Below are 71,349 nucleotides of genomic sequence, written 5' to 3' on the forward strand. Positions count from 1 at the left end.
GAAGATGTTCTTCATAGAAGAAACAATGCAAGATTTGTGTTATATATAAATACCATATTAGAAGGACAAACAGCTATATAATTCAAATGCAATAATTCAAATACCATATTAGGAGTATAAAATAAAATACAAGAAACTGGTGCTTTATGAAAGAAACGGACAGAGTGATAGTACAAGGCAATAGTTTCAGCTTATATTTCCATTACTCCTGATGTATACATGAGATATCATGCTTAACCTTTTTGTGTTAGTATGATAATTGTTTGAGTTTGTTGCAAGATAAATGAAATTATACCAACTTCTCAATTATTAATTATAACCTTGGCTGCAAGTGGAAAAAAACATTGCATAAGATATATATCATATATGTACGTGCATGATAGAAAATAGGATAGAATATTACCGGCCGCCTAGAATTCTTGGCGTAACTACTTTCTCCTTCCCCTTTGGACATATAAAAATCATATTATATATTCATCTAGTTTCTGATGTTGTCAGTGGAAATGTCAATATGTTGAGTGATCTCTTTGGTGAGGTGCCATTCATTTATATTGCGCTGGCAAAAGAACTGTGGTAGATTTTTTTCTTCTCTCCAACCAGGATACTATATGTTGTCCACACAATGTGTTATTCTTTCAGGGGCAACAATTCAAGGAGATAATCTAACTCGGTTTTGATTGGGAACTGTGATCTGATCCTCTTATTTAGGATAATCTAATTCCCAAGTGCCATGTCTTGAGTCTGAGATGGGACATGCATGTTCCCATCGTCACTAATTATTGGATTGCAAGTTTGCAACCAAATATGTGTGTTTTATTTTATGAAACGAACAGCCTCTTTTTTTGTGTGCCACCAACAGACTTATTTCCGAGCCATCGGTATGCATTCCGAAGTGAACTGTGCCAGACCAGGTGGGTGATAGTAGCATCTTCTTGCGGTTCTGCGGATATATAAGGATTTTTTTTTTTTTTTGAAATGGGGTACACCCCGGCCTCTGCATCGGTTGATGCACACAGCCTTTTATTAATTAAAAAAATCAAAATTTACAACTCAAGGATCAACGAGGGTCGATATAAAAATCAACCATCGAAACAGCAAAAGATTACAAAGTGCTCTAAACATCTTGTAGTCTCTTAACAGGCCGCCAAGTAGCCTGATAGAAAATATCCTGGTCAACCATTTGAAGGCGGTTGCATCCAGAAACCATGCACTCCCGCTGGTCCTCCGGGAGCAAGAAAAACCATAGCTGGATCCAGTGGACCACAGTGTGGCTAACCTGCAAAAAATTAGTAGAGTCCTTTCTGTTAAAAACAATATCATTCCTGCAATTCCATATTGACCAATATAAAGCCGAAACACCAATGCGAATTCTGGCTTTATCGTTTTTGTCAGCTCCATTAACCAATTTCCAAACATATTTGTAACATTGGATGGAGGTGGAATATTATAAGCAGCAAAAATGACCCTCCAAAGAAGCCTAGCAAAAGGGCAGGAAATAAACAGATGTTCAACTGATTCCTCGGCGTCACAGAAAGAACATTTCGTATTACCATTCCAATTCCTCTTTACTAGATTATCACGGGTTAATAGGACTTTCTTACTAAGGAACCACATAAATATTTTTATTTTCAGTGGGATTTTTATTTTCCATAGATACTTACGAAGATATCTAGTATGTCCATTTAACATATCAGCATACATCGATTTAACCGTAAATTTTCCTGAAGCTGTTAGGCCCCAGACAAACTTATCTTGATCATCATTTAAATTTATCATCATTAAACGTTGACATAGGTGTGTCCATTTATCCCCAATTAGTCTTCTCCTAAAACCAATATTTAAAGGAGTTGACCTCATAACATTTGCCACAGTATCATGCTTACGGTGGACTATATTGTATAGTTGGGGATACTGAGTTGCGAGCGTCTGATCACCTAGCCATTTATCTTCCCAAAAACGCACCCCTTCTCCAGAGCCTGCCACAAAATTACCTCTACTAAAAAATTCCCCCTTGATATTCATTAGGCCTTTCCAGAATGGTGAGTCTATCGGCTTACTTTCAACTTCAGCCAGTGTTTTTTGTGATAGGTATTTATTTTTCAACAATTGTTGCCATAATCCTTCTTCAGAAAGTAGTTTAAAAAGCCACTTACTAAGAAGGCGGGAATTTTTGATTTCCAACACTTCAATTCCCAAACCACCTTGGTCTTTGGGTCGACAGATCAAGTTCCACTTAGTTAACCTATATTTCTTTTTATTTTCCTCGCATTGACAAAAGAAGCGTGATCGGAAAAAATCTAACCTCTTTCTTACCCCTTTAGGTATCTCAAAGAAGGATAGCATAAACATTGGTAAACTAAGAACTGAATTAATCAACACAAGGCGATCCCCATAGGATAATAATTTTCCAGCCCAACATCCTAATTTGTTTTCAAACCTACCTTCCACTGGATTCCACTCAGAGTTTTTTAATTTTCTGTAATGGATTGGAATGCCCAAATAATTAAAGGGTAGAGAGCCAGATTCACAACCAAATAGTTTCTCTTAGCTCCACTAAAAAAATGTGTAACATAACTTGGGAACACATCTTGTATTTCTGGAACCCATTTTGTATTCCTTCATGTTGCACTTATCCTCTTGACTTCGAGTCCATTGTATTTCGGTGTTGGTCGAACTCTAGTTCCTTCCGATTGGTGCAATGAAATCGACCTGTTTTCGCATTCTGAAACTGTAGGCTGAAGACATCCCATCCAGAAGATGGCATTTCAAAGGCCACAAAGAGGTGAGGAGATGTCTATATATCCTTGTTGGAGAGCTTTGTTATTACATGAGCACTCTGCACTAAGACCTGGCCGAGTTGATGATTGTTAAGCTCCATGCAGTAGCCACTTGAACCAAAAGTCCAAACTGATGGAAAGGGCGTTGACGTGTATAAAGTAGATTGCCTAGCCCTTTCCATCAGTTCGGACTTTTGGTTCAAGTGGCTAGTGCATGAAGCTTAACATGGTATCAGAGTCCCAGGTCTCGAGTTCAAATCCTGGCTTTCACAATTTATTCTAAAATTTATCTCTTCTCCCCCCTCCTCTCGCAGCCTCCTGCCGCGCTCGGCCTCCCGCTGCCTCTTTGCCTCTCTACACGTGTTGATTGTCTTGTCGTCTTCCCGTCACATGTGAGAGGGGGTGTTGACGTGTATAAGTGTCAACACCCGGATTTTTAAGTCCAGATGCCTATTATGCCATACATCGCAATCCCAGGAATATTGTTTTTGCGAGACATAATAGATTGATATCACAGAACATCATTCATTACAAACCATAATAGTCTTACAACAAAGGATCACATGATCCAGTTTTAATGCAACATAGGGGATCTAAGGATCCAATACAAAACACACAGCGGAAGTAGTGTAGTAGTAGTCCATCTGCTCCACAGGCAACTGTTGACGTTAGGAGTAGTCCTAGTTGTCGTAGACGTCCTGCTGTCCTTCATCCTGGTACTGGGGCTCATCTTCATAGTCTGGCCATTTGAATAGGCAGGGACACAGCCGTGAGTACTTTAAAGTACTCGCAAACTAATACTAGTGTAAGTACTATCAATTTTAGTAAGGGGGTGCTAAGCTCTAGGTTTATTTGCATAAATCCAATTTTATTTCATAAGCACTTTAGTAATAAAAGACTCTTTAGTTGTCTAAATAACTCAAGTGGGAACATTAGTGTCATTCCCACAACTCCGTTGTGATCAATTCAAATTCACCTTTCAAGTTCAAGTCACAAGTCACCCTTCATATGTCACACTTTTGAAAATAGTCTGATGACGGAACAGTATGGCCTTTCCAACCGTCCATAACCGTGGACACGACTATTCGAATAGTTTTACACTCTGCAGAGGTTGTACACTTGTGCCACAACATTTAATTACATCTGTCAGGGATAACCCTGAATAATCGTAACTCAGTACGCGGATCATCAACCCTAACCTTTCACTTACATGTACTAGTATAGGCACCTCTCCCCATGAGCTTGGCCTCCCAGTGAAGACAAACCGTCAGCCTAGGAACTGCACAAGGCTTGGGCCGGACATTCACCTCATTTCACGTAATTTCACATCATTTCACTTTCAATGGAGGCAGCCTCAGCATAACCCCTATGACGCTTGTTTAGAGGGAACCCATACTAAGACACATAAACTTCCAGTTAAGCCCTACCCATAATCAGGTATTGTGGGGGTACTCAAAAATTGGAATGGTATCACATCCAAACCCAACCATCAGTTTTTGTAAAGTTCACCATGTCATTCACAAGTCATATTCACCTTCAAAATCTTTCAATAGAATGACTCATCATTCCAAGGTTTTCAAAGTCATTGGTTTTCACATGTTCCCATCTGGAGTAGTCACTTTTAGTTTTAGCACTAGCCACTAGTCATGAGGGGTGCTAACTAGCTTATGGCTTTCTAGGCTAAGTGTGATGCTCTTGTACTACTCCATAACTAAACCAAGTGAATCATGAATCACAATTAATCTTTGATAAACCAAAGTCAAAAACTTGTAAGGTAAAAACTTGGGATAGGATCATTAAGCATAAAGTAATATGCAATGGGGCCTTGCTCTTGTAGAATTTGCCTTAGGGTGGCTTGCAAGAATATTAGCTTGCCTTCAGTGGTGTATTGATCAAAGTGGTCTTCTTCTTCCTGGAAGTAGACCTCCTCCTGGTACTCCTCGGTACTAGCGTCTAAAAAACGGATACGAGGTAACAATCACCAATCAAAACTTAAGAGCTAGACTAAGTACACACAAGGTTCACACAAGCTAATCTAGCATCACAACATTACTATCATGTTGGTTGACTTTGTTTCCTTCTTAAAAAAATAATTTCCTCTCATTACAAATATTGATTAGGGCTTCTATTTAGTTCTTGGAGAAATAATTTCCTCTCATTGAATCTTGTTAAGATTTAATTTCCTCAAATAATAATGTATGAACCCATGTTGACCAAGGTCAACACTTCATAATCATCATTTGGGAAAATGATTTAAATGAGGTAATATACCTCATGCAATTTAATACTATCTCATTAAAAATTTAATATCACCAAATAATATCACATGAGATAATATAGACCAATGTCACTACCTCATGTTGAGTAAGTTGAGACAAGATTTAAATGAGAGAACTACATCTTATATGATTTAATAAAAAGTTTTGACAATTTAAATGGACTATAAATAGCCATAAAGCCATTATTTAATCTAGACCATGATCATATGAAACAATCATGTCATATTTTTATAGATTCAGATAGACAATATGAAATGTGAATTTTGAGAGTTGGAATCAACTCAAATCATTTATGGTTGATTTTTAATAAATATTTGAAGTTTGAAAAGGCCCCGCCTTGTTATTTTTATCACATTAATTCTACAATGAATCTAGGATTGAGAACAGTGTAGTTATTTAGATAATTCCCTAAGCTTTCCAAATATATAAAATTTAGTAAATTTGGTTCAGTAGATTTATTTCTATTTAATTTTGAATAGAGCAGCAGTATTGAATTTGAATTTAAAAGGAATAAACGAATTCAAATTTTGGGCTCAGGCGGGAAAACGAAATGGGCCACAGAGAGGAAAAAGAACTGGGCCGGTCCACTTTGCGTCTAGCGCGAGCAGGCCGCCTGACGAGGTGGGCTCCACCTGTCAGCGATACTTAAACACCGAACCGGTATGTTTTGATTTGGACCGTAGGATTAGATGACGATCGAGCGGCGCAGAGACGTCGTCGTCTCCGGCGAGAGGGAACTACTGGCGCGGCGAGGGTTGGGGTCCGGCGAGCTCCCCGGCGGTCGGCGAGGCTAGGCGTCGGCGGTGTTCGATGTTGTCGACGACGGCGAGGCGAATTGTGGTCGTGGGAGGAGCTGAGGTGGCCGGGATCTTCTCCTTCATCGAGCTTCTGTGGCGGCGGTCTCCGGTTAAATTGCGGCGGCGGAGTGGATAATGTGGAGCGGAGAGGTGTCGAGGAAGCTCAGAGAGGAGAGGGGAGTGGAGTGGTGTGCTCATTTGCGGTCGGGGCTTCCTCCTTTTATAGCGGCGAGTGGTGGCCGAGGCGGAGCGGGCAGGTCAAGGAGGGAGGCGAAGCTACGGTGGTGGAATGGGCAGGGCGACGTCAGGGAGGTGTTGGCGACGTCGAGGCAGTGCTATCGAGCGTCATGGCGAGGACGGGGATGGACGGAGGAGGTCGTCATCTTCATGCGACCGTGCAGTACCGCGGCAGAGACTTTTGATGGTGATGACGGCGAGCGTCCTCTCCGGCGTAGGTGGGCTTGTCTAGCGCGTAGAGGGTGACGAGGTGGTGCTACGGACGAGAGGAGAGGTCGAAGGGAGGACAGGGGTGACGAGGCACGTCGACGCTCTGGCGCGTCCAGTGCTTGCGAGCCTGGGCGTCACTGGGCGTCCTCGTGCGGGCCAGTGTGGTGCTCTTCTCTGACGTTGGCGTGTACCAGTGAGTCCAGGAGAGTGAGAGGAAGTCGTTTGGCAAGGTGGTGCACGGTGGAGTGGACCAGAGAGAGGAGTGGCATGTTGGGTGCATGACATGCTTCGGCATGATCATGTCCTTGTTTATTTTGTACAATAAAGGGTGTCTCTGGTCCTGGCATGATGCAATGGGTGAGAGAGGGTACTAATGGTGACATATGGTTGATGGTTAGGGCAAGAAACCGCTGGGTTTTTGGGTGTAGAGAGTTGGCAGCAATGTTGCCTGCCAGGTGTTCGGTCAAATGGCCGCAAGAGAGGAAGTTTGAAATTTTGAAATGAATTTTGGTGGAGTTGATTCACATAATATTTGGCACACGATGGTGGTGGTGGGGTGCAAAGTTGAGTTGGTTTGTGAGATTTCAAATTTGGCACAATCTAGAATTTGTTTCAATGTTGCCACTTGGCTTGATCATAATTTGAAATTTGGCAAGAATTTGCAGGGGTGTGCTTTACCAAAGTTTTTCACCTTGATGTGGTCTTGGATGAGGTGCAAAGAGTTGAGGTTTTTTAGTTTAATAATCTCTTAATGCAGAGGCTCAAAGTAGGTGTCATGATAAAAATTGCAGATTTGACCATTATCTTATGTGAGCTCAATTTGATTTCAAATTTGATTTGATTTGAGTTTCTTTGATGCAAAAAGTGTTCTTAAGTGTTTAGTAACATTCTCCAACCAATGGCACAAGCCAAATTGGCCTAGGTCAAAGATTTACAAAAATGGCCATAGCCTCATGTGTGTATTTCCTATTTTTATTTTATTTTCTTTTTCTTTGACCAAAAGTCCTTGTTTGGTGTTCATGGAGTGTTGGATTAAGTTTAGATATGGGTTAAAATCATTTTGGTAAAGTAAAGAGGGCATAAGACAAGAATTGCAATTTTGGCTATATGCTCCCATATGCCTCTATGTATATTTTCATTTTCTTTTTGTTTCACCTTTGATTTAGTTGATGATTACTAGGTTGGGTTTGTTGAGGTTTTTCAAGTCATCTAAACAAGGTAGAATATGGCGTAGTTGAGTATTTGCAAAGATAGCTATTTGCTCTCATATGCTTTTTCTCTTATTTTGTTTTCTTTTTATTTGTTTCTCTTTGATGTTGAAAAGGGTAGGGTTTAGGGTTTAAGATCATTTCCAAAATACTTCAACAAACAATCATGGCAAGAATCAACACACACATGCATGAGCACTATGCTCCTAACTTAGTTTAATAAAAGTTTTTGTTGGTTCCAAAATTTGTAAATAGGGAAAATGAATGTTTCTTTGTTTTGAAAATTTGGGGTGTTATAATAAGTAGATTGCCTAACCCTTTCCATAAGTTCGAACTTTTGGTTCAAGTGGCTAGTGCATGAAGCTTAACATGGTATCAGAGCCCCAGGTCTCGAGTTCAAATCCTGGCTTTCACAATTTATTCTAAAAAATCCCGGCAGCCTCCTGCCGTGTGTATCCGGCCTTCCGCTGCCTCTTTGCCTCTCTACACGTGTTGACTTGTCTTCTCATCTTCCCGTCACACGTGAGAGGGGGTGTTGACGTGTATAAAGTAGATTGCCTAGCCCTTTCCATCAGTTCGGACTTTTGGTTCAAGTAGCTAGTGCATGAAGCTTAACAATGATCAGCACGTAACTTGTATATCCTCACTTGTTGAGCGTATTTACCTCTCTCTATGTGTAAGAGTACAATGGATCATATCAACGTACATATGATGCCGCTATTTTCAATAAAGCACTCCCGTTTGATCCAGGAAGCCTATAGTGGAAAGAGTGCATCTATATGGATTATGAACACATCGATTTTACCAGCAACGGTACCTACCGGTGTCACATCTACCGTACACTTCCTGCTTTGAGATTGGTGAGCCTTTTGACATTTGTCTAATATAAAATTAATAATTAAAACACAAGTGAAATTTTTATGAAACTAAAGTGATACATGAAAAACATTGTAAAACATTGTGACAAAAGGTGAAACTGATTATGTCACTGCTGACGTCACTCCAGTTTGTTTCACAAAAATATTCGTGTTTTAGTTATATTTCAATTATGTTTCATATTTGTTTCATAATTTTGTGAAATAATTGGTCACCATTGTTATCACCAGAATTTGACCGAGTCAGAGGTGGGCCGCGATCAAGATGGACTTGAAGAATATACATGAAGAAATACGTGAATCGGCCTTTATATGCACAACATTTGGGCTAGCGTGTCCGTGTATCTGTAATATAGTAGATCGCATCTTAGATTTAAAGTTAGAGCTTGTCTCGTACACGGTGGGGATTATTCCCACGTTAGAAAGTCCCCTGGACTATAAATATGTATCTAGGGTTTATGAAATAAACAACAACCAACGTTCAACCACAAATCAATCTCGGCGCATCGCCAACTCCTTCGTCTCGAGGGTTTCTACCGGTAAGCATCATGCTGCCTAGATCGCATCTTGCGATCTAGGCAGCACAAGCTTCATGTTGTTCATGCGTTGCTCGTACTGAAGCCTTTTTGATGGCGAGCAACGTAGTTATCTTAGATATGTTAGGGTTAGCATTGTTCTTCGTATCATATGCTATCGTAGTGCAACCCTTGCATATCTAGCCGCCCTCACACCTATCTTAGGTGTGGGGGCGGCACCCCGCTTGATCTTTATTTAGTAGATCCGATCCGTCACGGTTGCTCCTTGTTCTTCAAGGATTAGTTTAATATCTGCAATAGTTAGGCCTTACAAAGGGTTGGAGGATCCAGCGGCACGTAGGGTGTCGTTTGCTAGTCCTAGACAGGATGTTCCGGGGATCAACCTCGTGTTGGTTTTTAGGCCTTGTCTAGGATCGGCTTACGATCACCGTGCGTGGCCGCGAGGCCCAATCGTGAGTAGGATGATCCGATTATGCGGTGAAAACCCTAAATCGTCGTAGATCGTTTTAGCTTTATCTTGATCAAGCAGGACCACCATATATTCGTGCACCTCGTACGAATCATGGGTGGATCGGCTCCTTGAGCCGATCCACAGGATAACCTGAGAGCCGATCGAGACTCGTATTTAATGTTTACGTGTATGCCATGCAGGAAACTAAGCGAGGCATCTCCATCACCTTCCTGACCAGGTATAGGTCAGGTGGCACGCCTGCATCAGCATCGGACGTGTGTACGGAGGCTTTGCGGGCCGTCGCTCGGAGGGACCAGGGCCAGCCGCAGCCCTAAGTTGTTCCCGGCTCTACTGTGTTGCCCGTCGCTGCTCGCCGGTGGGTTTTGACCGCAACACATTCTGGCACGCCCGGTGGGACAAGCTTCTTCATCAACCACATCGCCATCTACATCTGAGATGGCGGACGGCACTCCAGTCACGTACGAGGATCTGACCGACGAGCTCAAGAAGAAGTATGACGAGGTCAAAGCAATCCTCGAAGCCGACCTCATCGGCTCTTTTCACAGGACCCGTTCGCATGGCATCAGGTGGAAGGGGTTCTCGCCTAATGGTGCACTCGATGGGATAGACCTCTCTGCCCCGTCAGAAGAACGCACCCGGTCCCTACGTCAGGAGATCAACTACTTGGTGGCTCACTCGCTGCACCGCCACTCTGAGAACCTGGTGAACACTCTGGAGCGTGTCGCTCTCCGGGTGATCCAGGAGATCATGAGGCACCAGTACTCTCCGTCAGGACCAGCTCTCGGGACACACCAAGGAGAGATGCCACTCCAGTCCCGTCCACCGTTGCCATTTGCGTTGGCAGCACCAGAAGTGCCGAATTCACCGGCATTCGTCGTCTACAAGATCGGTGGTGACCCTAGTGACTGCCAGTTCTTGCATGAGGTGCCTAAGGAGATCCCTCACGGGTACATGTGCACATACGTGCCAGACTGCGGTAACTGGGCGCTCACAAACCAGGCCGCAACATCAGGGACTTCTGGGAAAGCAGGAGGAACGTCAGCGACAGATCTTGAGAAGCAGACGTGGCTAGCTACGTATGCCACTCCAACAAACCTCCAGAGCGCAGCTCCTGCAGTTGGCTCAGAGCTCGAAAAGCAAACATGGCTGGCTAAGTACGCCACCCCGGCGAATCTTCAGAGTTCGACTCCTACAGCCAGCACCGCGGATCAAATAAGCACGATCCTGAGAGACCAGTTCGGCATGGTGCCGAAAAGAAGGACAATCGGCTATTCCAAGCCGTACCCCAACGAATACGAATTGGTCCCGCTACCACCCAAATATCGGCTCCCTGATTTCTCCAAATTCAGTGGATCAGATGGTTCCAGCTCCATCGAGCATGTGAGCCAATATTTGGCACAACTAGGAACGGCCTCAGCGTCGGATCCACTACGCGTGAGGTTCTTCGCACAGTCCCTCACGGGATCGGCTTTCGGGTGGTACACTTCGTTGCAACCAGACTCGATCCGGACCTGGAAGCAGTTGGAAGAACAGTTCCACATGCAGTATCACTCAGACGCTTCCGAGTCTGGCCTTGCCGATCTAGCACAAATACGTCAGAAGCGTGGAGAAACTGTGGCAGAATACATCCAGCGCTTCAGAAATCTTAGGAACCGATGTTATTCGGTTCGTGTGACTGAAAAGGAAGCAGTCGAGTTGGCAGTGGTGGGCCTTGCATCACAAATCAAGGACATGGCCTCTCAAGCAGACTACCCTTCACTGGCGCACATGGTTCAGAAACTATCGGCATATGAACAGCGCCACCCGGACTTATACCAGGACAAATTCAAGCGTGCAGTGGTCCTGGTCGAGGCAGATGAAGACGAAGTTTCTGCGGGAGATCAAGAGGTAGCAGTGGCTGAATGGACTCGGGGGGCAACCCCCGTGTCCTGCAAATGGGTTAAGCCACCAGGCCCGCCCCGAGGGTTTGATTTTGACGTGACCAAAAATGAGCAAATCTTCGACCTCCTACTCAAGGAGAAGCAGTTGAAGATACCCGAAGGTCTCAAATTCCCTACGGTACAGGAGCTGAACGGAAAGCCATACTGCAAATGGCATAACTCGCTCTCCCATGGCGATAGAACAAGGACGTCTGATTTTCAACCAGTACGCCATGAAGGTCGACACTCACCCCTTCCCTGCCGTTAACATGGTGGAGTGCACTCACCCCGAAGGTTGCCAGCCGGGATCCTCGTTCAGCATCAACATGGTAGAACCTGGACACCACGCTGGCAAGGACGGAGATGAGGGCAGTTGATCTCATAGCAAGGACACAGAGGAAGCCGCTCCACGCGATCGGCTCCGACACGACGGCAAGCGCTACATCACAGAGGGAGAAGTGAAGAACATGAGATATCAGCGACCCCTCTCTGATCACCTCCTCAACAAGTACGTGAGTCAGTATGACCAACGCCGACGATCCAGCGATGATGATGAAAGGGAGCGTCTGGCTAGAGAAGCCAGAAGACATCGTCGGCATGATCGCGATGAGGAGAAGTACGAGCGCCGTGCCAGGGAAAAGTCGAGGGAGCGAGACGACGAGGGTAGGCACTGGGACTGCCCCTTCTTCAGACACTGCTGGGACTCAGGAATGAGCCGATTGCCTACAATCGGCAATTGCCCAGAATGCAACCAGGAGAAGAAGGAGGCAGCCAACGTGTCCGTGTTCAAACGTCTAGGGTCTCTCCCACCACAAAGCAAACGCGCTGAGTCCCCTCGGATGGAAGATCTTGAGGATTCAGAAGACGAGGGAGAAGAAGAAGAAGACAGGTACCACCGTCCAAGGTGGTGCCCTGATGGACTCAGCCGTTCTCAAAAGCGCAGGGTTCAGCGACTGCGTGGCTTGGAGGAAGCCGAAAGGCTATACCTGCACACGCTAAGGAAAGCGCGGCCTGATCTGGCCGCCAAGGTCCAGCGGACCCTGGATGAAGAGGGTCGACCACGGAAAATGGAGTGGCGCCCCAAGCAAAGGAAAGCCGATGATGAAACATCGGCTGGCACAAACATGGTGTTCATCCTTCCTTCGGAGTTCAGTGCTCCAGGATTAGACGAGGCACCTGTGGCACAACTTGACTGCGGCCCACGGCCGGTTATCTTTGAGAAGCCACGAGAAAGGAGCTACAGACATCTGAAGGCCCTGTACTTACGAGGTTATATCGATGGGAGGCCTGTCAATAAGATGCTGGTGGACACCGGAGCGGCAGTCAACATTATGCCATACTCTATGCTACGTCGGTTGGGACGCTCTAGCTCGGATCTAATCAAGACCAACGTGACATTGAGCGATTTCAACGGCCAAGCGTCTGACGCACAGGGTGTTCTGAACGTGGATCTGACCGTAGGAAGGAAAACCATCCCTACGACGTTCTTCATCGTTGATAGCAAGAGCACCTATGCTGTTCTGCTAGGAAGGGATTGGATCCACGCCAACTGTTGCATTCCCTCCACGATGCACCAATGCATAATACAGTGGGATGGAGATGAGGTAGAGGCCGTCCAGGCTGATGACTCAGCCGAAATTTCAACGGCTGGCATGAACGCGTGGGAAGCAGCAGGCCAAGAACCCCTCTCAGGTATCAATTTGGACGACTGCGAGCGCATCGACGTGATGAAGGGAAGGGTTAGGCTGGTTTTATCCACTGGCCTGACCGAGTAGCAAGAACCAACTTATGAGCAAACATGGCGAGGCTGGTCCTTGTGATCGGCCCCAAAAAATCTATGGAGGAAAATTACAAGACCTTCATTGAGCGTTTCGATCAATATGGAGGCCGATTTTCAGCAATCGGCCAAAATTATCCTCACCACATGTTCTGCTTGTGTTCAGCATCAATCTACTTGGCAGCGGTTTTTTACGTCGGCTAGTAAGTTAAAGAAGAATCAACATTGGTCCTACCAGAGCCGACGTGCAAATACAATGCCTTGGCTGAACTACAGAGCCGATATCTGCAGTTACCTGACAGATTCGACTCGGGGGGCACCCGAACCAGACGAACATGTGAACATCTGCAAGTGAACATGTGTGCAGTGAAATATTGCAGTGAAATAGTGGGGGCCGATAGAAAAATCGGCCAGTAAAAAAAAACTAAGAAATGAAGCCGATGCGCAGCCGCAGCCATCGACTCTAGTATACAAGGTCTATCGGTTCTTCACCAAGTTTCTCCGCCAAGTCCAGTGATCGGTTTGGGTACATCTTCACTGACATTCTCGCCTCGAGTAAGGCTCGGGGGGCAGCAGGCCTGGTAGATGCTCTGTTTAGGAGCCGATTGGGGTACCATCGGCTGATCTTTCGTCGCAACCTTCTTCACAAAATGATGAGTGTTTGAAGAAGATCATTAGGTCTGGTTGGAAGAATTCAAAGGCTTTCCTGAAGGCTCTACATTATCCACCAGATTTTAAAATCATCAGTTGAAGAATTGAAGGGTGGATTTTAAAGGACCGATGCGTTGCTATCGGCTCATTACGCATTGGCTAAGGGGACAAATCGGCAAGATCAGTATGAGAGGAAATCGGCTAAATTAAGCTCAAAGGGAATCGGCAAAATCAAATTGGGAGAAGTTCTTCATTGATAAGCAGGATTTCTTACATAAAGAGCTGATTGATCTCAAAAGGAAATACTAGGGGATACATTGCCCCATCTACTACTACTGGTCCTATGCTGGAAGTCCTATCTACGGGCCGTCACTGCCCTCGTCATCGCCATCGTCGCCGCTGTCGGCGCTACTCCCGGCGGGCTCGTCGTCGCTGCTCCAGTGGCCGCCGACCGGGCCTTCGTTGTCCTCATCCTCCTCGTCAGCGTCGTCGTCGTCGCTATCGAAGTCGCTGAGGTTCCCCGGCCAGGGGCAGAACCGCTTGGCCGGCGGCTCGTCGGAGGGGGTGTCGTCCTCCTCCTCCTCCTCCGTCTCCTCCTCCTCCTCCGTCTCCTCCTCCTCCTCCTCAGGAGAGGTGAAGTCGTCGCAGGAGAAGCGATCATCGTCGCTCTCCTCCTCCGTTTCCCCGTTGGCGAGGAAGCGGAGGTCGCTCTCCCCGTCGGTCAGGGACTTGTCGTCCTCTGACCAGATGGAGAAGTCATGGCTAGACTCCTCCCCGGCCTCAATGGCGCGGCGGGTGTTGGCCGCGTGGACTTCCGCCGGGTTCGGGTCCGGCGTCGGCTCGCGAGAGGAAGAGGACTGGGTGGAAAGATCCGATGAAGCAGAGGAGGAAGAAGACATGGTGGCGCAGGAGGGCTTTTGGGAGTGCTAATGCGAAGGGGATGAAGAAGCCAACTGTTTGGAGCGGTTAAATAAAAGGGGATATAGTGGAAATTCAATGCCACAGCAGTTTCCGAGGAAGTGGTGCCTAAAAGAAAAAAAAACTGCCAGGTCACGCGGAGAAGTTGAGAAGGCAAGGCATCATGATGAAGGATACTGCGACGGTTCTGCCACGACATGACCCGACGAAGAAAAAGCAGAGTGATTTTGGAATTACCAATTCCAAAACCAGGGGGGCATGTGTTATCACCAGAATTTGACCGAGTCAGAGGTGGGCCGCGATCAAGATGGACTTGAAGAATATACATGAAGAAATACGTGAATCGGCCTTTATATGCACAACATTTGGGCTAGCGTGCCCGTGTATCTGTAATATAGTAGATCGCATCTTAGATTTAAAGTTAGAGTTTGTCTCGTACACGGTGGGGATTATTCCCACGTTAGAAAGTCCCCTGGACTATAAATATGTATCTAGGGTTTATGAAATAAACAACAACCAACGTTCAACCACAAATCAATCTCGGCGCATCGCCAACTCCTTCGTCTCGAGGGTTTCTACCGGTAAGCATCATGCTGCCTAGATCGCATCTTGCGATCTAGGCAGCACAAGCTTCATGTTGTTCATGCGTTGCTCGATCGAAGCCTTTTTGATGGCGAGCAACGTAGTTATCTTAGATATGTTAGGGTTAGCATTGTTCTTCGTATCATATGCTATCGTAGTGCAACCCTTGCATATCTAGCCGCCCTCACACCTATCTTAGGTGTGGGGGCGGCACCCCGCTTGATCTTTATTTAGTAGATCCGATCCGTCACGGTTGCTCCTTGTTCTTCAAGGATTAGTTTAATATCTGCAATAGTTAGGCCTTACAAAGGGTTGGAGGATCCAGCGGCACGTAGGGTGTCGTTTGCTAGTCCTAGACAGGATGTTCCGGGGATCAACCTCGTGTTGGTTTTTAGGCCTTGTCTAGGATCGGCTTACGATCACCGTGCGTGGCCGCGAGGCCCAATCATGAGTAGGATGATCCGATTATGCGGTGAAAACCCTAAATCGTCGTAGATCGTTTTAGCTTTATCTTGATCAAGCAGGACCACCATATATTCGTGCACCTCGTACGAATCATGGGTGGATCGGCTCCTTGAGCCGATCCACAGGATAACCTGAGAGCCGATCGAGGCTCGTATTTAATGTTTACGTGTATGCCATGCAGGAAACTAAGCGAGGCATCTCCATCACCTTCCTGACCAGGTATAGGTCAGGTGGCACGCCCTTGCATCAGCATCGGACGTGTGTACCAGAGGCTTTGCGGGCCGTCGCTCGGAGGGACCAGGGCCAGCCGCAGCCCTAAGTTGTTCCCGGCTCTACTGTGTTGCCCGTCGCTGCTCGCCGGTGGGTTTTGACCGTAACAACCATATGGGTAACATCACTGCTGACGTCACTCCTGTAGATGAAGTTGCCTTTAAAAAGAGGCGTCATATGGCGGAAATGGTGAATGGAACCTGGGTGCGCGCGCACCCATTTACGAAAAGTTCAAAAAAATGCTATTTAAAAGTTTCAAAAAAATGTGAAGTAAATTTTTGCATGTATATATTATGTTGATACTTACTCGTGTGTGTTTTCACGGAAAAATACCATTGTGTGTGATCTACACAAAAATGACAAAATGCAAATTCCTATTCCTGTGAATAGTAAAATTCCTATTCACTATTCTCATTTGGACATTTTGTCATTTTTATGCATGCCACACACAATAGTATTTTTTCGTGAAAACTCACACGAGTAAGTATCAACATAATATGTACATGCAAAATTTTACTTCATATTTTTTTAAGACTTTTAAATAGCATTTTTTTGAACTTTTCGTAAATGGGTGCGCGCGCACCCAGGTTCCAAAATGGCGGAAGGATTATATGATAGGAAGACAGTTGCAACTTGAAATCGGAACGGCTAAGTGGAAAGAGTGCGTCTTTCACTTGTGGAAGACTGTCTGCTGGCTAAGTGGCTAGCAAGCCTGCGCTCCGTGGATACCACTGGTGCAGCCAGATATTTGTTCCACGATTTTACTGTGTCGTGTACTTTGTCTAGGCCCTGCTCATATTTACTATGCGAACAATGACAGCACTCCACGTCATTGCACCTCGCCTGTAGACATTGTACACGCAAGCACGAGACGAGCCGTTGGTTTGGAAACAATATGGAAGCCGCACACACTGGACTTGCGCGTCTCCATCTGGCGCTGTTCCAAGGAAGAGATCGGTCGCCGACCTCCAGGAGAGAAGGTGGGTAACTTGGAGTCCACCTGCGACCAAGGAGAAAAGGAATTCAGACTTCAGAGACACACTCAACATGCATGAGGCTGAAGATATGGTGGAGATTGTTGGTGATCGATAGCGGTTCTACTATTCATAGGGATTCATTTCATGGATATTCAAAATTAAAGAGACTATAACTCTTCCAAACATTAACGCACAAACAAAAATGTCAACCAAATCCGAGAAAAGGAGAAATAACAAATCGTTGACTTCTAAAAAAGAAAAGTAGCTGTCATCAAGTGGCATGTAAACTAGCTTACTTGTGCATCGGATTTCTCAGGCCAACCCAAACCAGGTTGGCCATGATGTGTTGATGTCGATGTTGCATCAGATTATCGTGTTTACTTGTCTTATTGCTAGATAAATAATTGCTGACACCAAAACAAAGGAAACTAGGAGAAGACTTTTTTCGTATCTGTTCCAGCCCTGCCAATATAAATGAAGGGGCTCCAGATGGCAACTGCGGTTAACAACACACAGGCACCAAACTAGCCAGAGCCATACGCCCCAAATCACCGATTCACCACCGATGGCTACCGCTGACAAGGAGCAGCTCATCACCATCCCCATGGTCGACGCGGACGAAGCACACACGCTAGTGAGCTCCGGTTATGGCTACCTCGATGTGAGGTGAACACACCTCCCCTCCTCACTCGCTCTATCTGTTTCCTTCCTCCTGTGGCAAATAGTTCTGATGGATGGGGTATGAAATGTCCAGGATGTCCGAGGACTTCGACAAGGGGCATGCCACCGGCGCTCAGAACATTCCCTACTACGTCTACGTGGCTCCCCAGGGTATGTTGTAAATTGAACAGACGTTTTTTTACTTCCTAAATGTATGCCAGCTGATTTTACTTGCTTCTCTGTTATGATACCAAGGGAGGGAGAAGAATCCACACTTCGAAGAAGAGGTAGCTGCTCTCTATGGGAAGGAAAGCCACTTGATTGTGGTAACTCTCATCTCCTGGCCCCTAATGCACATGAGTCCCCTCATGTACACCTGTGCTAGGAGCTACTACCGATTAGTACTACCTGACCCGAGTTAATAGTACATGTAATCTTAGATCTGTAACTGTCTTTCAGGACACACTTGAGCATATTTTAATTAAGATATGTTGTCACATGAAATATATAAGGGCTTTGCTTCTTCTAATTATCTCAGTATAATGCTTATAAGAATGGTAATTTCTTTTTTCCCTGCACTGTCAAACCTGATGATGTTTTACTAGCACAAGGAGTACAATATATAGCACTCCAAGCGAAAGTTTAATCTAGAGCTAATAATATATCATCTCCTGTGAAAAATAGGTAATATTTTAGACAATCACAAAGCCTCTAATCTTCATCATTGACCATTGTTGTCAATATACTTACGAAAATTTTACAAACAATGACCTTACCTCAAGTACTCTTCTCTCATTTTGGGTCCTTGTTCTTGTATAGGGTTGCTTCACAGGCACGCGATCCAAGCTTGCGAGTTCAGACCTTCTAAACGCTGTAATTTAATTAAACTTGCCCATCGCAATCAGTACTCAGATCTACTAGTAGTGTCATAACCGAAATTTCGATGTGCAGGGATTCAAGAACGTGAGGAATCTTCAAGGCGGCTACCGTGCCTTTCTCCAAAGTGCAACTCAGCAACCCACCAATGATGAACAGCCATCTGTTAATTGAGCTATCCAGAGTTCCAATTTGTGATCATCATATACAATTTAAGTGGAATAAATTAGTTGCTTTTCTGCGTTCTTCTTGTTGTCCATGTAAAGCCACCAAAGTGGTTCGAATTTACAAGTGTATGTGAGTTCAAGGAACATGATGTAATAAATCGACAAGGTGCTCAAATCGACAAGGAATTTCTATATCATATGTTTGTGCCCTGGTAGTTGAGTTTTCTCACTACAGATTAAAGTGATTTGAATCAAAACGTAGAACTTTTCATCCCTAAACAAGATCACTACTGTCAGTCGCCTTATTGCCTGGAGGTGTTGTTGTAGTGAAACTTGCGTTATCCATAGCAAAGCAGATGGCAATATATATAAAAAAGAGGGTGATATGCTATTGCAAATTTGCAATACTACTAATTCATGTTTTCTGTTCCTAGTGAAAGCGTAGCCCAGCTTAAGCTAGTAAAGCCATATCGGCTGAACAAGATAACATGGTGCTGACAGAAATCATCCAACAAAGAAAACCACGAGAGCAAGGAAACACAAAGTGGAAAGAAGCGCAGCTCAAATTCATTGCTGACAACGCCTCTGAATCATTTTGATGACATTTTTTTGTAGCAAGAAATGCATGTGCAAGTTTTACAGATGAATCATTCAGATGCGTACCAGGGTGTAAGGATTCCACTTGAAAGGATCAAATATTTACCAGGTTTATTTCACATACAAAAATGTTACATTGACAGCTGTATTCCAATATTTCTGAATATTTCTCAGAGGAAAATGTTGCCTTTCAAATGGGATAATTTATTCTAAACTGTAAATTTCTTTTTTCCCGTATCTAAAATTCTAAGCACTCATTGTGCATAGTATGTGAGGAGAGACCTGTATAATGGCTGTACTTTCACTTGCGAAGGGAAACTCTATTTGGTATATCCAAGCTCTAGACAGCAAGAGCATTATTGGCATCACCGTTGTTCTGCTGTGACCATAGTTCAGCATATCGCCCGCCTTTTGACAGGAGAATATCATGCGGGCCTTGTTCCACTACCATTCCGTTCTCCAAGACAACGATCTGAAAATCGACAGTCAACATGACTTCTTTAGGAATCACATAAGAGATGACTCCAACTGGTATTCATCACTATTGAATACACTGGAAAGATTCGATGTTCAGTAAGATCAATAAATTCAAAGCATGCTGAGATTTAGCATGTTCGGCCATTATTCGCACACCGGCACATGTGCCAACTTAGCAACAATCCCCACAAAGTTCTCTGATAGTACTGTTCGTGAATGTGCATACCTCATCACACTGCATTGCAGTTGTGAGTCGATGAGCGATAAAAATTGAGGTTCGATCAGTGGATAAAGACTTCAAGGAATTAAGAATTGATGCTTCAGTAGTGCTATCAAGAGCACTTGTAGCTTCGTCACATAATCTGGTAAAACTCAGGTAACAAAAGTAAACAAGTCAGAGGTTAGCTAGAGAAGCCCATTATTTGCAAAAACATGCTTGATGAGAATATCTAACTTAGTTCAGAATCCATTCAGCAGGCCTATCTTTGTTTCATCTTATGAGTCCATAAATGATAACAGCATGAGAATTAGTAGAACACAGTGTCTTGCTTAATAGATTAAGAACAATAAGGTGAGTTGACACAGAACTCCAAATGTGAGGAGGGAGCGAGACAGTAAAAGCAAGTGGTACTAACAGAATAGAAGGCTCCTTCAAGAATACACGAGCAATTGATACACGCTGCTTCTCACCACCACTCAACTGCAAAATGGCAGAACCAAAAATAAAGAGATATGTGGAGCTGTAGGGTGTACAATAAGTTACAAAACTTCCCAGTTCCCACATGACCATACATTGTCTCACCTTCAATCCTCGCTCTCCAACAACTGTGTCATACTTGTCAGGGAAGTTCATGATTACATCATGAATGGAAGCACGCCGAGCAGCATCATATACCTATATGTAAATGAACGTTAGCTTTCCAGAACAAGCATATGACTGCAACTCCAGAATGTATTGGAAGAAAACTATGCCTCCTCATCTTTTGCTGATAACCGCCCATACTTTATATTATGCTTAATTGTGTCATTGAAAAGTACCTGCAGTGAAATTAATGGGGTAAGCTCAGTTGTGGTAGGAACAGTGCCTAGTGACATAACCTAATTCCCAGAAACATTATCTGGCTTAGCAACTACTACAATCTACTCTATCTTAAAAGATCCCACATGCATGCATGTTTTGGTATTTTCTCATTAAAATGGATTCATGGTTGGTTCCTAATAAAGAAATATCAGAAGATGCCCATCCATAACAGCAGTAGAAGCTTTAAGTTTACAAGGATATTTAGCCATAAGTGGTATCATGTAATAAATTCATGTTTGGGTGCCTAATGAATAATCAGTGAGGAGAGTAGGAGTAAGTAAATTTGAGCATTGACGGAGATGGAATATCAGAGGCTAACGGTATCCTGTGGTACAACACCAATACAATCCCGAAGACTCTCTAGTGTGACGCTCCGGATGTCTTGCCCATCTATACGTATCTAGAGGAAGAATATGACAAGAATCATCACAATAGTGGAAGTTTGGTGTATGTAAAATCATCAGCAGGAAACAGCTAGGAAGAAAGATGTTTTTGGGTACTTACCGATCCTGAAGTAGAATCAAAAAGCCTGAACAGAAGTCTAAGTATGGTTGATTTTCCTGTAGAAGAAGGTCAAGTTAATGAATACGCTCACTTACCTACACAAACTTGAGAGGTGCTAGTTAATGCCATTGCTGAAATAAACTCAGTAACAGCTATTTCATGGCCCACAAATAAAGCAAAATCTCCACAACATGTTGCCAATCAAGTGCACAAGATATGGACTCAATCGACTATGGCCCCTACTTCTCCTTTCAAAGCGAGCAAGGAAATTTTGCATTGTGTTGGGGCTGCATACCAATCTATCCAAGAGTACAGTCACACTGCAATCTCTCACCGATGTCCTGCCTTGTAAGCTCAGCGAATACCACTGTACTTACCACGGCTTGAATCTTTCGCTATGCAAATTGCCCAATTCAGAGGCTGCAGCTCCTACGAACATAAGATAACTAATAGGAACCTATTTTGAGGTCTAGTTACAGTGAAAGAGGCATTAATAGTCTTTTCTAAAATTTTGGTCAAACTTTATTTAGCTCACTTTTCAAAAAAAATGCCTTATTCATTGGAACGGAGGCAGTAACATTATTCACTAAGTAAAGAGATTAGTTTTACCGCTGCCACTAGTTCCCACAATTGCCAGACTTTTTCCTGCAGGTACAGTGAAAGAGGCGCCATCAAGAATCTTTCTTTCAGGTATGTACCTGGTAGTCAATGAGAGTATGACAGTAAATAAGATTATTCTGCTTTACACTCGACACACTTCATTCAACTTAATGCCTTGGTGGACCTCCTAATGATGTATCTAGACTTAATTCTTCATAGTTATGAAAAATCGTAATAAACAATTTCTTAGCACTAATTGCGGTCAGAAAAAACAGCAGCATCTAGTTGTATTAATGGTTAAAATAAAATAGTCTCCTTAGCAGTCTGTTGCTTTGATACACACATTTGTATTTCTTTTGGAAAACCAACAACAATTTCATGGCATTTGACAAGTTAATGAAGGAAAAAATCTACCCAAAATGAACGTTCTCAAATTCAATGCATCCTCCTTTGAACTGCAATTGTTCTGCATGAGGTTCATCCTTTATTCCAGGTTTTTCCTAAGAAAACAAGAAAATAATAGCCCTAAAGTCTGTCAGATCATCATGTATGGATAAATTAGAACTGAAAGTCATTAAGAGCAAAGCAATACTTATAGAGGATTACAAACTTTTACCTGAAGCAACTGGAAGATGGACTTCATATCAATAAGGCTTTGTCTAAATTCTCGATAGACACCCCCAAGGAAATTCAGAGGCCATGAGAGCTGGAATAGAAGTCCATTAACCATGACCTGTAGAACAATATTTCATCACAATTATTAAATGCCATTACAAGATTACAGAAAAACAAAAGGTGGGAAGAACTGAAGTTTCACACTAAGTCATGGTGAAAATAGACAATGATTTTTTTTCAGTTCAGATACACCTTTTCACAATATCACTGATAAAAAAGTAATGGTAGAAGATACAAAACACAGATGGTTTACATAGAGAATTACCAAATCACCAACAGTTAGAGCACCACTCATGACACCATAGGAGCTCAAAACCATTGCCGCGGATAAAGCCGAGCTCAATATAACATTTTGACCAAAGTCAAGGTAGGCAAGGCTACTTTGGGTTTTGAGTGCAGCATCCTCATATTCTGAGCATATTGAAGAAGTACTTAATATATTGAATATATTTAACAAAATAAACTTATGGTGTAAGCCACTTTTACTCGCCAGTTGGGATCAGTCAAATATGTGAAGCACTTCCTATACAACTCACACAACCCCGGAACTATATTTGAGATTATAAAGATCATTTCCAGAATGCAACAGTAATCCTAATTTTTCCTTTTCGAGAACAGATTTGAACATATCCAGATGTGGATGATATACATCATAATTTTACCGTATGTAGGAAAACAGTGCTGCTTGTCTTAGAAAGGTGACCACAAATTTAACACCAGTGGGTCAAACAGAAGAAGAAAGGAGCATATGGATGTGCTTTCCAACTCTACATTGGAAATTCTCCCAAGAAACATACTTACGTTTTAGATATTTGTCATACTTCTCTACTTCAAATCGTTCGTTCTTGAAGTATTTTACAGTCTGTATACAACCAAAGTAAGACTGGTAAGAAGTTGTTACAGTAACAATACAAGAGGGTAACTTGGTGTAACAGACATCAGAGTGATATAAAACCACGAGATGACCTCATAATTCAGAAGGGAATCAACTGCCACGGTACTAGAAGCGTTGTCAGCTTCATTCATGGCTGTCCTGAACTTAGTCCGCCACTGTCGTAATAATAATAATAGTTGTTATAAAGACAGGTAGACATAGATCAGAGTTATGCATTACTACAAAAACACCATTATAAGATAAACTGAATGTCTGTCATAACAGGAAGAATAGAAGACCCTAAGAGGTCATGAGGATGATGACAGAATACAGTGTTTTCACCTGTGTGACAACCAAAGTGAAAGCAATATATGTAGCAACAGAAGCTGAAGTAAGCCAAGCAAAAGTTGAACCAAACTTGTAGGCCAGAATACTTGAGACCATACTAATCTGTCAATGAGATGTAAAAATAGAAGCAAGGTGTGAACTGACAAAAAGAGTCCAAAGAACAGATGGCGTAAATTACCAAAGCAAAGATACCAATATCACAGGCAACAGTTCAACTGATGGACTTATGAGTACCTCTAGTATCGTGGGGACAATATTGAATACCATTATTGTAAGAATGCTATTTATAGCACGGCTGCCTCGGTCAATTATGCGATTTAAAGCACCAGTTTGCCGGCTGAAGCACAAACATGTGTAAGGAAACATCAGAACTCAAATAGTCTCCATGCCGCTAGTGCCAAAACCCACCAATTATATAACAGCTATCAGTATTGGATTTCTTATAACTTGTTTCAATACTGACGTACAGGGTACAAACTAATCCCTCACTGAGTTGATAGTTTTAAAATAAGTGCAATCCTAAGCTAGGGTTCTCATCACTTCTTTAAGCATAGTATCATTGTATATCATTGGCCAAAGCAAACAAGCAATCTATAATCCATGAACCATCTTAATATTTGTAATGTTTTCGCCATATAATGTGTTGTGTGTCAGTACAATGAATAATTTATTCACTGAGAAAGCAAGCATTTTCTAAGTACCTGAGATGATAACGAAGATCAAGCTCATGCAAGTGAAGAAATGCCTGCAATACATGAGTACAAATTATGGTAATATTTCAAGCATCTGCAGATCAGTATAAAATTAGTATTTTATCACTAGTCAATAGTAAGCCAACAACTGGAACTGGATGCAAATGTTCAGATGCCACTGATAGTGTTCCTTTTATGGATATAAATATATTGGAGAACTATAGCAACACATATCACGAATTTTTTTTCCAAAATATATATGCATTAGAACATCTAGATAGCATGAAGAAACTAAAAATGATCGAACAACTGCACAAAGAAGTGGTACATGGAAATGAAAAAAGGTTCACAATTTACCATTCTGCAGACTGAGCGGGTGGCTCTCAAGGTCACTTTAGAAAATAAAGCATTGCGTAATTCTGGAAAGAGGGAATTTACAATAATAAATAAATCATAGCATAAAGAACGAAATAATGTAAAAATATTGCATATTCCCATAATCACGAAAGGAGTTTCACTAGATTTTTGGAAGACAAGAGAATCAATACGAAAATTTTGTGACAAATAAGTATTACCTGTACATGCTGATGCTCCTGAACGCGCAATACCATATCCAATCAGAACAGCTGCTGGGCTTGCAAAGAGAGCCAGCATGGTGGCATTAGCATCTGTAAATGATGCCAGTGAGGCTTCAGTACCAGCAAGGGCTGCAAGCCAATCGACAGCAAGCTTAAACAAGAAAGGCACTTGAACATTTATAACCTGGTGTTCATTAAAAAACAGAAAGGGTCAGGTAACAGAGTGAAAGCTTCAAATTGTAACTTTCCTCTTTTTAGATCATCATGCCATTGCCATGTATAATAACTGTACAGGGGTATTGTTTCATTGATTCGTAATGATGATAGTTGACTAGTTGTAGCCAGCTGGCCACCCATTAACAAAACATCATCTTTTTCGTCGCTCTTCCAGAACCGGTACAGAAATTGGTGTTTTTTCTAGTTTGTTCACGTTAGTGACTCGGGGGTTTCAGGGAGGCCTATGTGGGGTACCTTTTGGGTGTGGGATGCTCGTTTAACTTCTGTATTAATCTCGTTTAGCTTCTACATTGATGAGATTGTGTCATTTCCATAAAGAAAGGAAAGGGGGATGTCAAATGTACTGCATTCCATCCATACGAAGCAGGTATACTATTGATCTTGAGTGTACAGTATGATGGTTAAAGGTAGCTTTTATGAGAAAGATTGCAGCCCAAATGGGACTGCCAAGATATTGCACATTGCAAACCATTAATGACCTGAATAGAAGTAGAAGGGTTGGTCAATCAAAGTGTGTTGCCTTATCTTTCTTAACGCTATAGGGATACTCTATATTTCATAATTCCGAAACAGCAATAACAGCAAAGCCTTTAGTCCCAAGCAAGCTGAGGTAGGCTTAAGGAGGACCTTGATTCTGGGATGTTAGACTGTTAACTCTCATCAGCTCGGTCCCCTGAGTTCTGTGTTGTGTCCAGTGTGTTTTGTGGTGGTGTCTTGTAAATACTTATGTATCCCTGTATATTTTTTGTTTATCATATTAATATAATTATATATACTGTCAACTCCTCTACTACAGATTTCTTTTCAAAAATAGTTAGTGTAGGCTTGAGAATTGAGATGAAACCCAATAAGAGACACACAAACGAAACATGTTAGTTCACATTTTTCTAAACATGTAACGTTACCTTTGCGCCAACTAAGAGGCCCAGTGATAACACAAGCCTGAAACGGAAATCAGGGCTGTCATTCAGCATCAAGTACTTGACAAGGTTTCGGAGGATCTGTGTATCTGCTATCTGATCATCGATGTCCTTTTTCGGGGCATCTGCTGGAACAGCATTGGCTGATGTGGAGAACGCATGCCATCTCTGCAACAGATATTGGACGAATCACAAAACCAGTATTTGACAAACAAGTACCCAAATAACTATCTTTTCAGATGGAAGTAAAAGGCGTGGTGCGAATGCAACAACACCTATATACTCATTACTTCACAGAATCAGACAAACAATAATAAAGAGACAAACTCCATCTGCGTGGCGCAAACCCTGTACTTCACTTTTATACTGATAAATTAGAGCACAAACAAACTATCTTAAGCCTATTAATTTTATCTCAAATATCTAAACAGATAAAACTCCATACATATATACCAGGAAACCAAGGCTATCCTTAACCTTCTAAATTGGTTATCTGCAATGAAGTAGACAATTTCACTACTGCATCAAGAACAACAGGAACGAGGCACGGCAAGCACATTTTACCAGTTCGCGTGGAGGCCGCGCGCCGCGCGGCAGATAGAAGCTGGGGCTAGCGAAAGGGGCGCCATTCCGAGGAAAGGGCAGATAATTTGGTCGGATGCCTCCGAGGAGAGGGCTACGCAGAGCCCTCGGCGAGGGCGGCCCACTGGCCCCCCAGAGCCGCCGGCGTACGGCTGCGGCCGTAGAGGTGCCGAAACCGCAGGCGCGGAAGAGGTGGAGGCGGGAGGAAAGCCACATGGCGCACCCCGGCGGCGGAGGAGATCTCCGTCCGGCGGATTCAGCGAGAGAGAAGAATACTCCACTTGTCCACGATGCCCCCTCGCCGGTAAACTCAATTAAATGAAATTATTTAAATGCTTTATTTTCGCCACCCAACAGGTATTGGACACGTGTCACAACGGACCATGCTCCCCGGAGTTTGAAATTTCGATACCAGTGGAATTTCGAACGGTCGCCGAATTATCCAAAATTTCGAAACTTCTTTGGAATTTCATTATGATCTATCAAAAAGATAATCAAAATCCACTAGTTTTGATGAATTTTGACCTAATTTTATTTCGGTTTGAAATTAGTTTGAATCTAGCCCAAAACTTCAAGATCACAAATATTTCAGTTCAAGTGGGGAAATCTGAAGAATTTTGTGTTTCTTAAGAGAAGATGGCAAGTGTTAGCGTGGAACGTGTCAACGTTTAGTTGGGTGGACCATGTTAGTCAAAGTGGGTGTGTTTTATCTCAGTGTGATGTGAAGTAATGGCTATCGGATTAAACAGTGCAATATAATTCTAGTATGTAAAATCACGATTTTGCAACTCCACTAGCTAGGATCATAAGATTTGATCCATAGAGGTTCAATCCGATCCATAATTTTGGCCACACCTTGCTCCAATATGGAAAACTAAAGCTTCTCTTTGATCTCTGTTGTGTTTGTTGTTAAAAACCCTAACTAGTGCTCGGGTCCCCCAAAAGGTTCTAATATGTTGATTTTCTCTGGGAAGTTTCTGAAATTTCAGCCACCTCAATGTCTAAGTTCATAGTTTGGCTAGCCCTTTGTTGGGATAGGCTCAACGATTGGAAGGATAGAACTTTAACCTAGTGTGTGCTTGTGTCATCATGACCTCTGTAACAAAATGTCGAAGTCCTCCTCGAAGAAGTTGAACTTCATGATACATCATTTTCCTTTTCGTGAGTTATTTATATTTTTACCTTGCTTAGTGTGATTGTATGTAGCTTTCGCTACAATAGCGCAGGCAGACTCTATCAGTTTTAAACATGGAGGCACACACTTAATCGCGCTCGCACTATGGTGGCACTTAAAAGCCACCAAGGGTAACTGTGTAGGATAAAGTGCGCATCCGACGTGTTATTTTGGCACGACAAATACGATCCGCCGTGCGTTCTTAGTATGCGGGAGACAAGGTTAAAGCCGCATTACATGGACAGGCGGTGCACATTACGATGTCGTGCCATTACACGTGCTACAACTGTGCCTCGTATGGTACCTATCGGCGCATGCTGTTGTGCGGATCAATTTCAAATCCAATAACATCTATATAATATGTATATATCAGATAATTCAAAGAAGCTCACAGCACATAATAATATAGAATTCATGGCACACAATAATAAACGTAGTTTATACTTTAACTCGGTCTCAAGTTCACATATATCTGCCAAATATCTGTAAAACCTAAATGTGTAGTTCTGACTTAGATTTTATGCACACATCCAAATATCTCTTATTTGCTTCAAAATCGAGGACGCAAACACCTCAATCCTGCAACTTCTCCTGAATAACACAGCCTACCTAAATTGGATGTTAAAATGACAGTACCGTCATTTTCATGCTTGGCACAAACTACTCCAATTATCTCATTGTCACAAGGACATGTGATTTTGATCGTATCTCCATCTTCACGAATGTGAGGCATGAGAAGCATGCAGGCGAAAGGGCATGCAAAGTGCAATCCTCGTCGAAGGTCAAACTTGCATAAAGCCTTTAAATCATGATCGATGTCATTCCATTCCGGATTGTCGATAATGTTAGAAATATGCCCTACAGACAATAATAAATAGTTATTATCATATTTACTTGTTTATGATAACTGTTTATACTCCATGCTAGAATTGTATTAAGTGGAAACATTAATGCACATGTGGTTTGTAAACAACACCGCATCCCTATTGAGCCTCAGACTAGTCCGTTGATTAATGATGGTTGAGGTTTTCTAACCATGGACATGTGTTGTCAATTAATAACGGGGTCATGTCATTAGGAGAATGACATGATGGAAAAGACCTAACTAGCCAAAGCAATATGATCGTGTCACTATGTTTAAATTTTCGTAGCTTTCCAAATGTCGGATATACTGATCCTTAGACCATGAGATTATGCTACTCCCTAGTCTCAAAAGATACTTTGAGGGCATCAACCATCACTTCATAATTGGGTGATCATAAAGGTGGTATCTCAGAAAGTACTTGGTGGGTAGCTAGTATATATCAAGAGTGAGATTTATCCATCCACGTGACGGAGAGATATACTCAAGGCTCGCTCAGGTAACACACATTCTATATCGCTTGCAAGCACGTGACTAAAGAGTTGGTCACAAGGAATGTTGCATTATAGTAAAAGTTAAGAGTAATTTCTAGGAACAAGGTTGAACTAGGTACGGTGATAGCGACAATCAAATCTTGGGCAAGTAAAATACCCCGAGGAAGAGGGAAAAAATAAGATTGTTTGAATCCTTGCCATTGTGTTTCAACCGATAAATATATTAGCTGGATGTGTAGGAATCATTATGGACATGTATGTCTCGCTATTGATTATTGATAGGAAATGTGTCTCGATGACGTCCACGGATTCTCGAACCCATAGGGTCACACACTTAACGCTCAACATCGCTATGGTAGAAATGGGATATTAATTATGGTGAGTCTGGAGATTGTTCGGAGTCTCGGATGGGATCAATAACATCACAGGGAGCTTCGGAATGGTCGTGTAATAAGATTTATATAGGGGAAAGCGTTTTTAGGGCTTCGGAAAAGTTTGGGATGTTTCTGTTATCGTATCAGGGAAGTTCTAGAAGGTCCAGAGGGGCCACCAATGGGGCCCACACATTTTGTAGGACCCACATGGACCAAGTGGGAGTGCCCAGGCTTACATGGGCCTGTGGCACCTTCCCCACAAGGCACATGCGGCTGACCCAAGGGGAAAGCCTAGGGGGCCACCAACTTGGGAGGGAAGAAAACTCTCCCCTCCACTTGGTCGCCGGCCTTGAGGCTTGAAGGGGGGCCAAGTAGGTCGCACCCCTCCCCTGCCCTTATATAATGTGAGGGGGCGCTCAAACCCTAGCCATCCACCTCCCCCTCCTCTCCCTCCTGCGCGTAGGTGAAGCCCGGCCTACGGAGATCTGCACCATAGCCTCCACCGTCATCGCGTTGTTGGCATCTACCTCTGCACCATACTTATTGGATCAAGAAGGAGGAGACAGTGTTGTGCTACACATGTGCATAACTCGGAGGTGTTGATCGGATTGGATTGCGAGGAGTACATCTTCATCAACCACGTTAAATACGCTTCCGCTTATCAATCATTCAATCTACAAGGGTATGTGAAACTGATCTTGCTCCTTGCACCTTGATTGCATCTTCTTAGGTTAGATCTTGGCTCTTCCTAGATCCGATCTTGGTTTCCTTTGCATCTCGTAGGAACTTTTTGTTATATATACTACAAATTCCATCACACAATAGCAATGAGTGGAAACCGTTATGGAAGTTGTGAAAGTGTGATGCGTAAAAACAAGATTTTCCCTAGTTATGGAAACATAGATCGATATCGATCAAGAAGCCCCAGATACGTGGTTAAACCAAAATTAATACCATAAATGCATGCGTACTTCCATCTTACGGCTGAGATTTTTCATGCCCGACCTAGCTCTCATTTGGTACTCATCGTCGCCCGCTCAATATTTTCTACAGAGAGAGAAGAAAAGTGGCGAAAGGTTGAAAAATACGAACACGGTGACCACATATTAAAGACAGCTAGGCCAACACTTCGGTTTTGGTGGTGAGCCTCACCAATCAGAGGGATGTTGTTATACAGACACCCGCACCAAACCCACTATAGTGTAGGTCCCATAAAATTCATGGCGCTGGAAAATATGCCTGCACCCATTCAATTACAGCCTCAACGAACACCGCTCTTGCCTTCCACCTACCGCGGCGCACTTATGTGCCGTTGTAAAACTACATGCCGTCCTTGGTGCTCGCCGCGAAAGGTAGATCTGTGGGTAACAAAATGGTGGTACTTTTATGATGTGCCACCTAAAAAAGTGGTGGGTACCATTCGTTTTTTTAGTGTTTTCTACGTTGTGTATCATGCTGCTAGATTTATATAGGATAAATACTTCCTACTTCTGGTGTAGTTACACCCATATCTAATATACTATCATACATGAGTATATACGATACTTTATCGGTTTGAGTATGTTCGTACACTATATCTAAGATACTCCAAACCAAGTTTGGTGAAAAAAAAATGCGATTGAACCCATAGTTTGCATTATATATCCGAAATACATGCATATGTATACGTAAAAAATGAGTCTACGTAAAAAAATATACATATTGAATATAAAGTAGTATATATACTACCAAAATAATCTTATATACTTCATACTACATGTACATACTCTCCGGTATGATAGATAGTCTCTAGATTATGAGAAACACGCGTGGGTGTAATTACACCCGGGTGTAGTATGAATATATCCTCTTTCTGTCCTACATGATTGCATCACCTCGTTGCAATTTAGTTAACCATTTAATTTTGATATCCCCTAAATCTCTAGAAAACTATAAAGGAAAATTGTTGCATATTCACACCCTCTACTTGAACATCCTCTCCTAATAGAGAGGTTACCTTTCAAGGTTCCCAAATATCAGAATGCACTACTTTTAAAGGAATTTACATCTTTCATCACTACTTCAGAAAGACATTTACAAGTAGTAGTTCAAACCGCTCTCGAAGAAGAAGTAGGTCTCTAGGATCATGTGATTTGAATGGCCTGGAGAACTTTAGATATCTATAAAACTTCTTAGGTTCCCCTGCGTACTTCGTGACTGATTTTGGTCTAATATGCCTCATTTCATGGAGTATCTTGCTGGCCTGCATCTTGTTGGACTTACCGGAAAAAAGATATGCTCATCCAGACCTCAGCTACAATTTTGAGGTTATCAACTTGTTCCTGAATATATTTCCCCGTGAAGCTTAACAACCACACCATGACACGCTCCTGATTTTGTTCCCATTGCTCAACTGTTATTTCTTATGGTTTCTTCTCATCTTCATTTAGGTACTTGTGTAAACCATGGGATTCTAAGATATCCTGAACATATTTCCCCATAAAGCTTAACAACCATGTTCCCATTGATCGATCAGGGAGGCCTTACGTGCCCAACTGAAGTAACCACCATGATTTGTCAATTTTAAAAGAATTTAGTTCTAGCATGACCTTTTGAGCTTGTGAAGTATTGCCAGCCTTCACTTGTGCTTCTCCATCAACTTGTGCTTCTCCATCACCTAAATAAGCATTCGCTGCATACTTTCACGGAGCTTCTCCACGCTTGAATCCTTGTTGGGTTCTCCCATGGTTAAGCTAAAAAAAATGACAGCAGCTTAGCACAAGGTTCAACAACCAAATAGACCGAAAAAACTAGGCCCACTTCACACAAGATTCAGCAACCAAGCATACTGAAAAACTAGAGCAGCTTCAAACAAAATTCAGCAACCAAACAGACCAACAGTCCCTTTCGAAAATCACTGCAAACCAAGAGTATTCAATCCACCAGTTCACCTTTCATACTGGTGCGTGCAACACCGAAAATCACACTCTACATATATGTGGGCGTCCCGGGCTTATCCTGGGCATCCAGTTATGCTTCAAGATTCGTGCTGCTAGCTGTGTACCTTACAAAAGAACCCCTCCGGTATAAATTCTGTTCACTATAAATTCAGCTCTAATCTATCGATGATTTACAATGAGATCCATGTGCTAGATGTCCGGTAGGACCTTGGCTGTTGCCGCATGAACCATCGACATAATTAGGACATACTAATTAGCATAGATTCAATTAGTACAGATTAAATAAATCAATTAGTACATAATTATTTTGTTGGCCATTTTTTCACCAAATCGTACCACATAATAGGTTCCGATTAATTTCCTTGTAGACAAATCCAGTTCCGATTAATTTCCTTGTAAACAAATCCAATATGTAAGAAGACCGTCATTTTTTCACCAAATCATGCCTGGTACTACTGTCACATTTGGTATGGATTTAATTAAGAACCAGATTAGTTCGTATAATAAATAGATAGGAAAAGCCCGATTAATTTTCCTTGGAGACTGCATTCCACCATACGGTTTACTGTGAGAGGAAAGTTTCATGTATTTAGATTAGGATCAATTTATGTTTATTCTGAAAGGAAAGTTTCATGGGGAACAATGGAGCCACGGAAACCAAATGATCTGCACATCTAACTTACCAAATTCACGGTATATTTAGATTGGATGTGGTGGGGAATGCACAAACTTCAAAATTCAAACACGCAGAAAAAGCAAATCTGTTCTCTTTACAATGAACTGCACATCGACCATCATCAAAAGAAAAAGGATCTCGATCGAGCACAAAAAAGAAAAAGAAAAACGAATCTGTGATTATCACAAAGAAGGGAACAGGACGTTGGCGGTGAGGCAATGGAGACGACATGGTCCCCTTCTCCTTCTTCCTGGCGCCGCCGACCAACCTAAACTTGCCCTCCATCCTACCGCCGCCCGCTCCATCGGCTTTCTCTCCGACGAGGAGCATGGATTCAGTTCGTGGTGGGCTGTAACCAGCGAGAACGGTGGGAGAGAGATGAACCGGCCGAGATCCATGGCTGCTCCTTCATGAGAGAGAGAGAGAGAGAGAGAGAGAGAGAGAGAGAGAGGGCTCCGGTGGGGTGTGTGCAGGGGAGAAAGAGAGGACGGAAGTTGGAAGGAGATAAGGTGTACATGTCCACTTACGTTTCTATGGGTGGAAGATATGAACAAAGAAAAGGTTGTGGATGAAACATGTTGTACACGAATCTTGAAACATTGTAGGCCATCGGATAGGCCAGGGATTGAAATACCCTTTAGGCCTCGTTTGGTAAGAGGGTATCAGTGAGTATTTGAGAGTATATTTTCAAGTGGATTTGGTGAAAACACTCCAGTCACTCAAAACACTTTGTTACACCATAATCCCCTTTCCCTTAATACTCTCCATTGATTTATCTGTTTGGAAGGAAGGAATAAATCGCGCAAGACAGAGAGGAAGAGAAAAGGCTGAGAAAACGTACACAGATCCGTGCCGATTTGAGACGAGTAAAAAACGCGAGGTAACCCAAGCGTTTCCAATTCGCCCCAATTCACCTCTACCCGACGTGATTTCTGGGGTTTGCTGGGTTTCAGCCCAACTAAAACCAGGCTGCCAAACGGTTACTGAAGTGTTTTGGGGAGTATTAGTTTACACTGGGAAAATACACGGAAATCCACTTTAAATCCGGCCGGCCAAACAAGGCCTTATGGGTGTTTTACACCTATGTAGAAAAACTGCGTTGGTGCAACACCAGATCAGGTACTACCAACGAAAAGAGTTTGACGCAAAATGAAATGGTGGAACACAAGCACTGCTAAAATCTCTTTATTTCCAAGGTCCTCACAATATTGCGTCGGAAAGAAACAAGCTAGATCGCAGGTCAGAGAAGGTAAGCATCACAATTCACAACAGAAATGCAGCTGCGAATACAAAGTAGCAACAGGGTGAAAATTACGAATGGAGGGCGTAGCAGGTACCACGTAGCACTCATCAGGACGGGTGGACAGCAGCAGAGACTCTCCCAACAACCAGGAATGACGGAGACATTGAATCTCGTGCTAGATCTGTCATCAAAACCAACAAACGATCGCTTCTTCGGGCTACATAGGACTGTACACCCACCACTTCCCCACGCCTCGCGGTCATCCACCAAGTGTTCAACAATGGCTCTCGCGGCGGCGACGCCGAGCTCCGGCGACCAGGGAAGATGCTCACCGCATCTAGTCTTCATCCCGAGCGCCGGCATGGGCCACCTCCTCCCTTTCACCCGCTTCATCGCTGCCCTCGCCGACACGGGAAGGGTGGACATCTCCGTGGTCACCGCCCTGCCGACGGTGTCGGAGGCTGAGGCCGACCACTTCGCCGGCCTCTTCGCCACCTTCCCCGCCATCCGACGCATCGACTTCAACCTCCTGCCGTTCGACGAAGCAGCCTTTGCGGGCACCGACCCCTTCCTCCTGCGGTGGGAGTCCCTGCGCCGCTCGGCCCACCTCCTCGGCCCTCTGATCGCCGGGAACACCCAGCGCGCGTCGGCCATCGTCACGGACGTCACCTTGGCTTCCCAACTAATCCCGATAGCTAAAGACGATCTGCACCTTCCATGCCACATCCTCTTCAGCTCCTGCGCAACCATGCTGTCATTCCTCGCCTACTTCCCCACCTACCTCGACGCTGCCAGCACAAACCACCTTGCCGGCGACGTCAACATCCCCGGCATTGGTCACGTCCCGGTGGATTACCCCCCGCAGGTGCTGCGCAACCCCGACAGCCTCTTCACCAAGCAGTTCATCGCCAACGGCCGTTTGATCGCGGAGGCAGACGGCATTCTGGTCAACACGTTCGACGCCTTGGAGCCGGACGCACTCGCTGCCCTGCGCGGCGGTAAGGTCGTTCCCGGATTCCCGCCGGTGTTCGCCGTTGGCCCGCTCAAGTCGACGAGCACGACGGGGAGTGACGAGACGGTGGTCGGCGCTTCATCACCTATCGCCTGGCTCGATGAGCAGCCGGTGCGATCAGTGGTGTACGTGGCGTTCGGCAACCGTAGCGCCGCGGCGCTGGAGCAGATTCGTGAGATCGGCGCCGGGCTGGAGGCCAGCGGCTGCCGGTTCCTGTGGGTGGTGAAGACGACGGTGGTGGACCGCGAGGACACCGCCGGGCTGACGGACGTGCTGGGCGGCGGGTTCTTGGGCCGCGTGCAGGGGCGTGGGTTCGTGACCAAGGAGTGGGTGGACCAGGAGGCGGTCCTGAAGCACCCCGCCATTGGGTTGTACCTGAGCCACTGCGGGTGGAACTCGGTGACGGAGTCGGCCATGTACGGTGTGCCGATGCTGGCGTGGCCGACGTTGGGCGACCAGCGGCTGATCGCGACGGTGATAAGGAGCGGCGGTTTCGGGCAGTGGATGGAGCACTGGAGCTGGGAGGGGAACTCGGTGGTGAGCGGGGTGGAGATAGGGGAGATGGTGAAGCAGGTGATGGGAGATGAGGCGATTTCGACGAGGGCGGCCAAGGTCCGGGAGGAGGCCACCAAGGCCGTCGCCCAAGGTGGCTCCAGCTACCGGAACATGCAGGAGTTTGTTGCCACGCTCAAGGCAACTTGAGTATTCCTCTCCTCACCGGACTGTTTGTACGACTACGAGTTGTTGCCCTCCTTCTATCGCTTGGTTTTTACTAGTAGCAATGCACGCGCACGCGCGTCTGAAGAAATTCTTCTCTCCATATGTAAAATAGTTTCTTTAGAACAATGCAGTCACACACGACTTTCCTCCAACATGATATATCACTATACTTGTATAATGTTAGATGTTATCCATTAAATGGCAGTCAATATTGACCTTATACTAAGCGAGAGTATATGGAGACGTCTCTAGGCATTATTATTACTCTGCTGTGGTCGGTGGTTGTACTGCAGCACTTGTCATAAAAATATAGTGAGGTCTGGTTACTCAATGCTTGAGTCTATTTTCTTAAATCAAATTCATATAATAAATAAGTTACTCAATGCTTGAGTCTATTTTCTTAAATCAAATTCATATAATAAATAAGTTACATAGTTGTAACACCGAAGTGTTGTTAGAGATTATATAAATGAAGACTATAAAAAATATCTAGAAGAAAATATTTTTGAGGTGGCCTTAGCTGATCTCCACTACTATCAACACTTGCTTTATCAATCCGATACTCACAAATAATTTCTCTTTCTTTTCTTCTACGTGCATCATGCTCGGTGACCCAAAGTTCAGTGAAAGAGGTGCACACCACCTGCTGCAAAAGTCCTGCACATATGAACCGGTTTAAGAGAAAGGTCCCAAGCCATGTTCAAAATATGCAAGCAAGACAAAAGGGGCATTCAAAGAATAAGTGAACCAGTGTTTCATCGAATGGTAGCTGACACAGAAGACATGATAGATCATTGCCAGTGTTATAATGTCGTCGATGGAGAAACTGCAAGTTGATCATGTCCAAGAGAAGACATGGAAAGATTATAACCTTCATCGCACATCTGCTACTTCCTCCTCTCCGGCTGTCTTGTCGTGTACAGCAGGAGGATCTTCCCTCGGATGTGTAGCGCGCGAAGAAATTCCCTCCACAAGAGCTTTGCAGCAGGAGCACACCCGTGGTCTCCCCTGCACCGTGTCTGCTCTCTTTCTTGTTCCAAGAAGACAGGCACCCCTCGCACATGTCGGCGGCCTCGGCGACGAGCCGGCCGTGGCGGAGGCAGTACCCCATCCCGGAGATCTCGGCCGCGTGGGCGCCGCAGAGCACGCCCCGCAGCCACCGCGCGTCGCCCGCCGCCTCGTCATCGTCCTCGTGCGCCGCCCCGAAGAGCCGGTCGACGCGGGCGCAGAGGAGGCAGGGCGGGCTGAGGCCGAAGTAGGCCGCGAAGCGCGCGACGGCGCGGGAGAGGAGGCCGTTGATGAGCAGCAGCGCGATGAGGGTCCACTCCAGCGCCGCGTGCGCCAGCGCGGAGGTCACCCTATGCGTCCTCCGGTGGAGCGCCGACGCGTACTTGATGCTCGCCCCGGCCGTCGACGCCATGGCTCCCCCTGTGAATCCTAGCACTGCTGGCGCGACATTGAAACCCGGGCGCGATCTTTGCGTCGGGGCATGGACGTCGCGTGGGAACTTGGAAGGACGGGGGCATGGGGCGGATCGTGACCTGGATCGAGGGGGCAGGAATCAGCCAGTCTATTTTCTCTTTCCTTCGTCTGCCCCAGCCCTGCTCCGCCAAATTAATTGTTAAGCGCACCCAGGATAATTAATTAGAATAATCTATGTGGTTAGATCTCTGTTAAGCGGGCCAATCTTTGGTACTAATCTGTGTAGGTACACATATTGGGGTGCCTCTAAGAAAGTTTATGTTTGCTTGTTTAATAGTAGTATAGACAAAAGAAGGTGTCACGTCTGTATTCGCAAAAGTACGTGTCACATCTGAAACTGATATAGGTCAGGTAGGGTACCACTACACCACGGTCAAATATTAGGGGCATTTCAAAGTGCCACTGATTAGCAACAAAGTGCCCCTAATTAGCTATTAGGGTACTTTTTAAAGTGCCACCTTTACCTGCGTCTCTAAAGGTATTTGGGGCACTATCTTGAGGCACTTCTCAAAGTGCCACTAAATCCAATTAGAGTCACTTGTAAAGTGCCACTAAAACTATTTAGGGGCATTTTAACAAGTGCCCCAAAAGCTAATTAGGGGCACTTCTCAAAGTGCCACTAAATTAAATTACAGGCACTTTGACAATTGCCCCAAAAGCCAATTAGGGGCACTTTGACAAGTGCCACTAAAGCCAATTAGAGGCACTTCTCAATGTGCCACTAAATCCAATTAGGGGCACTTTGAAAAAGCCAAACTCTGAGGAAGGACCCCAATATACGGAATACATGCACCATTCCAAGTATCACAACATTATACATATCCTGACAACAATCTTTCACTTTGTAAACATCAGTATACAATTCCAGTAACAATGATATCAACACTATATAACCCTCTTTAGGGTTAATTGGATTCATGCCATTGCAACTTTCACAGTTTGGAGAAATGCCATTACAAAAGTTAGACTTGGAGATATGCCACTCCAACTTTACCATACTTCTATCTATGCCATTTCCTGCACTTAAGAGAATAACTTTTCAAAATATACATGTATTTGGGTGTGTACTACAATATTTACCATACTACCCACATGTCCAACTTTCGGCAGCACTTTGGTCTTTCGGTAGTGCTGGCACGAGCGTCGGCGACTCGCTGTTGGGTGGTTTGCAGAGGATCGCAGCGATCCTAGGACCAAGCGGCGGCCATGCGTACTTGTGGCCGGCCGCCGGCTCCGTCAGAGGAGCAGGAGGCAAGCAGGTTGATGCTGGGGGCGTGGCCGGCGTCCCCCGCGAGGAAGCAATAGCAAGCCATCCTGCTGCGTTCTTAAAGCAGGGCGACGATAGCATGGGACCTGTCCGCCGACGGTGGGGGACCAAATCGATGAGAGGAAACTGGAGGCCGCGCGGGACCAGTGCATCGGCGGCGGAAACCGGGTCTGCAGCCTGAGATACTCAGGCTTGGCGGGGGATCCGGGCCGGACGCGCACGGCGGCGCGGAAGGAGTCCCGCGCGCGCTTCCTGGCAAAAGAGGCGGCTGGAACTCGCAACGGAGGCGGGGCATCAGGCCGACGGGCTGGAGAGCAGCGGGGCACCCGGCCGGCACCCTAGTGAGAGGCGCGTGACTCAGGGGAGCTGGAGGGAGGTGGGGTTGGCCGGCGGCGAGGCAGGCCGGCGCGCTGGGTTCATGCGGCGAGACCGAGACCTCGCACATCGTTTTCTAGATGCGATTCAAGCTACCGAGTCAACGAGGCATTGGTCGTCACTTTTTTTTCTTCATTCTTTTATACGCGTCCGTACATGAGTATAATGTACTATGAAAGTATAACTGCCCGTATATGGTTTTGTAATAACTAAAATGGCATAGATAGAGGTATGAAGAAGTAAGAGTGGCATATTCCCAAATCTGGTTTTTATAATGGCATTTTTCCAACCTGTGAAAGTTGCAATGGCATGAATCCAATGAGTGAAATGCATCAACAATCCTCGAATTTGTTGGCTATGTCTAAAACCGTCCTTAAACTCAGGACTTGCCTCATTGCAGTCCCCTAACTTGCTTCTAATGTTCATCTACGGTCCAAAATACATAGACCAAGGTATACAGCTGATGTGTCATGGAATCAGGCCCACACTTGCGTTCCAAGCTGGCCCCGAACGTACAATAGCTAATCTGCCTTACGTCTGGGTCCCACTTGTCAATGGTAAAGAAGAAAAATAAATCTACAGCGTTACAAGATTTGAACTCGCGGCCGTACAATCGAGCTCAAATTACCACCCACGTAGCCACAACTTAGAAGTTCGGTTGATGTTTTAAGTAGGGACGCTCTTTTACTAAAAGGATAATTCAATAAACTTCAATGCATGTGCCTATCGACCACAACTTTTGAAAACAATAGCGACGATAGTAATTACTGTGCATGAACAATATTCCCCTGAATCGATTTAACAAACACGCACGTAGTTTAAAAAATTGTTTTGACAATTATTTTGGTTAATACAATATAGAATATATTTCATACAAATTATATCATTGGAAAACTTGTTTAAATATGAATCTAATGGTATATATTTTGTGGATATTTAATTTATATTTTGTTGACCAAATCATTGGTCAAACTTTATCTTAAACTGCGCGCACCCCTGTTAAACCGATACAGAGTAAGTAGATGATTTGTTCAATTACATTTAAAATTTTACGTACTTCCATGTATTAATTTAAGGATAGGATGTTTGAAAATCTATGAAATATATAACAACTTAGATATTAAAGCTAGTATCCCATCAGTACAAGATCTTCACATATATTCGACTATTTAAGGAAATTTTATATCCGGTAACCATTTCAACCATTTCCTCAACACTTAAACACACATATATTTTTGTATAATCAAAACCATTGTATTGGGAAACACCTAATTTATTGCAAAATTCAAATTTAAATACTACCGAGAACAAGTGGATGTATGTTTCCGAGAGGGAAGTCATTTATTCTAGTTCGTAGACGTATCACATTTTTCAGAAAAGAATGGCTGGCAGTTGGTCAAACTAAATAAGAGATAATACATACTTAGCGTCCTTTCATGAAACGGGAAGCAGATTGGGTTGTAGTGGTTAAGTTTTATATTTTTCTTCATCCATCATTGACAAGTGGACACACACGTAAGGCAGCACAGGTGTTGTTGTGGGCCAGTTTGTGACTGTCACTTTGTATTTTGGACCGTAGATAAACACTCGGAGCAAGTTAGTGGACTGAAGTAAGGCAAATCTTGAGTTTGAGGACTGTTTTAGACATAGCCGGTAACTTTAAGGACTGTTGATGCATTTCACTCTGAATCCAATTAACCCTATTCTTTAATAGAAACCAATACAGAAACAACTAGAATTTCTTGATAGCGGAGAATAGCGAAGGTGAACAGGAACACGGTAAGTCCACTATCAGGAAGTCAAGCACCCCTTGCAACAATGGATTATCCAAATACTCCCACCGTACCGAAATATAAGACGTTTTAGTGTTTTCTGACAGCCCACAAAAACAACATAATGTACAAAAATATCCCTACTGACTTGTGGGAAGCAGTTTGAATCTTGAATCTATCATCGTCTCCACCCAGTACCACTCGGCAGCGCCGGCAGCTCCGTCAGATCGCAATGGTGGTTCTTCCAGACCTCAACTTCTCTCCACCTGAAGAGAAAGGCAACAATCCTGAAGGAGAAGACAACATATCTGGTGAAAATCACATAGAGATAGACATGCTGCAATCTTCTAAAACAAATACAGCACCAAGGCCGCACCGTCCACAAATAACTCCAAGAACTAGTGCACAAGTCCATGGCCAAACAGAGACCAAATCAGTAATCAGTCACTGCAAGTGTTATGACAATTCATTTGTTGCTGTTTACAGCTTGTGTTAGGACAATTCAGTTGTTGATAATTACTGCAAGTGTTTGTTGCAAGCCAGGCTACAGATTGCATGGAGTAAAATAACTACTGCTCAGCATTTTCCACTCCAAATACAGGAATCAATCACAAGCAGATGTTGGCAAAGCAGGAATAACAATACTCCTACTCTTACATGGAGTACTGTTACTTTCAGTTGAATAATAGAGGCAACAGGAGTAAACATGTGTATCTGAATACTGCATCACTAATGCAATCAAGCTCTGAATACTGCATCTACGGCAAGTTCAGTTAACAAGTGCCATAATTTTTGGGCAAGCACTCCAACAAAACTTGTTTTCATCTACCATATAATAATCAGAAGTACAAAAAGAAGCAATCATCACTAACGAAAAAGCCTAAGTGAAGTTGTAGTATGTTGAGAAAAAGAGAAGCTAGCACTGCTGTTATTGCAGATTCAGCGTAGCATGTGAATATCAAAACATCACAGCCAATGACAGTGACAGTAACTTAGAGTACACAGTTTAAATCAGTAATCTGCATTGTTTATGTCCACTATCACATTTATGTTCAGGAGTACTGACAGTGACAGAAACTTTGAGTTGCACACAGTTTAAATTAGATCAAAATGCAGTAGCCACGGGGTAAATCTGGGAGTCTTAGATGACAAAAGAATAACTGAAATATGGCTAAACTACAGTGCAGTGCAAGACCCCAACACATGCTGGTAAAGATGTGCAATCTGCATAAAGGAAATAAGTCACAACGATATATTCCGTCTCAGTTAACAACACATAGCTTAAGGCACATACTGATCCGTTGGAATAAATCAAGCAGTTCAGTGGACATACTTGACCTCCGCCGCAGAGAGAGAAGTGCACTGAAGCTCGAGAAGCAGCAGCAGCTCCAGCGTCTCTGATGCCACTGCCTCCAGCTCCTCCCGTTAGCCACCAATAAATCTCAAGTTACAGCTCGATTTTATTGTCGTGGTATGATAAGAAAAGGAACTAATTAAAGCCAACATGAACATGAACAATAGACAAGTTTACCTTGTTGCTTTCTACTCCACCGTTTCTTGCTTTACTCTTTTCCCAGATTGCTTTAATCCCATAATGCACACATGTGCCAGTAATCTGCAAGTACATGAACATGAACAATATTGCTGCATTGAAAGTAATCTGCAATACAGTAATGCACCACATACAGATAACCGATGTAGCAGTTGCAACTTTCACAGATTTTTTGTTTGAAGTTCAAAGGCTTATTCATTCATTAGCACCACATTCAGACAACACAGCCTCCTTGAGACAATCAGAAACACACAGTCGGTAGGGGACTAGGGGTCCTAGAACTACCGATTGATAGGGGTCCTAGAACTAAATTTGTTATAAGTTTCAAAACCTCAATGGATAGGGGTCCTAGAACTAAACAATAACCATTCACTTAGTTTATGAAACTTGTTGGAAATTCAGTAAAACTGCTAAATACCCATTAGAATAATAACTTCTAAACGGTTTATATTAGAATATGACAGCTTTATCAGGACAAAAGGAACTATTACTATTGACCAACACAATATCAGCAGATTTCATGAATAAGTTAGTAAACCAGAGAGCATAAACCAGAGGGCATATGGCAAAATCCAAAAGCTAAATTTCAGTTGCAAGCTTCACATGGAGAACTCATGCATATAGATCAGAAACAGAAGAAAAGCACCTCTTAATTTTTTTTTTTCATAGTACCGACTGGACGAGTCAGAAGTAAACATCATACTCTGAGAAGGAAATCTCTTCGGCGACTTCATTTTGTTAGAGAGTACTACTACTTTCGATGCTTTGTACAAAATTACCTAGAGATCCAGCATTGAATTAGAAAGCAAAGGAAAAAAGTAGGTAAGATGTGCTTGACTTAAGGAGTTTTGAATTGAAGAAAAATGAAACGCCACAATTAATTGAAAAAGCCTCTTTCCAACTTATATGCGTTGTACCTACTGCATGTATAGCATCTTAAGTGTTCAAAAGCAAAACACACAAAATGAGAAAGACAGAAATTTTCGCAAGTGTAGTTAATCGAGCTAACAACTGTTTCAGCAATGCTACCAACCTGCCCATCAGATCCTGCAGAAAATACCTGGTTCCGACAAGACACAATTGCTAGAGCATTCACATCGCCTTTATGATAAGTATGAGCTTGCAAAAGAGTTCCATGGCAGCTATTCCAACACACCAGCACATATTTGTTCACGTCCAACACCAGTACATATTTGTTCTATGTATGGACTCCAGCACCTCACATACACATTTGTTTGAGGAATGTCTCATGTTTATCATATTATTAGAAGCATATATTTGTGTATCTAGCAGAGGATTTATTCACAAGCATAAACTACAGCTAGAGCCTAACCAGGAACTATCTAGCTAGCATAAGTAAACAATCAGCATATCATCATCCATAGATCCCAGCGGAAATCACATGAAACACCACAACCTAGCACATTTCCAGGAGATCACCACCATAGTCCTAATTATAAAACTAACCGTGGGTCGGTAACCAGACCACCTACACCGGATCACTGAGCATGAGCAGCGGAAAGCCGAAGAACTACCTGACGGATGGCGACCACCACCATGGTTACGGTTCAGTGAAAACCACCCCATCCAGCAGCGGCGGGAACTGAGGTCGTAGGCGAGGAAGACGTAGTAGTCGTCGTGGAGGTAGCCGAGGTAGTAGTGGAGCAGCAGCAGCAGCAGCACTGCACCACCACACCACCGTTGGGAGGCCGGGACAGCTTGGTCGAGCAGGGGCTCAGTTGGAAGTCGGGACCGTTGAGGAGGAGGATCGGGAAGTCGAGGTTGAGGCCACGGGCATTGAGGATGCAGCGCGATGTGCTGGTGTTCGCAGCAGCACCGCCAGCACCGCCGCCAGACCCCACGCCTAGGGTTTGCCGCGTGGGTGTAGGAGGCATGGCGGCCTGGCGGCGGAGAGGAGCTTGCGGAGGAGACCTTGGCGGAGCCACACCGGCAGGTGGCGACGCTGGGAGCCACCGGAGATGCCCTGGATGACCGGCGAGGGTGGCGGCTAGGGTTTCCCGTGGTCGCTCGCGCGGGCACGGGCGAGCATCGAGGCGGCGAGGAACTAGAAGAGGATACGGTGGAGAAGCTTGGACATCAGGCTGCAGCGACGGAAGCGGCGAACCGGCGGCCGGGGCAGCGAGCAGGAGCGGCGAGCGGCGGCCGAGGCGGCGAGCGCGGCCGAGGCAGCGAGCAGGAGATGGGGAATCGAGGGGACGAGGAGTCCTTTTTTTTTAGTGCGGGGATGAGGAGTCGGCAAGTCCTTTTTTTTCAGGTCCTATTACCGCTCAAAGCGGAATGACTTCTCCCAATGGACTCGGCCCATGAAGGATAGGTAGCGACACATTCAACTCTTCCGTGTGTTTGAACTGTTTCGTCGAAATTGTTACAAAAAGACTGTTCTATTCTTTCAATTTTGTTCCGCTCGCTGCAGTGTTTCTACAATATATAAAATAGGTACATTCGTTGTTTTTAGTTGTCTGTGTTTCTGTACAAAAAAAGTTATATGTGTCGCTTATCGATTCGACATTTCGACACAATAGAATGAATTTTAGTTCCATGCCCTCGCACTCCCATCCCCATTCGTTTTCTAGTTTGTTCTTTCACGCCTACTTTCATGTCATAGCTTGTAAACATATTTTGATCAGGTTGAATTTTCTTAATCTCTAGATGTATTTTTAAAATCCTGTGATTTTTTTGAATCAGCGAACATATTAATTTTAAACGCTTGAACAATTTACAAACATTGTAAAGATTTTCTAAACTCGTAGAATTTTTTAAAATCCATGAATGTATTTTCTAGACCTCCTGAACAATTTTATGTACAAAAATTTATTTATTCAAACTCGTGAAGTTTTCTTCAAGACTCGTAAATATTTTTACGAACCCTATGTGGACATATTTTGTTAACCCAAATTACCTCCTGAATATTTCTCTAAAACCGTGAACATTACTTGAATTTGGAAACCAAACTTTCCTTCGAACCCTTGATCATTTTTAAGCCCACAAATAAAACAATAAGAAAACAACAAAAAAAGCTAGGAAACAACTAATGCTTGATAAGGTTTTTCATACTCTTTTCCGAACTCTTGTGAATATTTTCATGAACCCATGAACATTAAGTAATTCTAGTATGAATGTGTGTAAATATGTATGAACTGCAATGTTAGTATGTATGGAATGTTATGTTTATTCGTGTTTAATTACAGGTTGTATATAATTGTCAAGTGAGTAATGATAAACTGTGGCACTTAGAAGTGCCCCAAAATATATATATCTATTGGGGCATAAGGAGAAGTGCCCCAATAGATATATATCTATTGGGGCATTTAGAAAGTGCCACAAATTGTATACAATTAGAGGCACTACTAAAAAGTGCCACAAATTAACTACTATTAGCCACACTTTGAGAAGTGCCACTAGGAGAAGTGCCCCAAATTCTATGCGGTGGTGTAGTGTACGGTGTTGCGGTCCTGTTGCAAATTCGAAACACAACACAATACACAAATATGTACGGTCGTACATACACTTATGATGTCTGAGGTTATGCAACCTCTAATTATTGTTGTGCAGTTTGTTTGGTTGCAGATATTTTCTACTTCGCATCAATTGTGAAGCAAAGGTTCTGTCGTTTGCTTTCTTAGAAATCGTGTTTCAAAAAATGGCTCGGCTGTTTGGTTAGAACTTGCTTAATCTCGTTCCTTTTTGGTGAGCTTACCTAGTTCACCGTATATGCCCACAAGGTGTTCGGCGCAATAAAAAATAACAGGACGACAACCATAGATCAGATCACATAATCAGCAAAGCTAGCATAATAATAATAGTTCTAGTAGTGGATCATAGTGTTGCACCACGAGTTCACGAACAACAACTCGTGATGCAAAATAAGTTCATCAACCGAGGGGTTACATAAATACCACCTCGCAAAATATACAGACTTATCATCAATTCTGATCAAACCTAGTTACTCCCAAAATAACATCATGGATGCGATGTTCATCATTATCGGCAGACCAAGCAAAGCAACAAGCATCCAATGCTTCGGCTACTCAGAGGTAATACTTTGTCAGGAAGGCAGTGAACTAGTCCATCCTGCCAGCAGGGGTCGTCGCAAGATACTTGTTCGCCTGTGACTTGTGATCCATGAGGTGGCTCAGAGCATCGGGATGCTCATGGTGATGGCTTGTGATCCATGAGGCAGTACCTATCATGCACCGGGATGTACCAGAGTGGTTGAGCCGGCATCACAGAGTTCGCCGACAGATCAGGGGACTAGGCGTCCTATAGAGATAATCAAAATACAGTAGTGGAAAACATGCCTATTGTCGCGGACCGTTAGAGGCTTTTGTCTCGGCTGGCCACCTGAGACAACAGAGGCGGGACAAAAGGCCCAACCTTTTGTCCCAGCCCGCTTCATATAGTCCACCACGTGGCTGCGATGCAGGGTTTGGGCTGGATGACCTTTTGTCCCGGCTCGTAAGCACAGCCGGGACAAACGGTTTTTTTCGTTTATCCTTTTTCATTTTCATTTTCATTTTTCATTTTTCTTTTTTTCTTTTTTCCTTTTTCCTTTTTCTTTTTCCTTTTTTTCTTTTTTCTTTTTGTTTGACTCGTTACTCTCTCACTTGGACCATTGTTAACACTAATTACACTTAATCTATACTCAAATTCTAGACTTGGTCACTTACCGGTCGGTCACCCATCTCCACCCTCAGCACGCTTAACTTCTCGGATCTTTCCTGCTGTGCTCCCACGAATATGGTTGTACCTTGTTGTAAATACTACCATAAGATAATAATATAGCATTCCAATATGAGGAATTTAAATATTTTTAAATCTTTAAACCGCAAGTGGACAAATAATATATGTAGAACGATTAGAAAAATGTGAGAAATTTGAATATGGAATAATTTTAATTTTATTCATTTATTAATATTATTATCAAATAATATATGCATTATTCATATAATATGGCCAAATAATTAATATCTTTAAATCTTTAAACCGCAAGTGAACAAATAACATATGCATAACTATTAGAAAAGTGTGAGGAATTTGAATATGGAATAATTTTATTTTTATTCATTTATTAATATTATTATCAAACAATATATGCATTATTCATATAATATGGCCATATAATATGACATTGTAGTAGACTTCAGATCGAGGGAAGTCGAGGGCACGCGCGAACCATTTCGGGATCCATAAGAGACTCGAGAGAGGGTCGGCCGGGGCGCGGGAGAGAGAGAGGCCGGCGCCGGTCGGGCTCTTTTTTGGGAGAGAGATGTGGCTAATGGTGCAGTTTTGGTGGCTATGGAGATGTGAGGAAGAACAAGGCATGTATATAGGGGAGAGGGAGGTGAAAAGGCAGTCCATGGCGTCGGCGGCGATGCAACTTCAGGCGCTGACGTTCGTGTTCTTCTCTCTGTTTTCCGTGTGCACTAATGGCGAGACGAATCGGTTTTCACGCGGGAACGAAATGGTTGGACCTTATGTCCCGGCTCGTGTCTCCAGCCGGGACATAAGGGCTGCCAGCAGGTCTTAAAAGGCCCCAGACCCTTAAAAAACTACGACAAAAGGCCCCGTAGCTTCTCGGTGATTTTGGGGCGACGTGGCCGGCCTATTTGTCCCGGCTCCAGACTGGGCCGGGACAAAAGGCCTGGACGGAAGCCCAGTTTTCTACTAGTGATACAAAAGTGCAAGAACAATGGTAAGCATGCTGGTACCAAGCTAATAGGCCAACATCATTGATAATGGTAAGCAAGCATGGTCACAAACTTCATGAAACTAGCAAACAACTTGTGTGCAGAGACTATGAACAAAAGGCAGTACTAATCTTCTACATCATGTATAAGTGCAAAGCTGGTACAAGGAAAAGTGGCACACATCGTAGAACCAATCCTCGTACCAACTATTGCACTTATTCGTGGACGACGCATCTTAGGAAACGTAGAACAAGGTGTTAGACAACAATACTCGAAATCATAGCAATCCACTCTACTCTCACATATCGAGGCAAAAACTTAGCAGAACTACTCTACTCTCACGGATCAAAGCAAGAACTTAGCAGAACTAGTCTACTCTCACAGATCGAAGCAAGAACTTAGCAGAACTAACCATGAACTAAGTGAAGGTGCTCCAGCCTTACAAATAGCAGCTGCCGTAGTGTAGATCTAAGCTAGGGTTGGGAGGTACTCACAGTAATCTGGCAGTCGGTCCCAGCGAGGAAGACGACAACATGTCGGCGAGGCGTAGGATGAACTGCCGCGGCGGAGATCCATCGGCCTGAGAAGAGACCGTCCGTTACCATGGTGGCCAGCGAACAACTATGGACGGAGAGCTCGAAAAGGGGGGAATGGTAGCGCGACATTGGGCGGTGAGGCGGAGTGGTGTAAATATGCGAGGAGTATCAGCGGGAGGTGAGCGAATTTCTCCCATCATATTTTCCCGGCCACGCGCACGGGCTCCCGCCATCCCTGCCTCGCACCAGCTGGGCACAGTTTTTCCACAACGGGCGTGAGACGAGGGTGGCCCTCGAGAAACGGCCGAATCGAGCGTTCCCTCTCATGCACACAACTTTCTAGGTGCTTTAAAGTTCGTGCAATGCAGGGAATCTTTTTCCCGTGGCCATCCAAACGCCCGTTTTTCGTCTCTCTAGATGCGAGAAAACGCATTGTTAGCAACCAAACACGCCCTTACGGACTTACCCATATGAACATTACCCACGCACACTGGCGAGGAATCACCTCACCAATGCCTACGTATTGTAGACTTGGGTTTCGGGAAAGAGCGACGATGGAGATTCCGGGAGCGAGATTAGGCACACGCTGTACCCAGCTTTGGGTCCCCTCAGTGGAGGATCTCTGCGTGCTGCTAGCAATCTAGTATATGATCACAAATATGTTTACAGAGTGCCGCCGTAGCGGAACTATGTTGTCTATCTGCTGTCCCCCCGGTTCGGATGCCCTGGCTGGCTTTATATATGCAACCAGCCTAGGGTTTTACAAGATTCCTAGTCGACTACTTCTTCGGGTTACCTTCTTGGGCCTTCTCTATATTGGGCCGAGCCAGGTATACTAATAATGGGTACCCGAAGGGTATGCCCATGACAGTAGCCCCCGAGTGTCTAGGGAAGTCGAAGACTTGCGTAAAGACTCTAATCATAATCATCTCCGAAGTCGAAGAAATACAAGGCGAGTCCATTGATCCGAAAATATATCAGGTCAATGTCGTAGATCATGTGTAGCATAGATATGTCGAAGATTCTCGAAGTTATTTTTCTATCGGGTGCGCGACAGCGCTCCCGATGGGAGTAGCCCTCGAGTCTATGGGCAGGTGTTTTGCACCTGGACATAGGCTCAAGGTGTACTACTCGATGAAGAACTTGACTATATTGCTGGGCGTAGTCCCTCTTTTTATCGACTCCTGCTGGAGGACTTGATATAGTTGTTGAGTCATGTTGGAGGACTTGATGAAATCCATGCGCTTCCGATGGGAGTAGGCTCCACTTGAGTCGCAGACTCGAGTTGAGTCTACAAACCTTTATATATTAACCTGCAAAACAAAACACGAAACTCGGGTCGAGCAAACAAGTTTACTATCTTGTCTATTTTGATATATATTTTTCTTTATAAACCCGAAGCTTTGGGTAAACAACTTTGCTATATTTATTCGACTTGCAGAGTCGAATGAAATCTCCATGCTTTCTCTCTTTTTCAAAATCTTCAAATCCATGGAGACGCTATGGCCCTGTTTGTTTGGGCTTCTGCTTCTGCTTTTGCTGCTTTTGGGGTCCAAAAAGCAGAAGCTCAATCAAACACCAAAATTTTGCAAAGCACTTCAGAGAAGCGCTGCGACGAAATGGCCTGCGAGCCGCGAAGCAGGTCCCGAGCTGCGGCTTGCTTCCTGAGTAGGAAATGACGGAGCTGTCCTCTACACTTCCTATTATTTACCCCTAAACTGCCACCGCATATATTTGTGCCATGCCCTCCCAAATCAGACCCGATCGATACCCCTCACCCCAGTTTCCCCCACGCCCGTCGCTCGAACCCGCCGGCCTCCGCCCCTGTCGCCAGCGCCCGCCCCGCCACCAGCGCCCGCCCTGCCGCCGGCTCCCGGCCCCGCCGCCAGCTCCTGGCCCCACCGCCAGCGCCCGCTTCTGCCCGGCGCTGCCCCGCCGCGAGATCCTGGCCCCGTCGCCGGCGCCCGCCCCACCACCAGCTCCGGCCCCGCCGCCGGCGCCCGCCCCTCCGCCGCCGGCGCTTGCCCGCGCCGGATCCTGGCCCCGTCGCCGGCGCCCGCCCCACCACCAGCTCCCGGCCCGCCGCCGCGCCCGCCCCTCGCCCGGCGCCTGCCGCCCGCCCGACTCCACGGCCCCGTCGCCAGTGCCCGCCCCACCACCAGCTCCCGGCCCGGCTAGCGACCGGCGATTGGAGGCGTTCGAGGCTCCGACGTCCCTGTGAGCATCGCCGGTCGTTGGAAGCAGGAGCTCGTCCCCGTCCTCACAACCGAGAGGAGGAGCTCATCCCGATCATCTCCGTCCAGCCGCCGACCGCTAGATCTTCGGATCTGAGATCTTTTGTCCCTGTCTTGGATCTCCACGAGTTACATGCAGCCAGATCTTCTATAGGATGTGCGGATGTGTCAGGACCCAAGCAGCTAACTGACGAGGTGTTCTCTGTTCATGGTTAACTGATGAAGTGTCAATTTGCTTTACACAATTTGTTTGTACACAATTTTGTTTATTTCAATTCTAAGAATGAAAATAGTTAAAAGTTGCTAAATCGGCTCTTGAGGATTTTTATGTAAGGACTCGAGCTTAGAGAAAAAGGAGGGTGTTCAGTTAGAAATAGCTAATTCGTTTTAAATCAATATTTATACAACTTGTATATTTAACCAAACACTCTTGTCTACACAATCTTCTCCATTTTGAGTTGATGAGACATGTCTTGTAATATAAATGTCACGACACTCTTTGAATATATGTGATGTTTTATATTTAGTATGAACAAGTCTCGTAAAACAGTCACAATTAGTTGATTCGTGTCAAATCATCATTTATATACCTTGTTCAGCATTCAGGGGTATTTCAGAGATTTCATTCTTCATAACAGCTACAGCAGCCATTAACAGCACTCTTGCCAAACATCAAATCTCAGCTTCTCACAGCTGCTTCCCACAGCTGCTTTTCCATAGCTCAACAGCTACAGCTGCTTCTCAAAAGCTGCAGCCCAAACAAACAGACCCTATATTTTCTTCGACAACTATATTGTACAGGGATATTGATAAATGCGGCTGGTTCATCTGACGGATCAGATACCAGTTAATTTCTCTAGTGGCAAATCCGGATAAACCTACTTCAAACTCGCGTCCCCGGACACGAATTCGGGATACTGGCGTAATTCAGAACGTGCTGCTTTAGAACTTACCGAAACTGAATTCCAGCAAAATTATCGGATCCACAGCGCGTCCGTCGGGATTTTTCTTCACATCTGTTGACGTGGATAGAATGGGAGAGCGCATTCGGGTGCGATGCCACGCCACACAGGACGGATCCTGGGGTCTTACCTTCGTGACCTTTTTACGAGCCACGACATTCGGAGTTTTTACCGCGGCGGACGCGCTCCGAGAATATATTGTCTAGCGCCTTGTTCGGCTGATGTAATGACCCATTTTGTCGAGCTTTTCTATATTGTCGTTGGGCGTGATGCAGTAGCCGAATTTATTGCGTTCTTCTATATTTTCGTCGGGTATGTGATACGTCTCCGACGTATCGATAATTTCTTATGTTCCATGCCACATTATTGATGATATCTACATGTTTTATGCATACTTTATGTCATATTTATGCATTTTCCGGCACTAACCTATTAACGAGATGCCGAAGAGCCAGTTGCTGTTTTCTGCTGTTTTTGGTTTTAGAAACCCTAGTAAGGAAATATTCTCGGAATTGGACGAAATCAACGCCCAGGGGCCTATTTTTAGACGAAGCTTCCAGAAGACCGAAGAGGAAACGAAGTGGGGCCACGAGGCAACGACACGCTAGGGCGGCGCGGCCCAGGTGCTGGCCGCGCGGCCCTGTTGTGTCGCCACCTCGTGACGCCCCCTGACCTACCCTTTCGCCTACTTAAAGCCTCCGTCGCGAAACCCCCGATGCGAGAGCCACGATACGGAAAACCTTCCAGAGACGCCGCCGCCGCCAATCCCATCTCGGGGGATTCAGGAGATCGCCTCCGGCACCCTGCCGGAGAGGGGAATCATCTCCCGGAGGACTCTTCACCGCCATGGTCGCCTCCGGAGTGATGAGTGAGTAGTTCACCCCTGGACTATGGGTCCATAGCAGTAGCTAGATGGTCGTCTTCTCCTTATGTGCTTCATTGTTGGATCTTGTGAGCTGCCTAACATGATCAAGATCATCTATCTGTAATTCTATATGTTGTGTTTGTCGGGATCCGATGGATAGAGAATACTATGTTATGGTGATTATCAATCTATTACCTATGTGTTGTTTATGATCTTGCATACTCTCCGTTATTAGTAGAGGCTCTGGCCAAGTTTTTGCTCTTAACTCCAAGAGGGAGTATTTATGCTCGATAGTGGGTTCATGCCTCCATTAAATGCAGGACAGGTGAGAAAGTTCTAAGGTTGTGGATGTGCTGTTGCCACTAGGGATAAAACATTGATGCTATGTCCGAGGATGTAGTTATTGATTACATTACGCACCATACTTAATGCAATTGTCTGTTGTTTGCAACTTAATACCGGAAGGGGTTCGGATGATAACCTGAAAGTGGACTTTTTAGGCATAGATGCATGCTGGATAGCGGTCTATGTACTTTGTCGTAATGCCCAATTGAATCTCACAATATTTATCATATCATGTATGTGCATTGTCATGCCCTCTCTATTTGTCAATTGCCCGACTGTAATTTGTTCACCCAACATGCTATTTATCTTATGGGAGAGACACCTCTAGTGAACTGTGGACCCCGGTCCTATTCTTTACATTGAATACAATCTGCTGCAATACTTGTTTTACTGTTCTTCGCAAACAATCATCATCCACACTATACATCTAATCCTTTGTTACAGCAAGCCGGTGAGATTGACAACCTCACTGTTTCGTTGGGGCAAAGTACTTTGGTCGTGTTGTGCAGGTTCCACGTCGGCGCCGGAATCCCTGGTGTTGCGCCGCACTACATCCCGCCGCCATCAACCTTCAACGTGCTTCTTGACTCCTACTGGTTCGATTAAACCTTGGTTTCTTACTGAGGGAAACTTGCTACTGTGCTCATCACACCTTCCTCTTGGGGTTCCCAACGGACGTGTCAACTACACGCATCAAGCAAATTTCTGGCGCCGTTGCCGGGGAGATCAAGACACGCTGCAAGGGGAGTCTCCACAATCCAATCTCTTTACTTTGTTTTTGTCTTGCTTTATTTTATTTACTATTTTGTTTGCTGCACTTAAACAAAACACAAAAAAATTAGTTGCTAGCTTTACTTTATTTACTTGCCTTGTTCTCTATATCAAAAACACAAAAAAATTAGTTATTTGCATTTACTTTATTTACTTTATTTACCTTTTGTTTATTTCATCATGTTTCCTCCTAAGTACACTCTAAAAGACATACCGGTAGGACGAGGGTCTATAATTGGAAGAGATAATATAGAAGATTTTTTCACTCATGTTAGTACAGCTGAAGATTTTGAAGATAGACACTTGGTAGAACTTGCTCCTACTTATGAAATTGCTGCTGCTTCTTTAGTTCACATGTTGGAAACTAAATTTGTTAATCTTAATCCTATAATCCAACACATGTTTCTCACACTTGGTGATATGGAAGAAGGGGAAAAGAAAGATTTTGTTTTAGAAACCCTTCTTAAAGAATTTGGTGGTGTAGCAAGAGAGGCTAGAAAAGTCTTTATTAAATATAAGATGCTTGGTTCTTGCACCAACTTTGCTAGTACCCTTGAAAAGATGAACATTGATAGAATAAAGTACACTAATGATATTAATGATGTAGGGGATATTAAGACATCAATACCTTGCAAGCTCGCAGGAATGTTCGAGGCACTAGAAAAGAATTATGATTGGATTGTTCCTGAAAATTTGTTTAATGAGAATAGCAAGCCTAAGAGTAATGAAAAGGGAGCCTCTGAAACTTACATAGATAAGATAACATGCATTGTTGAGGTAACTCCCGACACCCAAGGTAATGTCGATGCTTCATTTCTTGATAATACTTGATTCACACTTTCTGCGCCTAGCTGAAAGGCGTTAAAGAAAAGCGCTTATGGGAGACAACCTATGTTTTTACTACAATACTTTGTTTTATATTTGAGTCTTGGAAGTTGTTTACTACTGTAGCAACCTCTCCTTATCATGTTTTTGTGCCAAGTAAAGTCTCTATGGTAAAGTTGATGCTAGATTTGGATTGTTGCACAGAAACAGCATTGCTGTCTGTCACGAATTCACGCAGAAGTATCTGTGAAAAAAATCATAAAAATCTGCAAATTTACGTGCGTGATCCTCAGATATGTACGCAACTTTTATTAGTTTTGAGTTTTTCCGTTTGAGCAAGTTAAGTGCCCCTTCCAGGTTCGTCTTTACGGACTGTTCTGTTTTTGACAGATTCTGCCTTTTATTTCGCATTGCCTCTTTTCCTATGTTGGATGAATTTCTTTGATCCATTAATGTCCAGTAGCTTTGTGCAATGTCCAGAAGTGTTAAGAATGATTGTGTCACCTCTGAACATGTGAATTTTTGATTGCGCACTAACCCTCTAATGAGTTTGCTTGAAGTTTGGTGTGAAGGAAGTTTTCAAGGGTCAAGAGAGGAGTATGATATACTATGATCAAGAGGAGTGAAAGCTCTAAGCTTGGGGATGCCCCGGTGGTTCACCCCTGCATATTTTAAGAAGACTCAAGCGTCTAAGCTTGGGGATGCCCAAGGCATCCCCTTCTTCATCGACAACATCATCAGGTTCCTCCCCTGAAACTATATTTTTATTCAGTCACATCTTATGTGCTTTGCTTGGAGCGTCTGTTTGTTTTTGTTTTTGTTTTTGTTTGAATAAAATGGATCCTAGCATTCATTGTGTGGGAGAGAGACACGCTCCGCTGTTGCATATGGACAAATATGTCCTTAGGCTTTACTCATAGTATTCATGGCGAAGGTTGAATCTTCTTCGTTAAATTGTTATATGGTTGGAATTGGGAAATGCTACATGTAGTAATTCTAAAATGTCTTGAATAATTTGATACTTGGCAATTGTTGTGCTCATGTTTAAGCTCTTGCATCATATATTTTGCACCCATTAATGAAGAAATACATAGAGCTTGCTAAAATTTGGTTTGCATATTTGGTCTCTCTAAAGTCTAGATAATTTCTAGTATTGAGTTTTGAACAACAAGGAAAACGGTGTAGAGTCTTATAATGTTTACAATATGTCTTTTATGTGAGTTTTGCTGCACCGGTTCATCCTTGTGTTTGTTTCAAATAACCTTGCTAGCCTAAACCTTGTATCGAGAGGGAATACTTCTCATGCATCCAAAATCCTTGAGCCAACCACTATGCCATTTGTGTCCACCATACCTACCTACTACATGGTATTTCTCCGCCATTCCAAAGTAAATTGCTTGAGTGCTACCTTTAAATTTCCATCATTCGCCTTTACAATATATAGCTCATGGGACAAAATAGCCTTAAAAACTATTGTGGTATTGAATATGTACTTATGCACTTTATCTCTTATTAAGTTGCTTGTTGTGCGATAACCATGTTCCTGGGGACGCCATCAACTCTTTGTTGAATATCATGTGAGTTGCTATGCATGTTCGTCTTGTCTGAAGTAAGGGCGGTTTTCACAATCAAATGGTTTGAGTATGCATACTGTTAGAGAAGAACATTGGGCCGCTAACTAAAGCCATGAATCATGGTGGAAGTTTCAGTTTGGACAGAAAACCTCAATCTCTTATGAGAATATTAACTGTTGTTGAATGCTTAAGCATTAAAAGAGGAGTCAATTATCTATTGTCTATGTTGTCCCGGTATGGGTGTCTAAGTTGAAGAATGATCAAAAGCGAGAAATCCAATGCGAACTTTCTCCTTAGACCCTTGTACAGGCGGCATAGAGGTACCCCTTTGTGACACTTGGTTGAAACATATGTTATGCAATGATAATCAGTGTTAACCCAAGCTAATTAGGACAAGGTGCGGGCACTATTGGTATACTATGCATGAGGCTTGCAACTTGTAAGATATAATTTACATGATACATATGCTTTATTACTACCGTTGACAAAATTGCTTCATGTTTTCAAAACCAAAGCTCTAGCACAAATATAGCAATCGATGCTTTCCTCTTTGAAGGACCTTTCTTTTACTTTTATGTTGAGTCAGTTCACCTATCTCTCTCCACCTCAATAAGCAAACACTTGTGTGAACTGTGCATTGATTCCTACATACTTGCATATTGCACTTGTTATATTACTCTATATTGACAATATCCATGAGATATACATGTTATAAGTTGAAAGCAACCGCTGAAACTTAATTTTCCTTTGTGTTGCTTCAATACCTTTACTTTGATTTATTGCTTTATGAGTTAACTCTTGTGCAAGACTTATTGATGCTTGTCTTGAAGTACTATTCATGAAAAGTCTTTGCTTTATGATTCATTTGTTTACTCATGTCATTACCATTGTTTTGATCGCTGCATTCATTACATATGCTTACAATAGTATGATCAAGGTTATGATGGCATGTCACTCCAGAAATTATCTTTGTTATCGTTTACCTGCTCGGGACGAGCAGGAACTAAGCTTGGGGATGCTGATACGTCTCCGACGTATCGATAATTTTTTATGTTCCATGCCACATTATTGATGATATCTACATGTTTTATGCATACTTTATGTCATATTTATGCATTTCCGGCACTAACCTATTAACGAGATGCCGAAGAGCCAGTTGCTGTTTTCTGCTGTTTTTGGTTTCAGAAATCCTAGTAAGGAAATATTCTCGGAATTGGACAAAATCAACGCCCAGGGGCCTATTTTTAGACGAAGCTTCCTGAAGACCGAAGAGGAAACGAAGTGGGGCCACGAGGCGACGACACGCTAGGGCGGCGCGGCCCAGGTGCTGGCCGCGCGGCCCTGTTGTGTCGCCACCTCGTGACGCCCCCTGACCTACCCTTTCGCCTACTTAAAGCCTCCATCGCGAAACCCCCAGTACCGAGAGCCACGATACAGAAAACCTTCCAGAGACGCCGCCGCCGCCAATCCCATCTCGGGGGATTCAGGAGATCGCCTCCGGCACCCTGCCGGAGAGGGGAATCATCTCCCGGAGGACTCTTCACCGCCATGGTCGCATCCGGAGTGATGAGTGAGTAGTTCACCCCTGGACTATGGGTCCATAGCAGTAGCTAGATGGTCGTCTTCTCCTTATGTGCTTCATTGTTGGATCTTGTGAGCTGCCTAACATGATCAAGATCATCTATCTGTAATTCTATATGTTGTGTTTGTCGGGATCCGATGGATAGAGAATACTATGTTATGGTGATTATCAATCTATTACCTATGTGTTGTTTATGATCTTGCATGCTCTCCGTTATTAGTAGAGGCTCTAGCCAAGTTTTTTCTCTTAACTCCAAGAGGGAGTATTTATGCTCGATAGTGGGTTCATGCCTCCATTAAATGCAGGACGATGTGAGAAAGTTCTAAGGTTGTGGATGTGCTGTTGCCACTAGGGATAAAACATTGATGCTATGTCCGAGGATGTAGTTATTAATTACATTACGCACCATACTTAATGCAATTGTCTGTTGTTTGCAACTTAATACCGGAAGGGGTTCGGATGATAACCTGAAAGTGGACTTTTTAGGCATAGATGCATGCTGGATAGCGGTCTATGTACTTTGTCGTAATGCCCAATTGAATCTCACAATATTTATGATATCATGTATGTGCATTGTCATGCCCTCTCTATTTGTCAGTTGCCCGACTGTAATTTGTTCACCCAACATGCTATTTATCTTATGGGAGAGACACCTCTAGTGAACTGTGGACCCCGGTCCTATTCTTTACATTGAATACAATCTGCTGCAATACTTGTTTTACTGTTCTTCGCAAACAATCATCATCCACACTATACATCTAATCCTTTGTTACAGCAAGCCGGTGAGATTGACAACCTCACTGTTTTGTTGGGGCAAAGTACTTTGGTTGTGTTGTGTAGGTTCCACGTTGGCGCCGGAATCCCTGGTGTTGCGCCGCGCTACATCCCGCCGCCATCAACCTTCAACGTGCTTTTTGACTCCTACTGGTTCGATTAGACCTTGGTTTCTTACTGAGGGAAACTTGCTACTGTGCTCATCACACCTTCCTCTTGGGGTTCCCAATGGACGTGTCAACTACACGCATCAGTATGCCGCCGGTTCTTGTGATGAGAATAAATGACGAGTCAATGGACCCGAAGATTTTTCCATTTTTTTTCAGTGGACACGACGATTTTTCCATCTCCTTCTTTTTTATCGACTTCTCTTTTTGAAGGAAATTTTTTTATCTCCTTCGTCGAGTATGCCGCCGGTTCTTTTTCGTCGATGTAGTTTTTCCTAGGCGTAGTTCATCTTTTGTCGACCTGAGATGTAGAGTGAATTTATACAGCGTAGCCCCCGAGTGTCGGATGCGGCGAAAGTAAATGATAATCAACTTTGTGTAAATTAAATGAACACTTAGCTTATTGGGTACGACGGAATCGACAGAGGTAGGTCGTGCAACTGAGTCGATGAAGTTTTCGAGTGCAGCGAAAAAGTCGAGCCGAAGTAGAAACCACTAAATAGCGAAAGTGGATGCCGCTAAATTGTTGATGAAGAAATAGCCGAGCCCCCGAGCACTTCTGGGGTGATGTCATGATTGATGCTTAGACGCCGTGTCGCAATTGTGACCTGGGGCGAAGTCGTTGTCGAGCCCCCGAGTGTTGGCTCCATGGATACGTGACCTGTTTTTTGTTTCGCCTAGAGAATTATGACCACACACGCCTGGATCACGACGAAAGCTGCAACATCTTCTGTTCATTTTGGACTTCCGCTAGAGATTTTGATGAAATTGTCGACCCCATTGAAGCTGAAGCCATTTGAATATTAAGCCATTGAAGACTACGCCATGGGGGATAAAGCATTGAAGATGAATCCAAGATGAAGTATTTGAGATGAATCCACATTGAAGATTACAGCATTAAATATGAAGCATATATTGAAGATAAATCCGCTCATATCATAAAGGATGAATCCAATTGACCCGAAGAAAAATAAATCCAGTAATAACCAAAGATGAATCCATTGACCCGAAAAACGCATCGGGTAGTATTGTATCAGAGTAAACTAGTAATATCCATATAGATGAATCCGAATAAAATAACCTCACTGACCCAAAGAAAACAAATCCAGTGATAACCATAGAAGATGAATCCATTGACCCGGAAATGCGTCGGGTAGTATTATATTTAGAAGATGGAACTATGTTGCTAGCAATCTAGTATATGATCATAAATATGTATATAAGGTGCCGTCGTAGTGGAACTATGTTGTCTATCTGTTGTTCCCCCGGTTTGGATGTCCTGGCTGGCTTTATATATGCAACCATCCTAGGGTTTTATAAGAGTCCTAGTCGACTACTTCTTCGGGTTGCCTTCTTAGGTCTTCTCCATATTGGGCCGAGCCAGTATACTAATAATGGGTACCCGAAGGGTATGCCCATGACACACACCCTACCTTGTGAGTCTTCAAGAGACCGTTCCAAAAACTGACCCCACGGATTTTGAATTTACTAAGTCACCGTAGACGTCTCGCCATCGACATGATCGTCGCCTTCTATTGGAACAATGCTCCACCTTTCTGGGCCACGAAGTTGTAGGCTAAGGGTGCGACTCCGGCCTAACCGGCAAATCATATTCACCGCTCGATGAGGGTGCTATCAGGGGCGCTGCCCGCAGCAGGCGCTACATTGGATTGGCCCAGTATATAGCGGTTTTTATTTTGATTCGTTTTACGTTTTCTGGTTTTTTGGTCTGGTGATTTCTTCAGGTCTTTCTTCTCGTTTTCTCTAGGTTTTTTTTTCGTTTTCGTTCTTTTTTCAACTATTTTTTATTTTTGACATTTTTCAAGTTTCAACTTTTTCACTTTTAAAGATTTTTGTTTTTTGCACTTTTTTCAAGTTTGAACAAAAAAATTAATAGTTTTTATTTTAACTTTTTATTCAAGTTTGAACTTTTTTGTTTTTGAACATTTTTGTATTAACCTTTTCAAGTTTGAACTATTTTTAGATTTAAACATTTTTAAAATATCAACATTTTTCAATCTAAATATTTTTTAATCTGAATAGTTTTCTAGTTTGAACTTTTAAAAAATCTGCACATTTTTTAATCTGAATAGTATTTTAATTTGAAGTTTTTTAAAATCAGTGTATTTGTAATTTGTAAAATCGTAGAGCACGTAACATGCAAAGACGTAAACTATCGCGCGTTACTTGAGCCGAGCCCATTTGTGTGTGGCGCGACTATTTCATTTACTGTGCCCGAACATACTCGCCGCTAAAGGCGTTAACACTAGTACAAAAAGGGGCTTCCGTCCAACCCTTTAGTGTCGGTTTCCTTACGAACCGGTACTAAAGGGTGCATTAGTACCGGTTGCACTGCCCAGGCCGGCTGCAACCTTTAGTACCGGTTTGTGCAGGACCTTTAGTACCGGTTCGTGTCACGAACCGGTACCCTTTAATACCGGTTCGTGACACGAACCGGTACTAAAGGGTAGACCTTTCGTACCAGTTCGTGTCACGAATCGGTACTAAAGGTTTTCCTGCTCCCCACGCACCTCCACCCCCCCTGTGGATCGCCTTTTTTTGCTTTGTAAAATACAAATGAAATGATAGAAAATTCAAAAAAAATAATATTTTCATATTCTTGTATGTTATGCAATCTACTATTCGGTGAAATTAAGAAATTCGAATTTTAACTTTTTTTTGTAAAAAAAGTTTGGAAAATGGTAAAACTGCATTAACTTTTACATACGAAGTCGGAAAAAACGTATAATATATCAAAATCATCGTGGGAAAAATTGACATCCGATTTCACCCGGGTTTACCCGGTTAGACAAATTTTAGATTCTCAAAATTCCAAATAAAAATATGAAAGCAGGAAGATTTTAGGTTTTTTCCAAAAATTTAGAATTTATATATTTTTATTTTTTTTTAAAATTAAAATTAATAATCATAAGATTTTTTGAGTCCCAGAATATTACTATTACTTTTAGCAAATTATAAGATTTTCAAATTTTCAGATTTTAGGTTTGGCAAAAAAATATTAATTTTTTTAAAAATAATTAAAATAATACAAATGAAAAATCAATTAATTTATTTATTCAACATTATTATTAATCATTACTTTTTTTATTAAAAGAATTATTTGCAATACAAATAATAAAGAAGTGTGAGATCGATCAACATGTCAATGGGATTGATATGATACTACTATCAACAACATGCGCGCGAAGCATTTGGAAGTGGGACGGAAAGGAACTCGGAAGTTAAGCGTGCTAGTGTTGGAGTAGTGTGAGGATGGGTGACCGACCGGGAAGTTTGACCACGGGTAAGTAATTTGACTGGAGATTAAGTGTAGTTAGAGACTAACGGAAATATTAGAAATTCTGAAAAAAAGGGAGTGAAAAATAATTAGAAAAAATGGATAAAAAAATTAAACGAAATAGCCTTTAGTACCGGTTCGTGTTATGAACCGGTAGCAAAGGTCTCTAACCCCGCGGGCTCCTCCGTGCCCACGTGGAGGCACCTTTAGTACCGGTTCGTAAGGAACCGATACTAAATGTGGGAGGTTTTAGTACCGGATCTAAAGGCCCTTTAGAACCGGTACTAAAGGGAGGTTTCTCTACTAGTGTAAATAGATGCCCAGCCTAACCATCCAATCACACGTTGTTTCTGCGCATGAGAAGGAATCTGTTTACACTAATGAAAACCACGTGTTAATAAAATGAAAGAAAACTACAGAAACACAAAGGAAAAAGCGTCCACGAAAAACAGAATCATGACATCGTGTGCGCGCGCCTTGTGATATCCAATATTTCAAAATGATTACGTCCACGAAAAACAGAATCATGACATCGTGTGTGCGCGCCTTGTGATATCCAATATTTCAAAATGATTAGTAAGGTAACTCTTTAAATTGTTCTCAATGATTTCTCCTACTATTGTGATTTCTTGAAGGAAATATAATTTTAGGACTTCTTAAAAAGAATCTTGAGCTTGTTCGGAATATTCCTGAAATGTGGTGACGAGGGTGCTCCTCGGCAATGCCCACCAATTGGGGCCTAGGGTAGACGGAATCCTGCTGGCTGACACGAGACATCGAATACCAAACATACGTGGAGAGAGATTTACCCAGGTTCGGGGTCCTCGATGAGGTAAAATTCTTACTTCCTGCTTGTCTGATCTTGATTATTGAAACTATCGGGTTACAATGGGGTAGCCGAAGGCTTTGACTAAGATCTCGTCGAGAGACTAAGTTTTCTGATGACCTAACTCTAGACTTGCGGTGGTTATGGCTACGGTGATTGTGTGTCCCTCGGCAGACCCTCTCCTGGCCCTTATATTGTGAGCCAGGTCCCAAGAGTTCTATCCGGGTTCGACTAGGTTACAAATAGTTCTACATCTAAACTTTCCTAGTTTCTTCGTTTTCTTGCCTTGTTCGTCAAGAATCCTTCTTTGGAACCAACATATCGGCTCACCTTGGTCGGTGGATGATCTTCATGGGCCCCTGGTTGGGCCGTAGGAGGTAGCATAATACTAGTTACCCGAAAGGTAATGCCCACATCAGTAGCCCCCGGGTGACTGGCCGAAGATTTCGGGCAGGGACTAAAATTGTCTTCTGTCGAACATTCGCAATTACCAGAAGATCTTTGACTCCTTTGAATGTTTCTATCGGGTGCGCGTTCAGTGCTCCCGATGGGAGTAGCCCCCGAGTCTAGGCACGGATGCTTGCAACCGTGTGTAGACTCAAGTTGTACTACTCGAATGTTTTTATGCTGCCGATGTTTTCTGCTAACTGACGTGGTCATCCGATACCTTTTTATATCGGGTCTTCAATATCTTCGAGTAAGGTCATGCCTGTTGATAGTACGTAAAGGATTTTGAGTAACGTACCCAGTTTTACTCGATAAATCGATATTGGTTAACTGCCTATGGCAAAACAACGTTACTCTACTCAGAATTAAGTCCCCGGGCATGATTCTGGGTCGATGAAATCTTCGAGTCCGAAGCTTTTATCGGGTGCGCGTCCAGCGCTCCCGATGGGAGTAGCCCCCGAGTCTAGGCACGGATGCTCGCAACCGTGTGTAGACTCAATTAAGTCAGGCAACTTGATGTTTCAATTTCCTTTGTATGCTTCCTTCGGATGCTTTCTTCAGATGCTTTGAACCGATATTTCTTATGACATCATCAATGACGTTGTTACTGCAGTGGTTCGATTGATAGGACGTGACCTGACGGGCCCACCCTACTCCTGCGCGATCAGTTAGGAAATGACTGGTCCTTGCGCATTGACCGAGATGCCTCCTCGATTTCCGCACGTAGTGGAGGAAATGTCCCTTGGTATGATAGATGCAACGACACATGCTGACCTAATCCCAGATATCCTTTGTTAACCTTTGTTTTATAATTTTGAAGGAAGAAATTTACTCTTTCCTCTCTCCCATTTTACAGCCCTTCTTCCTCGTTCGCCCTTCTTCCTCAAAGCTACCGCGCTGCCGCCGTTGCTGTTCTTTGACTCTCCTCCGATTCTTAAGCACTTTCGAAGATGGTGAAGAAGAACCTCACAATTGCTGTCCGTGCCGCGACCATTGGCGCCACTGCCAAGGCCGCATCTGGTGCGCCAAAAAGGGGCGTATCGGAAGTTTCTGCTTCGGCGCCCGCGCCGGAGGTTTCCACCGCGGGGCCTGTGCCCGGTGATTGGCCTGCTTCTACAACGACCAAGCGCGACGAGAAGAAAGATCGTAGCCTTGGCATAATTTTTGCTGATGAAGGGAACGTCCCTTCCGGTTCGGCTTCACGCCCCAATCCTCCCGCCGGTTTTACTATGATGTTCATGTCATTCCTGTACCGTGGGCTTTCTCTCCCTGCCCATGAGTTTCTCCAGCGTCTTCTTCATGTGTACGAAATTCAGTTATGGAAATTGACTCCCAATTCAATCCTTCACCTTGCTATTTTCATTACCCTTTGTGAGGCATTTCTAGGCATCGAGCCTCACTGGGGTTTATGGAAGAAAATCTTATTTGTAAAACGCTATAACTGTAGTAGTGGTTCTTTTGTCACTGGTGGAGTTGGGTTTGTTGTTCGCAAGGAAGTAAATTACTTCAATTGCCCAATGAGAGAGTCAGTTCAAGGATGGAGGCTGAAGTGGTTCTACATCAGAGATTCATCAGTAGCCAAAATGCGTCTCCCGAAGTTTGTCGATGTTCTTGAATCTGTGCCTAATTTTTTTTGGAAGAATATACTGTCACCCGAAGAAAACCCACAGTCAACAGGTTGTTTGACAAAATTCTCCGGATCAAAGAGTCCGATGGTCAGACTATGATGGGCACCGAAATAGCAGCTATTTTCTTGAAACGTCGAATCCAACAGTTATGTCTAGAGCCCACCCAATGTGGTTATAATCGGGTCCTACTAGATGAAGTTAGGCACCTAACTCATTTCAATCAGGAGGACTCAATCCCGCTTCTAGCTCCTCAAGCACCCTTCGATTCCGACCATCAACAGAATGAGGTAACTTCTTTCTCACACTTGCAGTAACTTTTGTGCTCGAGACGTGCTCTTTTCCTTTTATGAAAACCTTTATTTCCTTTGATAGGTCCTGTTAGCTCCCGATCGTTTTCCGAATATATCGGATGAAGACCTTGAGGAGGGAGATTCTTCCGTCCCTACGGAGTCCCATGCCGAGGAAAATGAAAACTCTGAAGATGAAGACAATGGTCCTGCAAATCCCGAAGCTCTTTCTACAGACCATAGATGTTTTGCTGATGACATAAGTGATACGGCGTAGTCAAATCATGACGATGATGCTGATCATGCTACCTTTGTTGATGCAGCTCCGGAGAAGGCCAACATTCAATCTTCGAAGAGACCGTCTGGCAGCTTCGCAGACGAGGATGATTTGTTTGATCTGTAAGTTTCCTCTACTGCTCCAAGAACTCCTTTGTATTTCAGTACTCATCCTGATTGGTTTATATGCTTACAGCGTTGTGGGCTTCATAGAGCCTCCTTCGAAGAAGGCTAAGGCAAACTCCAGCAAGCCAGCTCCCGCAGCTTCTGAAGCTTCGGCTCAAGCCGCAGCCCTGACAGCCCAACTCTCAACATCTTCTTCCCTTTCTAAAGGGAAGGAGATTCCTTCGACAGCTGCTGTTACAGCTTCTCCTCCTCCCTCCAAAAGACCTGTAAGTTTCTCTGTTTTCTTTGATGATGAGCCTGCTTCTAACAGCCCCCGAGCCTATATTCGACTAATCACAGTTGAACGTGGACTTTTGGAGAAATACACCATTGTTTTTAACAAATGCTACTTTCATCTTCTTCTTCCTTTTATAGGACTTCCAAATGGTCATCACTGCTTTGAAGTGTTTTGCCTCTCAATTCACTTCGCTTGAAGCCGATAAAATTCGACTTCAAAAGGAAGTTGAATCTACTACTTCAAAGCTTAATAATGAAGTGAAAATAGTTGCCGAAGCTTGCCAGAACGCAGATTCTTTGAAGGAGGAGCTTGAGCGGCTGAAGAAAAAGTTGAAGGATGAGGAAGCTCTGAGGGCTGCAGCCGAAGCCCAAAGGAACGAGAAGGATGGCCTTCTTCATCAATCCACTTTGGCCCTGCTTAGTAATCCTCATTGACTTAGCTTTTGAATTTCCCTTTCTCAATCTTATTGTAACTCAAATTTTACTATTTATCTTTTGCAGAAGCTGCCGATATTCCTGCTGGTTCTTTGGACAAGCTCTCAGATGATTCCCCCGTCGATGCTCTGTCAATGACATTCGAGTCCAGCAAGCTTATTCAAGCCCTTCTCCAGAAGAACAAAGGAGTCATGTCGAGTTTGCATGCCATGATCTTCCCCAAGGCCAACCAAGAAAAGACTGTGGAACAGCTGACGGATGCTTTCGCCGTCGACACCAAGGCAATTATCGAGGTATTTAAACGCACCTCGCGTACCTACGGCGCTCTCCTTGCTTTCCAGCTTATGATGGGATATGGCTTTAAAGCCGACATGGAACGGATGACAAAGGAGCTGCCGAAGGAGCAAGATGGGCAATTTATTGACTTGAGCCTTTACAAATCATCAGCACGCGAGTGTGTGCAGCAACTTCTTGAACTAGTTTCGGTGAACAAGTCATCCGCTGGTCCAAGTTTATCGAACCTGACTCAGGCTCCTTGCTTCCTTTTTTATCAAATTGTAATCTTGTCCGTTTGTTTGAAACAATACCTTGTCAGAAGACCTTTTTACTGTAATGAATCCTGTATTGGCAATGTTGCCAATACCTCCTTGTTGTGATGCTTTCGGTGTTTTGAATGTACGCTCTCGATGGGGGTAATGTCAGCTGAAGGTACACATATTCCGTAACATACTTAATGATGTATCTTGTAGGTGGCTCGTGTCCCTTCTTTTACCAAAGGTCCTTCGGGTGGTGATTCTAAAAATGATCGGCTCCAGCGTATGAAGTCCCGTATTCTCCAGATGGAAAAGGATATGCGCGATATTCATGCGATGGCTGCCATTATAAAGAAGAAGGGCGAGCTAGCCACTGACGCAGAACGATACGCTCACTCTGAGTTGCAGAAGGCAACAGAAACTTGAACTGTAAGTATTTCCTCTTCCTTAGCTTCTTTAAGACTACCAAGGATATCTTTCTGACGTCATCTCTGTCGCTGCTTCTTATAGTCATAGCTCTGAACTTGTCGAAAAAAAACCAACGCGTGCATGAACGCGTAAATGCCTTGAACAATCTAGCATGCTTTGATGAAGTCTTCTAGAGGAACCAATCAAAGGCTGCCATTGTTGCAAAATTTCAAGATCGGGTGCAACAAGTGCACCGATTCTTTGACAAGTGTTACACTGGTTTGAAGATGATATGGAAGACAATGTTTCCCTTGAATAAAACTACTTCTACTTTATTGACTTTGATGTCAAAGTTCAGCAATGTCAAGAAGTTCTAGAGTCTAATTCATTCACAACTAATTGCTGGAGCTGAAACTGCCTTTGCCCTTGTTCTTTCGAGACATCCTTCTGCAAATTTGATGGCTATTGCAAATGCCGATGGTAATGTAGGACATCTTTTTGCTAAGGCGAAGATTCCTGCTGCCATTGCAATTGATAGGCTAGAGGATAGTTGAAAAGTAGATGATGAAGCAAAAAACCCAGAAGAGAAGTCCTGATAACATTTATACTCCTGTTATAATGATGAAACTTATGCACTCGATATTTATTGCAGCCGATTGTTCGGGTGCATTGGTTTTATGTATGACTTTGAATCTATCAAAGGTGCTTATATGTACCTCCTTTTTGGCTAGATATAACTTTTCCTTCGATTGTTTCGTCAGAAGCCATTGGCAGATTTTTTATTGAGAGAGCAAATCTTAAATGCTCGTTTGGCATATGTATTATGATGCCTATATATGAAAGTTGTCGGCAGCAAACTGTTTGAGTGATCAGCTCACATTGCAGGTTTGATGAACCTGTTGTAATTGCAACTTTGCTTTCAACCGACGATGTATGTTTTGGCGACAGCCCCTGAGCGAATCGAGGGAACTATGCCAGCCGTCGTCTCCGCCGCTCTTTAGTACTTCTGTATTTAAAGTACCGGCCTGGGTCTTGTTTGTAAATATATAGTTTTTATCCTTGCTATCTGCAGCACTCGCGTAGTCTTGAGCCTTTAGCAAAGGATAATTGTGTAGTGTTATAAGTTCCGCTTATATTACCTTCTATTGCAGCACTCGTATTTTTCAGAGGCTTTAGATGGCAATTTCGGGTATAGTATTTGACAACAACCCTCGAACTTATTTATCGAGTGTACGGGCCGAAATCAATGTTCGCGGTAGTATGCGAAAAAGTCTTGATGAATTTTGTTCAGTTGTCCCGAATTAATTCGATTCTCAGATAAACGAAACTTGAGTCTTTATTAATAAGATAAACTAAGGACGAGGTGGCTAAAAAAGCCTTATTGAAAGAAAACTTCTAAGAGAGAAAAATAAAGATGCATAACACCGCTCGTCTTCTTTAAGCAAGAGGAGGGTCCTTCTTATCTTGGGTCTTGTCTAGGGAGTCGATGGCTCTGGAGGTGCCGATGATTTCATCAGAAGTACTTGCGGCAAGCGCCGGAGTATTTGTGTCTTCAGCTGAGGCCTTATTATCAACTGTCGAAGGCCCAACCGCTGAAACTCCCAATGCAGGGTTATCTGGTTTCTTTTTCGATTTCTTGACACTGTCATCTTCTTTATCTTGAAAGGTCAGTTTCTTAGAAGGGATGTCGATAACTTCTTGTTTTATTCCGAACTTAGCAGCAATCCACTACAAGAAAAGTTCTGATAGACAACGTCTCAAAATCGTCCGCTAAGGGGTATTTTTCGTCGCCTATGGGCCTAACCCGACGATATGGGTTCTGTTGTGGAAACTGCGTCAGGCAAAGTCCTACGATGATTTTTTCGGTCCGTCGCGCTTGGGCGCCCTTCCGCCACGGAAAATCGGACCGTTGCACAAGTGTTTCCGGGAGCCCGTTGACTGCTGATGTCATGCAACCGACACGTGGCGACGCCGTTAATCGCGATTAACGGCGTTAACCAGCTGAAACCCCGTGGTAGATGGTAGGCCCACACGTGGCCTGCCACGTCTTAAGCGGGCCGGCCCATTAAGTTTGCGGGCCGGGCCAGCTGACTTAGTTTGACCGATCAACTATATAGCTGGGCTGGTCCATTAGTTACGTGGGCCGGGCCTAACCTCTAAGGTTGACTGGTCAAAACATTAATGGGCCGGCCCACTAAGCATGTGGGCCGGGCCGAATGCACTCGTTTGACCGGTCAACAGGCAAAAGGGCCGGCCCACAAAACATGTGGGACCCACTTTCCTGTTATCGGGCCGGCCCATTTACCAAGTGGGGTCCACCTTAAAGCAAGTGGGCCGGCCCAAGAAGGTATTGGGCCGGCCCAATTAGCATGTGGGTCCCACTTTCCTGCTATCGGGACGGCCCATTTAGTACGTGGGGTCCACATTAGATCAAATGGGCTGGCCCAACAAGCCAGTGGGCCGGGCCAAAAGCACTGGTGGGTCCCACTTTCCTGTTAAAGGGCCAGCCCATTTAGCATGTGAGGTCCACCATATAGCAAGTGGGCCGGCCCAACAAGATAGTGGGCCGGGACAAAAACACAGGTGGGTCCCACATTCTAGTTAAAGGGCCGGCCCATTTAGTATGTGGGGTCCACCATATAGCAAGTGGGCCGGCCCAACAAGATAGTGGGCCGGGCCAAAAACACAGGTGGGTCCCACTTTCCTGTTAAAGGGTCGGCCCATTTAGTATGTGGGGCCCACAATATAGCAAGTGGGCCGGCCCAACACGCTAGTGGGTCGGGCCAAAAACACAGGCGGGTCCCACTTTCCTCTTAACGGGCCGGCCCATTTAGTATGTTGGGTCCACCATATAGCAAGTGGGCCGGCCCAACAAGATAGTGGGTCGGGCCAAAAGCACAGGTGGGTCCCACTTTCTTGTTAAAGGGCCGGCCCAATTAGTATGTGGGGTCCACCATATAGCAAGTGGGCCGGCCCAACAAGATAGTGGGCCGGGCCAAAAACACAGGTGGGTCCCACTTTCCTCTTAAAGGGCCGGCCCATTTAGTATGTGGGGTCCACCACAAAAGCAATTGGGCTGGCCCAACTAGTTAGTGGGCCGGCCCAGTAGTGGGTGGGGTCCACCTTAAAGCAAGTGGGCCAGCCCAATTAGAGTGTGGGGTCCACCGTAAATCAAATGGGCTGGCCCAATAAGTAAGTGGGCCAGCCCGTTTAGTTGCTGTTTATATGCCGGCATAAAAGGCGGTTTAGGATTTTGCGGGCCGGCACATATGTGATTTCGCTTAATTGGGCCGTTTAAGAGATGGGAATTCGTGATTTAGATACTGAGAATATTTATGCAGCATCGATTTCTGTCGGATAGCCTCACTTACCACAAGCACCAAAGAAAAAAGGGATTTCTATTTTCGTGCCCTCGGGTCCTTAGTTGTGCTCAGTTTTCCCCAGCTCCTTAGTTTTTCCTCAGTTTTACCCAAGCGTTTGTCTGAAACCATCACACGTGATGTAACGGCCGGTTGCCCGACGGTTGACCGTTATCTTCTGACTAGTGGGGCCACGTAGAGCCTGCAAAGACACGTCAGACCATCCATCTTTGTTTGACCGTAAGCATCGCTGTATCCCTGACCAAAACGCGAACGAGTGGGGCTTCGGTATATCAAATGACAAGTGGGGCCATGACGCTGATACAAGGGGCAATACACGGGTAGGA

General features: G+C 44.0%; 4 protein-coding genes across 6 annotated transcripts; 2 read left to right on the forward strand and 2 right to left on the reverse strand.

Moving 5' to 3' along the window:
• Positions 1–17,432: 17,432 nt before the first annotated feature.
• Positions 17,433–18,850, forward strand: LOC127317456 (thiosulfate sulfurtransferase 16, chloroplastic). Of its 2 annotated transcripts, none has more exons than XM_071823173.1 (5): positions 17,433–17,616; positions 17,705–17,781; positions 17,866–17,897; positions 18,430–18,483; positions 18,562–18,850. In XM_071823173.1, the coding sequence occupies exons 1-5, from the start codon at positions 17,516–17,518 to the stop codon at positions 18,658–18,660; spliced, it is 363 nt and encodes a 120-aa protein (XP_071679274.1). In that variant the 5' UTR covers positions 17,433–17,515; the 3' UTR covers positions 18,661–18,850. The 2 variants fall into 2 exon arrangements, with proteins under 2 accessions (XP_071679274.1, XP_051203973.1); XM_051348013.2 differs by having other exon boundaries at positions 17,435–17,616; positions 17,866–17,936.
• A 473-nt stretch (positions 18,851–19,323) lies between these two features.
• LOC127317455 (ABC transporter B family member 25, mitochondrial) lies at positions 19,324–27,123 on the reverse strand. 2 transcript variants are annotated; one of them, XM_051348012.1, is made up of 20 exons: positions 26,801–27,123; positions 26,222–26,404; positions 25,077–25,263; positions 24,859–24,920; positions 24,511–24,554; positions 24,044–24,146; positions 23,804–23,911; positions 23,554–23,637; positions 23,389–23,449; positions 22,853–22,998; positions 22,529–22,645; positions 22,327–22,412; positions 21,922–22,010; positions 21,313–21,368; positions 21,128–21,208; positions 20,700–20,765; positions 20,530–20,622; positions 20,363–20,427; positions 19,954–20,089; positions 19,324–19,722 (listed from the first exon to the last, which is right to left on the reverse strand). In XM_051348012.1, exons 1-20 carry the CDS (start codon positions 27,032–27,034, stop codon positions 19,591–19,593), a joined length of 2,133 nt encoding a protein of 710 aa, XP_051203972.1. In that variant the 5' UTR covers positions 27,035–27,123; the 3' UTR covers positions 19,324–19,590. The 2 variants fall into 2 exon arrangements, 1 of the variants encoding a protein (XP_051203972.1); XR_007861153.1 differs by lacking the exon at positions 19,324–19,722 and having other exon boundaries at positions 20,520–20,622.
• Positions 27,124–34,716: 7,593 nt separating this feature from the next.
• Positions 34,717–36,365, forward strand: LOC127317454 (UDP-glycosyltransferase CGT). Its single transcript, XM_051348011.2, has one exon. The coding sequence runs from the start codon at positions 34,732–34,734 to the stop codon at positions 36,292–36,294; it is 1,563 nt and encodes a 520-aa protein (XP_051203971.1). The 5' UTR covers positions 34,717–34,731; the 3' UTR covers positions 36,295–36,365.
• A 387-nt stretch (positions 36,366–36,752) lies between these two features.
• Positions 36,753–37,828, reverse strand: LOC127316025 (myosin-binding protein 3-like). The gene is made up of 2 exons (XM_051346449.2): positions 37,184–37,828; positions 36,753–36,969 (listed from the first exon to the last, which is right to left on the reverse strand). The coding sequence occupies exons 1-2, from the start codon at positions 37,730–37,732 to the stop codon at positions 36,829–36,831; spliced, it is 690 nt and encodes a 229-aa protein (XP_051202409.2). The 5' UTR covers positions 37,733–37,828; the 3' UTR covers positions 36,753–36,828.
• Between the last annotated feature and the right edge of the window lie 33,521 nt (positions 37,829–71,349).

The sequence above is a fragment of the Lolium perenne genome, chromosome 7 (assembly GCF_019359855.2).
Source record: "Lolium perenne isolate Kyuss_39 chromosome 7, Kyuss_2.0, whole genome shotgun sequence".
Classification (NCBI taxonomy): Eukaryota; Viridiplantae; Streptophyta; class Magnoliopsida; order Poales; family Poaceae; genus Lolium; species Lolium perenne.

Bases quoted from the DNA above. Each gene is read 5' to 3' on its own strand.
- LOC127316025 (XM_051346449.2), bottom strand. From the start codon at position 37,732: ATGGCGTCGACGGCCGGGGCGAGCATCAAGTACGCGTCGGCGCTCCAC. The intron at 36,970-37,183 runs GTTATAATCTTT...TCATATGTGCAG, and splicing joins GTAGCAGATGTGCGATGAAG to GACTTTTGCAGCAGGTGGTG.
- LOC127317455 (XM_051348012.1), bottom strand. From the start codon at position 27,034: ATGTGGCTTTCCTCCCGCCTCCACCTCTTCCGCGCCTGCGGTTTCGGC. The intron at 23,450-23,553 runs GTCATCTCGTGG...GGTTGTATACAG, and splicing joins ATTCCCTTCTGAATTATGAG to ACTGTAAAATACTTCAAGAA. The intron at 22,413-22,528 runs GTAAAAGTTTGT...TTGTTTTCTTAG, and splicing joins CCATCTTCCAGTTGCTTCAG to GAAAAACCTGGAATAAAGGA.
- LOC127317456 (XM_051348013.2), top strand. From the start codon at position 17,516: ATGGCTACCGCTGACAAGGAGCAGCTCATCACCATCCCCATGGTCGAC. The intron at 17,617-17,704 runs GTGAACACACCT...TGAAATGTCCAG, and splicing joins TATGGCTACCTCGATGTGAG to GATGTCCGAGGACTTCGACA. The intron at 17,782-17,865 runs GTATGTTGTAAA...TATGATACCAAG, and splicing joins CGTCTACGTGGCTCCCCAGG to GGAGGGAGAAGAATCCACAC.
- LOC127317454 (XM_051348011.2), top strand. From the start codon at position 34,732: ATGACGGAGACATTGAATCTCGTGCTAGATCTGTCATCAAAACCAACA.